Source organism: Salvia splendens, chromosome 14 (assembly GCF_004379255.2).
Source record: "Salvia splendens isolate huo1 chromosome 14, SspV2, whole genome shotgun sequence".
NCBI lineage: Eukaryota > Viridiplantae > Streptophyta > Magnoliopsida > Lamiales > Lamiaceae > Salvia > Salvia splendens.
The window spans coordinates 21288831-21355171 of NC_056045.1; the positions used below are offsets into that span (position 1 = coordinate 21288831).

Sequence of the window (66341 nt, forward strand, 5' to 3'; positions counted from 1 at the left end):
CACGGGCACTATGCATCGTGGGTTAGTCAGCTTCCCTGATTTCTCACGGGCACTATGCATCGTGGGTTAGTCAATAATATCTCACGGGCATTATGCATCGTGGGTTAGTCAATAAAAGGCATGGGTCCGCCTACATTATTAAAATAACTTAATTAAGATATTATATAGAACAAAGAAAAAAAGGTAAAGTATAGATACCCTCTAAAAAAAATCATCAGGCGACAATGACACATGCCGTCGGGCATAGTTTTTCAAGTTGTGGATACGTGAATGGGTGGAAGTCTAGATCCTATTATAAATTCAACCAGTCGAAGAGAAATGGGAGTCCGGGATATTAAGTTATTATAAAAGCTTATGTGTTAATTTGGGAAATGATTTCAATTCTATAAAAGAGTGTTAATTTCGGAAATGATTTCAATTCCGTTTGTAGTTTAAGAGCAACAATCTCCAAAAAAACAAACACAGGGGTTGATCGGCGGCGGTTGATTGGATAAAGCTATGCACGGGGAGAAGATCTCGTCAGGCAGCGGGTGGGAATGGTGGGTTTGTACTTGACGTTAAAGAGAAATAGAAATAATAAAAACAAAGATACAAATCAAATATAGAAAAGACATGCATATCCTATAAAATCTAAACAGAATTAAAAGCTCGTACAGTCAATATCTGAAGCTATCCCCTCCTGGATACTGTTGATCATGGATCAGACCTTGTATACTAGAACAACACCATGATTCCATTTATGCATGTGAATATAATGTGGGATACTGAACTCTTGGAGTTAACAATTGTTGCTCCAATACGTTTAATTAGAATCTGAGTGAAATTCTCCTACTAGGAAACATACTCTTCCATTAAATTCTCTACATAAAAACTCTTTTCAACACCATCCTTTATCTCTAACTCTCGATGTGTTTGTCATCACGCACCATATTTTTTCGGACATTGCCTCAACAAGCACTTGGGGCGACTCCTTGTCCTTCTCGGCGATCTCTTCAACGTCATTTAGAACATCAAGAGTAGCACCATCATTTGGGAACATCGGTTACGTTGTTGGAAACATCAACACCCAATACTATTGTGGGAGTATTATCGGCGGCCGCAACTCGGCGATCATTGAAGATAATGTCCGTTGCGGGTTTTCCGTCGAACAGACTAGGTTTTTGGTGCATTGCATGAAAGTAAAAAACCTGAAAAATAATGAGTTTTGATATTTCTTCATTAATTAATTGATTATGAAATACTCTACCCATATTTACAATGTGTTGGATACAAAAGATATCAAAGATATCCTAACTAAATCAAATACTACCGATATACTCCCTCCGTTCCCAAAGAATATGCAGTTTGTAAAGTAAGAGAGAGGTAGAGGGACAAAGTAATTAAAGTATTGTTAGTGTCCCACCTCATTAGAGTAAAAAGAGTTTTTAAAATTGGAAAATGCATATTTTTGTGGGACAGACTAAAAAGAAAGAGTGCATATTCTTATATGACAGAGAGAATATTAATTAATATTAACTAAATCATGCTTACAGTATATGAATATATTCGTATCACACCCAAAGCATAAGCCATCAAAGAGAGTTCCCAAGATCAAGACATGAATCAAAAAAGCAATGTCAAGCACAAGATCAGTTGTGCTTACCTTTCGATCGTTTTCTTGAAATTTTCTTTGGCTTTTCAGCTGCCATTGGGAGCTCTTGTCCCTTTGTTGATGGAGAAGACGATTAATTCGACATAAGCGTACAAAAGATGAAGACCTCATGTGCGCGTTATCAACTACTTCCTCCGTCTGCATATAGGAATCTCATTTCTTTCTGGCACAGTTTTTAAGAAATGTTAAGAAAGTGGATAGAAAAAGTTAATGGAATATAACTCACTTATATATATTAGTTTTAAATGATATCGGCGTGGAATGAGTTAATGGAATGTAGAGTTTCTTCACCATTTATAGTAATTATGAACTGAGACTCTTATTCGCGGAAGTACCAAAATGGAAAAACGAGACTCCTATTTACAGACGGAGGGAGTATTCGATCTTAGTCGCATTGATTATGTAGCATTTGAATTGTAATTTAAAATAAAATAATTAAAAAGGAAATTAAACATCATATATTAAATATAAAATTAATATTTTTTACAATAAATTAAAATATACTCCCTCTGTCTTTGAATAAAAGTCCCGGTTTTTTCACTTTAGTCTGTCCGCGAATAGGAGCCCCGGTTCACTTTTACATAAATGATAATAGGGTCTCACCTTCCACTAACTCATTTCACTCACATTTCATTTAAAACTAATACACAAGTGGGATCTCTATTCCACTAACTTTTTTTTCACACACTTTTCTTAACATTTCTTAAAACTTATGCCACCTAGGAATGAGACTCCTAATAGCGGACGGAGGGAGTAATAATAACAAATTTAATACAAAAGTATACAAAATTAATTCAATTGCCTCAGAAAAATATCCAAATAATATTCAATATTTATGGAATAATAGAGGCTTAGAGTCAACTATAACTAAATCTCCATATCGCACATATGTAATTGATGTTACCAGAACTATTTATTTTACCGCGACACCAAATACTCTTTTTTCAAGGATCTTGTGTAAGTATTAACTTATTTGCATATACTTAAGTTTAATAGGAGGAGTAAATAATTTCCACAAGAGGGAAACCTGCCAGTCAAGCAATAAGAATAAGGCATGGCATCTATGAGACTACAAAGCAAATGCAGAAAATCAAATTTAGCACCCAAAAAGAACCGTGACAAAGAACAAGTCAAGTGCTCAAATTCACCCCACTTTATGATAAGAGAGAGTCTAAATCGTCTTGATATGCTGTCTTTCATATAACTTAATATCAGAAGGGAAGGGAAGGGAGTTCAAAGGATAAAGGTCCTAGTTTCTGAGCGATCAGCGGAAGTAGATGGATATTTGGGGAATATCAACATCATTGTCGTCTTCATCCTCGCATGCCACAACGACATCCACGTGGTTGCGGTACGGTGGCAGCTCTACCTTGGCTACATCCCGTACAAGGTCTGAGATCTTCTTGTCCATCCGGTCCTTGTGTCGAGGGAACATGCTGTTGTAGAGCAGGCAACTTCCGAAAGAAATGCTGTAGGCATTCAGTCCTTTGTCGGAAAGCCATTTGAGCAGTTCCCTCAAAGTTGGATTGTTCTTTATGATCCATCTGTCCCACACGGTCCAGCTCATGTTCTGATGTTTAACAACCTTGGGAGGCACTGGTTCTGCTATGGAGAATAGCGGGAGAGCAAGGTTCGCAAATGTGTTGCGATAATCTTCTACCTTGTGGGACCCATCGATTACTTTATACAGCTCGAGGCACACCAAGCCGGTGGCCATTGCTGTGGAAGTTGCAATGGCTGGAATGATCCTCCCAGCAATGAATTTGGCTTTCAGCTTGTCCACTTCAGGAATGCTATAATTTCTTGCCCTCATGTTTGCAAGTGCTGCGATCAGGTCCATGTGATAGTTGGTGTCGTCGTCCTACACAAACACGCACCAACATTAGAGAGAAAGTAGCTGAATAGATAAAAAACCATTCTTAGCAGCATTGTTAAATTTGTACGAGACAAGATGCAAACCTTCTCAAATTGGATCGGTTTCATCCTGAAGTTTGGTGGTAATGCCTGGCAACATTTCTCAAGCTTCACAATTAAATCGTTAATAACAGCAGCATCATCCACGGAAGCAGTAGCAAGACTAGTAGCTTTCTCATCAGTTACAATTTTTGCATCACTTCTTGGCTGGAAATCAGGGACAATGACTTGATCAACAGCCTCTGACAGTTTCTTGGGGTTCTTCACCCAGTCAGCTATAGGGATGCCGAATGTCTCTGCTCGCAGGATGGATCCAGCCATAATAAAGTGAAGATGGCTGGGATCAGAGGTAGAAAACTGCAGGGGACGAGGAAACCTCTTTGGGGCTGACCAGAAAGGTGCACCAGTGCTTGTTGCAGCATCCTCGGGGAATGTGAAAGCTAACTGCTTCACCCTGTTTGCAAAATAGTCTTCAAACCTGCCAATGGACAGAAAATTCATATAAGCATATTCACAGGGAAGTTAGCAACATAAATCCAACCCAAAAAGAGAATATATAAGGAATTTGAAAGAGATTTACTTTAGACGAGCCCACAAAATACAATCTTGGAAAGATTCACATCGCTCCCTGTCAAGACACTCAATTACACGTTCCAAGTTGTCCCTTGCTTGAGCATCGCCAGCATTTCTCATTGCAGAGGCATACTCAGCAGGATTAGATAGATATGCATTCACTTCAGCCGGTGTCTTTTCTAGCAATCCCTCAAATTCTGACCGGGCCCATGTCAAACAGTGATCAATGTTATGCGGGAAGGAGTGCACAGTGCACATTGGTGCTTGTTTCTCTGGGGGGTCACGGGAAGCACCATAGTTTTCCGTCAGGTGGGGAATGACCATTTGAGTATTACATTTGGCACCCAAAGTTCCAGACTCCAGAAGTGGTTTCTGGAAATATAAGCACCTCTGGTCAACATAAAGTCTGGCATTTACATTGTCCAGGGCATTGATCACAACACTGAGATTCTCCCAGAAAGCATCATGGAAAACATTCTCAGTCTCCGAGCCAACACGATTTTGTAAAGCTTCTATATGAAACTGGAGATTAATTGCCAAAGCAGCAGAAGCAGCAACAGTGGATTTTGGCTGCCCAATGTTCCAATCCCGGAAGAGGAATTGCCTACTTAGGTTACTCTTCTCTATCACATCATCATCAGTAATTGTCAATTTTCCAGATGATCCACATGAAACTCCCATGAGAGCCAAATTTTTAAGAAATTCACAGCCTAAAGCACCAGATCCAACAACAAAAGTTTTTGCATCTTCTAGTTTCTTTTGAAGCTTAGACCCAAACACTGAAATCTGGGCATCATAGCGGCTATTCAAGGGTCGGAAGTCGCTGGGATCAATAGGCTCAGTAGGAAGCGATTCTACGGAGTCAAAGTAAAAGAACTGCAATAACATCAAAACAAAAAAGTTTAGCTGCATTATATAATTTTTTATACCAGCTATTCTGGGAATAAAGCTACAGCAGAAATGGTGACGGTGATTGTGCGACTTAAATTTTGATAAAAGTTTTAACAATTACATAATGGATAAAAAAGTAGACCTAAAGTTCACAAAAAGAGAATAAATATAAAGTAAAACAATAACACCAAACTATACCATATACATACAAGAAGTGAATGGTGCAGTTTTAGTCTATAAAGTGTCCAAGTCATGACTTCTATCCAAAATACACAAGAACAAGATTTTACAAGACCTCGGGCGGTCAGGCCATAGGGAGCAAATTTTTATTAAGAAACTGCCAATAAGTATTCTAATTGTTTTAATAACTTCAATCGGGACTCATTCTATGTAGTAGGCCACAAGTTTCATTACTAATCTAGTCAAAGAGGGGAAACATAGGAAAGGGAATGAAAACAAGTCGAGAAAGGCTTTCAGCAGGAGAGAAATTAATAACCTGAAAAAGAGGATGAAACTTCCCAGAGCATGCCTTCATAACCTCCTGCCCGACAATGCCACCAAACATGGCAGCCATAGGATTCAGGACAGCTCTAGCACCAAAAGCAAAGTGTCTAAGAAGCTTAGGATTAATATCATCCAATTTGCCATCACCTTGGCTTTCGTTCATGTTACTGGTTATAGAAATCAACTTCTGTGCATCCTCTTCACAACCAGCAACTGGGTAGCGCCCCGTTTCAGACACAAACTTATCTAATGCTTGGAATGCCAAATGCAGAAGAGGGGGTCTGTCAAACTTGGAGAAATCAGAAAGAAGGAAATCACCAGTATCTTTTAATGCCTCCTTCAGCGGCTTGAAGTTCAGCACCTTGGGCTGTTTCACCTGAGTTACAATACCACCTCTCTCATATGCACCATAACTAGTTGTATCTTCTTCAAGGGTGAAGGAGTAAGGACGTGCATTTTTTACTTTTCTTGGCTTTCCATCATTTAGTTCAGTCATTCCTCGGACTTCTGAGAATACAACCAGATCCCCATCCTGAAACTCAAGCCTTTCATCATCCACACATGCCACAAGAGCAGGGTTGTCGTTACTGATAGATGCAATAATTCCGGTATGAGGCTCTTCACCGTCAACATCGACTACAGTGAATGCAGGTCCAAAATCACAGAAAGCACTACCAAAAAGACCTCTTACTTCTGTCTTTATAAAAGCAATAGGTGGCTGATGATTATGACAGTAGTCACTGAACTCGATTGCAGTATCTAAATTGATGTCAGTAAAAACCACAGCCTGCAGAGGTAACATTTATCTTTATAAGAAATAACTGAAACATAAAAATAATGTATGCATGGCAGTGATGGATTGCAGGAACGCTCATAAGTAAACTTAAGCTTTTTTCCGAAGATCATTTGATGCCTAAAATAAAGCAAATGCTGAACACACAGTAGCTGGCCTATCAGGACATGGGTAAAACATTTTGCCTCCAATTTTGAAAAGCAAAAGCTAATAATTAGTAGAATTAACTGCACAACATATATGGGATAGGATGAAAGAGAACATTCCTTCAGTTCTTCCGAATGTTGGGATTATTGATATAGACAATTAGACAGACTAGACCCATATTATGTTATGATAGTAATAGCAAGTAAACTTAAGCTTATCTTTATGATACCATATATTCATAAAACAATGTATTCTCTATCATTGTAGGTTTTTAGCTATTAGGTCAGAATGTTACATTGTGATAATGAAAGTTTCCATAAAAACATTTAGTTTCCCAATCAATGGATTGTTTAAGTAAAAGTGACAGCCATATTATAAAGGAGTAGAAGAAGTGTAACTGTACTGAAACAATATGCACGGCAAAAGACAAAGTGAATCCACGCTTCTATTTCACAAGTAAATAAATTTAAATAAAGAGTACACATGTCAAGGAAAACAAAGTACAGAAGATGTTTGTAGATATGCACTTAAGTATCATGCATATGAACAAATATTCAGTCACATGAATCTATTTTGGATTTTAAATGAATGGAAATTAGCATCATCAGCAGACAAAAAATTCTGATACAATGAGGCTACGAGGTATTTGAACTTATCCCACTGAAGCCTTCAGCCAGATGAAGTAACATATGCAACAACTCACATCAATAAGTACTTTATCTTATGCATGCTCAACGTTAGCAGAAAGACACAGTTTTAGGGTTCGGAGAAGGTATAATACATAGCAAAATGAAAACCAAAAGCAACAAAGGGAGAGAGGCAGAGGGGGACTACGTATGCACGGAATCAATGTCGAAAAAGTGTGTGCAATACAAAAAGAAACAAATTATACTAAAAGAATTACCTGAAATTCTGAAAGTTGTTCTTTAGTCAATTTTGTAGTCAAAGTGAGGACAGTCACAGCATTATTTAGTTCCTGTAGCTTCTGAACTGAAGCAAGTGCCCTGTTTTTACCTAAATCTTTTTCTGTGAAAACAAAGTTACTAGACATATCCCATAACTCCACTGATCCTTCATCATGCAATGTCACAGACTTCACACCAGCAAGGATAAGGTTCTTGGCTGAAAGTGTTAAAAAGCATTGAGTATTTGAGTTATGATAAGCCTCTCCTACTTTATTCATCAAATAAGCATTCAGACACAAATTGTAATATGCGTATCATTTGGAAAGACACTTTCACAAGCAAACACAAATATAAATCAGATGATCAGATCCTATGAATAAACGCATGAATTCTACTAAAAATTATCTCTTGACACATTCTCCTAGGTCATCAGGAACATGAGGACAGCCACACAGCAAGCATATCTAGCAATAGCTAAATTAAAAGCTATAAAGGGAAACCTAAGGAAAAAATCCCAAAGACAGTGACAGATTCAGAATAGCTTGAATAATGAATATCACTCACAACTAGTGCTGATTCCGAGATCGATTACATCGAGCATTCACAAATTCCATAAAGTTTGTGACAGCAAGTGAATATACAGAATCAAACAATAACATATAAACAGCATCCAAGTATATCTGAGAGAGTTAGTAAAAAATTATACCAATCTCAACTCCGAGGCCCTGCATTCCAGACACGAAAACATTTGAAGCAAACAGCCTCCGCATAGTCTCTCGCCCGTAGACAGCCAGCTGCCGGCTGTGGAGATCCTCATCAATATCACGTTGGGTTCCATTGTCAAACGCCATGTCAGTGACTGTCGGTTCGCTGCAGTTGCTTTTCCCCACACCGTCGCTGCTGTTGTTCTTCGCCTGATTGCTGGAGTTTTCTGTAGAAGAAACCACGCGCTGCCTCTTGACACTATCGGAATCACTAACGTTAACAGCCTCGCCTTCCCCTGCTCTCTTTCTAGGAAGCATATAGTGCAACAAGCTGCTGAAAACACGCCGAATCCCCATCGAAACGACCAAAATCAGCACAGAGTATATAATTATTTTCGGAAATTCAGGATCGATATGATTCTTCGAATATAACAACAGACGGGAAGAGATCGGAGATTGTAGGACTACCGCAATCGTAATGAAAATTAAAGATAATATAAGGAGGCATCTTCCTAGGTTTTGAGAAGCCATTGGAAATCGATCGAAGAATATAAACAGGAAATCGATTCGAAACACAATAGATTAAGTAAAGAAAGAATTTACCGGTTGCAGCTTCGGAGAGGAAGGAATGAACCAGAGACGGAATGTTCGAGAGATATAGGGAGAGATGGGAAATGAAGAGGAAACGAGTGACTCGAGATACAACAGAGGGTTTTCTTTTCTGTGAGGAGACTTTTAAAAGATTTAACTATTTTCTGCCATCATTGTAAATTAGTAATGCATCTCTGCATTACTAACTTTATTACATTGATTAAAGATTTAACTATAAAAATGGTCTTTGTATTAGGCCATTAGCAATGAGGCGCCGCGCGACACATCATCACTTTTATCCTCCTACCCCACCTACAATGGGGCGCCCTAAGAGCATCTCTAATGGTTCTGGACATGCAATAGTCATCCTATAGTCTTCCCACTGCCACATCATCTGCACTAAAATCCTCATGCCACATCATCTGGACATGCAATAGCCCTCCCATAGCCATCTCATAGCCTATCCACATTACTAATAACAATTATATAATTTAATTTACAATCGTAGCAACATACGGAATTTAATTTACGAGACAAATACAGGAAAATTGAATAATAATATTAAAATTTATAAAAAAGTACAATAATTTATAAAAAAATACATTAATTTAAAAAAAATACAAAAATTAAAAAGTACAAAAAAAAAACATAAAAAATCACTCCTCGCCGCAGTCCTCGCCTCCGTCGTCGCCCAACCCTTCGTCGTCGCCGCCGCCGCCTCCGTCGCCCCCAACGCCACCGCTACTCCCGCCGGTATCCCTCTGAAACCCCTCCAATTCTTCACGCATGCTCCGGAGCAATACGCGAAGATAAGTATTCTCCTCGGGGTCCACCGCCGTCCGGAAGTCGGCTAAGGTCTTCACCATTTGAGCGCGCGTTTGTTAACGCGCGAAGAATTTGAGCTCATCGATGGACCTGCCGAGGGGGGATGCCGACTGGACCTCCTGGGAACTCGGGTGCCCCCCCCCGCTTCCCGTTGTGCCCGCCTTTGGCCAACCGGGCGAGGTCAGCGACCGAACGAACGAGGGGTTGGGAGCTCCTGGGCCGTCTCGGGGAGGTCGTGGGAACCACCGCTGCTGCCGCTATACTCACCGATATAGTTCAGTTTCTGCTTCTTCGGCCAGCCAGCCTTGACACCTGCCCGGAATTTCTCCGACTCGTGGAGCACAAGGTAAGAGGTCCAGTAGGTGAAGTAGTAGTACTTCCCGGGATCCGGGTAGGCTCTCTCCGCAATCCTCCTGCAGTCCTCCTCTGTTTGGCCACTGGTCCGCATGCGGAGGGCATTGGCGTACAAACCCGAAAATCGAGAGACGGCAGACCTGATTCGGTCCTAGCATTTTCGGCACTCCTCCTCGGTGCGCGGTCTTCCTTCAGGGCAAAATGCCATGTAGGCTGCGGCTACCTTGGCCCACAAGTTGACGATCCTCTAGTTGTTCGAAACGAGAGGATCATCGCAGACACTCACCCACGCCTTGGCCAGCGCAACGTTCTCCGCGTCCGTCCACTTCCTCCGGACCCCGCTATCCTCAACCGGCTGCGACGACTCGCCGACCTTCTTGGCCTTGCCCTTCTTCTTAGGGGCGCTCCGACCCCGCCCTACTCCCCGGCTTGGAATGGGGGTTTCCGGAACCTCGTTAATATTAAAACCCAACTCCTCTAAGGAGAAGCTCTCAAACGACGTGTACTGTGCATCCCTTGGGGTCGATGTGTGCGAAGAACCGGTGGAAAAATCAAAAGCCGGTCGATAGACGTTTTTTCCCCCAGGCGTCCCCTGCAGCGGTGGCATCATCTGCTGCGCCGGTGGCTGCATCCCGGGTGCCCACCCCGACATCATCTGCATAGGGGGTTGCATCGGCGGTACCCCCTGCCAAGCCGGCAAACTTCCCCCGGCGACCATCGGTGGCATCATCTGCTGCCACGGGTACATGTTGTAGTACCCGGTCATCGGAGGCCAACCACCTCCCACGGGAGCCGGGGGAGTCTGAGACCCGGTCGTCACTAGAGTACCTTCGTAGTTGTTCTCCATTTCTCGTTGTTGATCTTGTACAGAAATTAAGATAGAGAGAGTACTCGTTAATACAAGTGGTGCGAATGAAAATGACGTCCAAAGCGGGTATATATAGTGTTTTGAAAAAAAAAATTTAAAAAATAAAATTCGGGGCCTACAATGGCGCCGTGAGAGTCGGCGTCAGAATCGGCGTCAGTCCAAGAATTGGCGTAGGCGCGCCGGTTTCGCTGACGCCGGCTGCAATGGTTTGGCGTCGGCACCGGCGTCCGCGAAAAATCGGCGTGCCTACACTGACACCGCCATTGGAGATGCTCTGGCGCACCCTATATGTTATTAATTTAAATGTTATATTATTGTTTTGTTAATTAATGTAAATGTTTTAAAAAATGTAATGCAAACTAAATTAAAATACACAACGATTAACTAAAAACCAACGAAGATTGCATTCATTAAACAAAAGTTACACGTTTTGAGTTGGCTAAAATCTACTCAATTCCCAACTTCCGGCGCAGCTCATCGATCAACCCCCGGAGATATTCGGCTTCGGCGGGGTCCGTACACTTCTTGAGCATTTTGTGCGTCTGCAACAACGTCCTAGCCATCGAGGCTGTTGCCAACTTCTTGTACGTGGCGGTCGACGGGCGCGAGGTCGGGAGCGGGACCTCGATCGGCGATGGGTCGGCGGCGGTCGAGGATGATGTCGCCACCGCCTTTCCCTTGGCCTTCGCAGCCTTGACGCCTATGGGACGCAGAGAGGACATCGGTGTGCCGGAACTCTCAATGTCCTCGTACGGCCGGTTGAGGTCCACCGGACGAGTTCCGCTTTCACCGCTCGTATAACCACTAGCTTCGGTGTTCTTCGCCCTCTTTGACGCCCCGGTGTGCAGAATCCCACCTTGGAACTTCTGCTTGCCCCTCAAGAGCTCCCAGATGGCCTCGTGCCTGAACTCGCCGTACAGGGACTGGTACGATAACAACGCTTTGGAGCGCACGTCGCTCAAGCTCTCGCCGCTCCCCTGGGCCCTCGCGCACTTCTCGTACTCCGACGAGAACAGGTTGATTTGCTTCTTCAACTGGTCCCAGTGCTTGTGTAGCAGCTCCCGTTGCCGCTTGTACGCGCTCGGCGGCTTTGCCGCATTGTAGCGCTCGGCGATGCGTTCCCAGTACGCCTGCTGCCTCTGATTGTTCGCGAATATCGGGTCCTCCAATATGTCTACCCAACACCTCGCCAATATGAGGGATTCATCCGGCTGGTAGTTCATACGGCCGGGGGCGTACTCTTCACAATTTCCCGGAGGTGGCAACTTCTGCGCGCGGTGCCGGGCCCGGTTCTTTTTGACGGGGCAGAAGGGGCTGCGGCGGCGGCGCGGTGGGAGGGGACGACGGGTCGGTTTGGAGACGGCTCCATGTCATCCAAACCGTACGATTCCGTGTTGAATTCGGGATCGTACTGCGTGTTGTCGTCGAACGGTCGATATTCATCCGGTTCTGTACCCGGTCAACGAGTCTCCCCAAACATCGGACTCTTGGGACTTGAATCCATTTCGTTGTAATAATAAAAATTCGAGTTTCGAGAATGAAATCGTGAAATGAAACGTTAGAAATGAAGGTGGGGTAAGGGTATTTATACAAAAAATCGAAAACGCGTGCCATCGTCCGTCGATCCCGCAATGGGGCGCCCGATGCCGCGGACGATAGGCCATCGTCCGCGACGTAGGGCGAGCCCTATGGATCGGCCGCGGACGAAGGGGACGGACGATGGCGGGCACCCACAATGGGGGCATCGTCCGCGCCCGAGGACGATGGACGCCATAGGGCGTGCCATCGGGAGCCCGATTGCGGGTGCCCTTATGGGTTTATCTCGCTCATAGTTCATATACTTTAAAAATATCGTCAGACATCTCTTGATTAAGAGCATTCCCATCCGTGCTCTTGTCAATGAGCACGGATGTGGGCCCAGACCCACTTTTACTCCCTGCTCTTAGGCAAGAGCACAACACTCATATCCGTGCTCTTCCGCAAGGACAAGCTCAAGGGTCCCACCATTCTATTATTCAATTTAAATAAAAACATTTCCACAAAATTAAAATGCATTAAAAATATCATGAATACTATTACAAATTACAAAAAAATTTAAACTTACATAATTAAAATCCTAAAAATTAAAAAGTACATAATTAAAATCCTAAAAATTAAAAATTACATAATTAAATTCATAAAATTAAAAAAACCCACTACTCGTGGCCGAATTTCGCCTAGATGTGTTTGATTAGGTCTTCTTGTAGCTCAATGTGGGCTCGGGTATCGCGCATTGTGTTACTTGTTTCGATCCTCTCGCCCACCGTCGTATGCACACCTCGGCGTGGGGGATACCTCGCGGTTGAGTTTCCGGCTTCATCCTCATCGTAAAAGCTAGTCGCCATTGGTCCTTCGTCAGCTATAATTATGTTGTGCAAGATAATACACGTGTACATGATGTCGGCGATATTTTTCACGTACCACAACCGAGACGGGGCCTTCACAATGTTGAATCGGGCTTGAAGGACCCCAAAAGCTCTTTCGACGTCTTTCCGAGTGGACTCTTGACGCTGCGCAAAAAGAACCTGTCTCGGGTCTTGCGGGTTGCTGAGCGTCTTCACGAAAGCCAACCACCTTGGGTAGATACCATCGGCGAGATAGTAACCTATGTGGTATGCATTTCCGTTGACGGTGAAGTCGATCGCCGGTGCTACACCATTCAAAACATCATTGAAGAGTGGTGAAGAATAGAGCACGTTCAAGTCGTTGTTGGATCCGGCAATACCAAAATATGCATGTCAAATCCATAGGCGGTAGTCGGCGACCGCTTCAAGGATAAGTGTTGGACTACCGCCTTTGTGGCAAATAAGTGTTGCCACCTCCAAGCAGTCGGGCAATTCTTCCACCTCTAATGCATGCAGTCAATGCTGCCAAGCATACCGGAAAAACCATGGATTGTTTCGTGAAGACGAAGCAACCGTTGGCAATCATCGGTGGTGGGTGCCCGAAGGAATTCCTCACCGAAAGCTGAGCGAATGCCGTCGCAAAAAATTTTAAGGCAAAGGATTCCAGTTGACTCACCGACATGCAAATACTCGTCGAAGAGGTCAGCCGTTTGCCCAGTAGCAAGTTGTCGGATGGAACACGTACACTTCTGCAACGCCGAGAGACTTTGCCGACCGGTTGCATCTGTACTTGTTTGAAAGTATTCAACACGGGTGGATAATGTGTTGACAATACGCATAAACAAGCGTTTTGACATGCGAAAAAGGCGCCGAAAGTAATCTTCCGGAAACCGCGGCTGGTCGGAAAAATAGTCGGTAACGAGGCTTTCGTTGGCTCCCTCCCGATCACGATGGATGTAGCGGCGAGTTGATCTAGTTGGTCGAGGAGGAGGGGCGGGGGGTATTCGTGGCGACATAGGCTTCATAGGCGGCACGATATTGTTCATAGTATTCTTATTCTTCGTGCTCCGCTTCCGCATTGAGATTGGTGAAATCCATTTGAGAGGGTTTGAGTGAGAGAGGAAGATGTAGATAAGTTGTATGAAAAAATATGAATGAGAGATGATTTGATGTGAAAAATTGATGATAAATGTGTGTATTTATAGATGATTTTGGGAATAAAAAAATCCAGAAAAACGGTAAAAAACGGCCATATTTTTGGGAATATGAAAATATATATATTTTTTAATTTTTGGTATTATTTTCGATTTTAAAAAAATAAATTTCCAACGGAAATGCCGTTGGCCAATCAGAACGCGCCATGTCAGCTGCTCGCTGGCACGGACGTGCTCTTAGCTAAGAGCAGCGCTGCGCCAGCGGCAAGAGCGCAACGACGAGCAGGCGGTGCCGCTCCGCTGGCACGGACGGACGGACGAGCCGCTGCTCACCGTTGCGGCTGCTCTAATGGTTTATCTAAAAATGGTCTTTTTGGCTTTTTTTGAACCTCTTTTGGAGAGTTGGACAATTTGGTCTTTTTACATTTATAACTTTTTAAATCTGATATTATTTCAGTTATGTATTAAATCTGATTTTATTTCAAAATTATCATTCTTCTTCCCTTTTGTCATCTTTCACTTTGTTTCTTTATTTCAATATTAAATTTAATTTTATAAAATTAAATTTTAAATTTAAATTTTTAAATACTAATAATTTTTTATTAATTATTAAAATTATTAAATACCAAAAGTTAATAGTTTTAATCAATATTTGATAATGTCTAATATTTAATCAATAAGATATGTTGACGCCAAATTAGTTTGATCAATATTTAATAGTTTTAATCATAAATAGATATGCATCTACAGTGACTATATAATTTTCGTTTATTTATTTAAAAATATTTAAAATTAACTAGAATATTTAAACAAAGATACTCCTATATAAATACTTCAAATGGATAAGTAGTAGGAAATAATGTACAGCGAGACACAGACTTATTATAGTATAGAGTATAATGTTTTGATAAAAAAGGTTTTCAAAATATATATAGATATGTACTAATTTTGTGGGATGGACAAAAATGACATAAAAAGACTATGTTTTTGGAATGGATGGAGTATAATAGAATAATAGTAGTCTCAAATTTTTAGTCAACTTCATAATATTTAATCACAAGCAATTATAGCAACCGAACGAAGGCTAAGTATAATAACTCTTATTTTTCCATCATAATTCATATTATTTTTTTTGTACTTCTTCAATTAAGCTGAATATTGTATTAAATAACACAAATTAATAGTGTTAATCAATATTTATAGTGTCCATGAATTAATAGTTTTAATAAAAAAATTATTGATTTTTAAAAATCTAAATTTAAAATTTAATTTTATAAAATTAAATCTATATTGAAATAAAGAAACAAAGTGAAGGATGGCAAAAAGGAAAAAGAATGATAATTTTGAAATAATATCAGATTTAAAAAGTTAAAAAAGTGTAAAAAGACCAAATTGCCCAGCATCCCAAAAGGGCATTTTCGGTTCAAAAAAGACAAAAGGGCCATTTTTTAGATAAACCCTTAGTCCAGGGAAGACTATAGGCGAGATAAACTCATAGTACATGGACCATTTTTGTGGTTCACTCTTGATTAAAACAATAATATTAGTGATAGAAAGGAAGATCTGTAACTAATGATAAAAAATATAAGTTAATAATAATAAGATATATAAATAAAAGAAAATACTATGTGCTAGTAAAAAAATTAAGAGTATGCAATATATCAAAATTTAGAAAAATAATACCAAATACATTGATGTTAGAGATATGTAAAAATAATTTTAATGATAAAAATATATTGTAATTATATATATACAAGTGGGATGTGCCTTGTCGTGCAATTTAAAAAGGATCTATCAATCAGTTAGTGTCAACCTTTGTGCGATGAACGACTCATTTTACGCTTTTTTATATTTATTAAGTTTATATTTTAATTAATTTACCGAAGTGAGAAAAAATAACATTACATGATTTTTTCCAAATTAAAGTTGTTTATGGTGATGATGATGATGATGATAATACATATCTAAAATATAAAATAAAATAAGTTGAAACTAAATCAATCTAGCCACTTGTACATATGTTAATTTATACTATCTTCGTCCCGTATTAATTGTCACATTTACTTTTCTGCACCCGTTTTATAAAAATGATAATAAATAGTTAAAGTCAAGAAATAGTAAAATAAGAGAGATAATAAGTTAGAGAAGAGTATTATTTACATTATTATCTCTCTTAATTTACTGTTTTTCCACTTTAACTATTTATCATCATTTTTACAAAACGAGTGCAGAAAATTAATGTGACAGTTAATGCGGGACGGAGGTAGTACTTTTTATTAGAAATTTATAAATCTAAAGTAACGATATATATAAATATTTTTAAAGGGGTGCGTTATAATGCTAATTTTTCTTAAGTTGTTAACTCATCAACGTTGTGTATTAAAAATGTCAACACATATTGACATTTTAATAAACTGTGTTGACATTTAAATATTAATTTCAACACAATGTATTAAAATATCAACTTAAGTTTATGATGACATTTCATTGTCATCGTGTTGACATTTTTAATACACTACAATGATGAGTTAGCAAGTTAGCAAATTAAGAAAAGTTAACAACGGATCACACCCCTATTCTTAAAAGCGTATTCTTTCCTATTTATTTACGAATTTATAAAATATTATTAAAAGCGTATATTTACGAATTTACTACTTTGCATAATGAATTTCAAATATAAAATTTTATATACATTTGCATCTAATAATACTACAAATTATGAAGTTTAGCTAGTAAAATTTTGATCAGTCATATCGAATTTGTAATTCTACTTTCTTTTATCACGTTTGCATATAAATTTATATGTAGTCCTTTTATGATATTTAAAATAACAATATTTTAAAAAAAGAAAAGAAATTAAAAGCTTAATGTAGTGAAATGCGTCATTTTGAACATCACTAAATGATAACATTTTGTAAGTATTTGAGACATCTGAGAAAAAATAAAATTCCATCATTTAATATTTTTGACAAATTAATCAAAATTTTGTGACAAAAATAAATGATTTTAAATAAGGTATTTATCAAATCATAATATACTTAGATAAATATATACCATCTGAGAAAAAATAAAATTCCATCATTTAATATTGTTTAAGTGAATGTTTATTTCTAAACAATCCTAACAATTTACAGAACAATCTACAAATAAATGCACTTCTGAATAAAACATTGTATCGACTCTCGAGAAGAAAACACCCCAATTGCATTATTTATATTGTTTATTCCTAGTTATATTAATTTATTTTTTTTTAAAATGACAAATTTGATGCTATAAAAACACACCAGTATTTTATACTCCTACTGACTTGTATATTTCCAAAATATTTTTGCGCAATATCTATATTCCTAAATACTACTCCCTCCGTCCCACAAGAATATGAACTCTTTCTTTTTTAGTCCGTCTCATAAGAATATGCACTTTCATGTTTTGGAAACCCTTTTCTCTCTAATAAGGCAAGATCATTTTTCACTAATAATACTTTAATTATTTTTTCTTTACCTCTTCTTATTTTCATAATTTTATATTAAAACTCATGTCAAACCCAAAATGCATATTATTTGAAGACAGAGAGAGTACTATCTAACTTAAATTTAAATTTGAGAGTTGAATATAGTAGTACTAATCTAGCATACTAATATATAGAGAAAAGTATAAAAATAAAACAGACCATCGTTTGTTGTAACCAAAAAATAAAAATAAAAAATATATAGAGAAAAGTATAAAAATAAAACAGACCGGCGCACGGCTGATCCCCCGTCATCCCCGGCCGTACCCGCAAACTCCTGCGGTGCACCCTCTTGTCCGCCGCTGCCCTCACCGGTGTCACCAGACGAGTATTGGCCACCCGTCGTGTGCTTCGTGCGCTTTGAGGTTGAGCCCGAGCTGGAGCGGACACAGCCGGCCTACCGCCGGAGTTGCCGTCGCTGGACATTTTTTGATGAGATGTTAGATGAAAATTGGAGAGGAAATGAAGTTGATTTTAGGAAGAATAGATGTGTAGTTCTGTGTGAAATGAGGATGAATTAAGAGTATTTATAGAGTAAAAAAATTAAAAAAATTAAAAAAAGGAAAAACAGATACAAAATGGTAATATTACCGTTTACACATTTTTTAAATTTTTTTTTATAAATTCGATTTTTTTAAAAAAAAGATTTATTGCGTCATAAATGACGACGCCCACTCGCGGGCCGGCGAGTGGGCGTCACGCACGACGCAGGGGCGCGCCACCTCGCCGAAGCGCGCGGCGACGGCACACGGCACGGCATGGGCACGACCTGGGCACAGAACGCATGTCCGCAACGCATCGCGCGCCCGTTTCGTTCCTCCGGCACGAAACGCGGAACGCGGGCGGTGCGCGTTGTGGATGCTCTAATGGATAATAATGAAGTAATTAGTTATAGCTAACCCCAACTAAAATTATCTCACAACTCAATCCTAAATTATATTATGGTGGTACTGTTCTATGTTAATAGAGTCATTTTTCTATTTTGGGAAGTTCCAAGTTAATTGAGTCATTTCTATTTTTAGTAAAAAGTAATTCTCAGTTTTACTATATTCTTTCTTCATCTCTCTTAATTTATTCTCTCTTACTTTTTCACCATCTATTTAACACACTATTCTTAAACTCCGTGCCAAAAAAATGTCGCTATTAATAAGGAACAAGGAACGTTTATACTCTCTTTGTCCCATTAAATATAAAACGTTTCCTAAAATAGAAATAACTTTATCTCTACTTTTCTCTCTATTCTTTAACTCACAAAATAACACTATATAAAATCCCGTGTCGAAAAGTAAACGTTTCATATTTATTGGGACGGAGGGAGTATATATATAGCAAACCAAATAACAGCCGCTAAGGAAATGTGTGTTACAAGGTTCCCAAATCAAAATTCAAAATACAGGGGCGGACATCCCAAAAACACCTCATGCCACGTCACTAGGACTTCCCATCCCACTGCCACGTCACTAGGACATCCCCTGCACAATCCGCCCTTCCCATCGCCCTTCCCACTAGGACATCCCGCAATTAAAAAAAATCATACATTTACAAATAAAACAATTAACATTTACGGAAATAAAATTTGACCGAGAATACGAACGGGAAAAATTAACAACTTCATCGGAAAAAACATACATGATTCAAAAAAAAAAATTACATACTAATAAAAAAAAACTTCATACATTATCACGTCAACCCCTCCGAGTCCAAACCTCTTCGATGATATCCTGCTGAAGTCGAACATGGGCATCTGTAGGGATGTCAATTTAGCCCGCAACCCGTGGGCTGGCCCGAATAGCCCGCCAAATTTATAGGGTTAGGGCTGAAAATTTTCAGCCCGATAAAATTACAGCCCGATTAGCCCGCACCCGACTAACCCGCAACCCGTTAGGGCCAGACCCGAAAACCCGATGGGCTGGCCCGAAAACCCGATAAAATTTCTATTGTTCTATTTGTTTGACTCTAGTTCGACACTTCATTGATTATTTTATAATATAGATTACTGAAAAAATAATTTTCCATTTTATATATTAAATATATAAATTATATATTAAGTTTTTATTAATATAATAGTAAATAAATGAATTAGAAACTTCAAATTCACTAAAAAATATATTTAAATTTCTAAACATGCTTTAAAATTTCTTGATGTTTATGTTTTATTTTGAAAAAATCTCAAATATTAGTATTTGATCATATTTATGTTTGAGTTTAAGCATATATCTCAAATTTATCATAATTAAATATTTTACATTTTATAAATATAACTAATTTTCACCATTATTTATTGGATTGATCGCATGTTAATTTTATCGGTAGCAACCCGATTAACCCGATGGGCTAACCCGAAACCCGAGCCTTTAGGGTTAGGGTTGAACTTTTATAACCCGGAAAAATCACAACCCGATTAGCGCGCACCCGATTGACCCGCAACCCGAATAGGGTTGGCCCGAAACCCGGTGGGCTGGCCCGATTGACATCCCTAGGCATCTGTTTGCCGCATGTCGGCAAATGCACGCAGCCGCGCGACCTCTCCATGAGATACCCCCATATTCACATTCGCGGTGGCCACGCCGTGACTTGGACCTGCACCCGTATCATCTTCGTTGGTCCACTGAGTCAGTTCCGCAGCTTCATTTTCGACAATCATGTTGTGCATTATGATACATGCGTACATGATATCGCCGATGTTGGGAATATACCACTGTCGTGCAAGACCATTCACAACCGCCCACCGACTCTGGAGCACACCAAATGCCCGCTCCACATCCTTGCGCGCTGCTTCCTGGCGGCTCGCAAAGTATGTCTTCTTTTGTCCGAGCGGATGCTTGATTGACTTCACAAAGACGGGCCAGTTTGGGTATATCCCATCCGCCAAATAGTACCCCATATTATGCTGGTTGCCGTTGGCGACGAAATTGATGGCGGGACCAATGCCATTGCACTGAGCGTTGAACAGGGGCGACGACTGGAGAACGTTGATGTCGTTGTTGGACCCGGCGACTCCAAAATAAGCATGCCATATCCACAGCCGGTAGTCAGCTACAGCTTCAAGGATCATCGTGGGATGCTTGGCTTTGAAGCCGGTAGTGTACATCCCCTTCCAGGCGGCGGGGCAGTTCTTCCACTCCCAATGCATACAATCTATGCTGCCCAATATCCCAGGGAACCCGTGCACCGACCCATGCATATCTATCAGCATCTGGCAGTCTTCGGGGCTCGGACTCCGAAGATACCGCTCCCCGAATATCGCTCTCACGCCCGCGCAAAAATTCTGCAGACACTCGACGACTGTCGACTCGCCAATGTGGAGGTACTCGTCAAACATGTCGGCCGCGCCTCCATACGCCAGTTGTCTGATTGCGACAGTGCACTTCTGCAAGGGCGTGAGTCCGGGTTTGCCAGCTGCATCCTCTCTGATCCTAAAATACAGGTATCTTCTCTCTAAAGCACCCACGATGTGCAGAAACAGTGGACGATGCATCCTAAAGCGTTGCCGGAATAAGGCTTCCCCAAAACGCGGTTGCGGAGCGAAGTAGTCCGCATACAACCGAATATGTGCAGCAATGTGGTCACGGGATACTTGAGTTCGACGATGGATCGGCCGATGTACCGCCGCCGCTGCGACCTCTGTTGTAGCAGCCTCTCTATCGCACCTTCAACAGCGACCTCCAACTCATTCTCGCTATCACTTTCACTAGACATTCTAGATATACTTGAAATTAGAGATGTAGAGAGAGAAACTTGTTAACACAAGTGGTGCGAATGAAATAAAATTCAACGAGCCGTATATATAGAGTTTTAAAAAAAAAAAAAAATTTAAAAACGGGACGTCCGACTGGACGCCACAATGGCGGACGTCCGCCCGCCCGTCGCGCCGACGTCCGAGGACACCCGACGTCCTCACGGGACGTCCGTATCCGACCCTAAACGCCACAATGGCGGACGTCCCGGTCGCCCGTCGCGACGTCCGACCGGACGTCCGCCATTGGAGATGCTCTAAGGAGGCATTTATTTACTGACGGAGGGAGTATTGACGTGTATACAGACGTGTGTGTGAAATTCAAAGAAGATTACTTTGGGTTGACTTGACTGTAATTGTCTGAAATCAGTCGCGTCGTCGTCGCCTCAGACCAACCCTTACTTCCCTCTCATCTCATCTCTTATTTTTATTCAGAGCATATGAACGCTATTTTCTCGGATTGAATTTTCCTTTCTGCACATGTATACATCGCACGCCGAGAGCTCGCCATTTCGTGGATGCTAATTTCTCCACTGGATATTCAAGCTCTCTGCTCCAATCCACGCCGATCATACGATTAACACGGAATTCAGGTACTCATAATTTGTTCTTAAATCATTGAACAAAGTCAACTTTGAGAAACCCTATTTTTGGTCCCCTGTCAGTCCAAAATTTATTGGATTTTCATCTTATTTCTCTGCGTTTATCAGGTACTCATAATTTGTCCTCTGTTGCATCTTCACACAAAATTCTGTTTTAAATTGGATCTATACAATTTTAATTTTATTTCATTTGATATCATTCGATTTTTTGTGGATAACAATCCAGTTCTACACAAAATTTTCATTTTCGAGACTCAACAATGTTAGTTTACAGTTCACACTCATTTGTGCATAGTAATATTGATCTATGATAATGAAGATTGATTTTGCTTTTTTCTGCACCTTGGTTTTCACAGTACCAAGTTAAAATACACAGCTGCATCAATCAATAAATAAAAAAATGTTAACGCTTTCCTCCAAAATGGTACTAGTATTTTGGAAAAATTTCCCAAATCTTCCTTTATATTAGTATAAATATAGATATGGATTTATGTATTTGCAAGCTTAAGTTAGTTATTTAATATATCTAATTGTGAACTTTATTTTCAGATAAAAGTGCTTAGAAATTAGAGAGAATTATAACAGCTAGCAACACCTACACCTAATCCGAATAATCAATGGCAATGGCAATGGCAATGGCATTTCTTCGTGATGTGGTGGTTGTGTTAGTAGTATCATTGGCTGTGCAAGCAGAGGCCCAGCAAAGCTACGTAAACAACAAGCAGCTCAACTGCGAACAAAGCCCCAACACCACTCTAGGATTCGTGTGCAACGCCGCCACCTCGTGCACCGCCTACCTCACCTTCCGATCCACCCCCACCTACAACACCCCCGTAACCATCGCCTACCTCCTCTCCGCCAACGCCTCCCAGATCGCCACCGCCAACAACATATCCGACCTCACCCCTCTCCCCACCGACAGCCTCCTCATCGTCCCCGTCCCCTGTTCCTGCTCCTCCAGTTACTACCAGCACAACGCCTCCTACACCCTCAAATCCCGGGACGAGACCTACTTCTATGTCGCCAACAACACCTACCAGTCCCTCTCCACCTGCCAAGCCCTCATGGCGCAGAACCCCTACGATCTCCACCACCTCCTCCCCAAAATGACGCTCGCCGTCCCCCTCCGCTGCGCCTGCCCCACTCCCTCCCAGACCGCCGCCGGCTTCACGTCCCTCCTCACCTACCTCCTCCGTCAGGGGGAGGACGCCAACTCCATTGCTGCCAAGTTTGCAGACGCTGGAGCCGACGTCCCCGCCATCATGAATGCTAACATGCTCAACCAAACCTCAACCATCTTCTACTTCACTCCACTCCTCGTCCCTCTCAAAACCGAGCCAACTCTCCAAAACACCAACACCAACACCACCCCTACCCCCTCCCCTCCACAGCCTCTCCCCCCAACCAACCCTGACTCTTCCCACAAGTGGATTTTCATCGGTGTGGGAATTGGGGCTGCTCTTTTGGTAATCCTTTCCGTGATCGCTCTAGTTTGGTTATTTCGCCATCGCCGCCGCAGCCACAAATCCTCCAATCCTCTGCCTACAGAGGAGGCGCCGCTGCCATTGTCAGAGTTATCCCAAGGCATCCGGAGCGCAATGGAAACTCTGAGCTTATATAAACTGGAGGAATTGGAGATTGCCACGAACTCCTTTGCAGAATCCAACAGAATTGCAGGAAGCTCAGTGTACCATGGCTGGTTCAACGGCAATGAGGCCGTGGTGAAGGTAATAAAAGAAGACGTCTCGGGCGAGATCAATACGCTGAGACAGATAAACCATTCCCGCATCATCAGGCTGTCGGGCTTCTGCCTTCACCAGGGCACCACCTATCTCGTCTACGAGTACGCCCACAACGGCTCTCTCAAGGATTGGCTGCACAAGCCTCGCCTTGATTGGAAACAACGGCTCCAGATAGCCTACGACGTGGCCGATGCCTTGAATTACCTCCACAACTTCACCAACCCTCCTTACATCCACAAGAATCTCACCACCGCCAACATCCTCCTCGACTCCAACATGCGTGCCAAGCTTGCCAATTTCCGCCTGGCCAGGGCCTTGGAATTCGACAAGGTCACCACCAGACATGTGGTGGGCGCGCAGGGATACATGGCGCCCGAGTACATAGAGACAGGCCTCCTCACTCCCAAACTCGATGTCTTCTCCTTTGGGGTGGTCATGCTGGAGCTCCTATCCGGGAGGGAGGCCGCTGCAGATAAGTTGCACGAGAGCATAGGCCTGGTGTTGAGCGGAGACAATGTGAGGGACAAGCTGCAAGGATTCATGGATCCCAATCTCGACTACCCCTTGGAGCTTGCCTACTCCGTGGCTCAGTTTGCTCACAGCTGCGTAGCTCACAATCTGGATGTGCGGCCCCCCATCTCGGAAGTCTTGCTGGCTCTCTCCGCTCTGCTCTCCTCATCCACCGACTGGGAGGAGGATACGTCCCTCACCTTCACCGACTAGCTATCTATCTCTAGTTTGTACTACATCACAATACAGTAAAGGAATCAAAGACACAATTAAAGAAAATGGATTTGGTGTTTTTTTGGCTATAATTCCTTGTGGATTAGATATCGAAATGATGAAGCCTGTTCCAACCAATACACATACTTTTCCAAACGCAATACTTCAACTTCTGTTATCTTCTGTGATCCTTGGGAGATGCTGCTGAAAAGACGTCCGGTAGAGTGAAAGAAGACGACGTTCGAAACGCAATATTTGAACTTCAAGTGTGGCAATCTCTCTCACCAGTTCGGCGGAAGGATGCAGATAACAATCAACATGCAACCAATATATAAGTCTACATAAAGTTTCAAAGCTGAACTGCTGAAAAGGGCATGCTTATTTTTGCATCCTAATTCAAGGAATTGCTGCATATAGGTTCTTGTCATTCCTTTTTGAGCTAAAAACACTGGAAGAATTTTTACTTCAAGAAGTGCAATTCTGTAAAAGAGAAGAAAGCTTGATTCAACATTACAAGTAGAAAGTAGAATTCACGAAGTAAAGCATAGATGTTGAATGAGGAGATCGAATCAAGTTTACATGTCTTGTGAAGAGATGTTTTCTCCCCAAAGGTGTAGCCTTGTATTTACAAAGCAAACTTGAATTAGATAAGATAGGCATCCCAACTCATATCAACTCTAACAGAGTGCATAAAATTATATGGGAGGATGTAAAAGAACGTGTCATGATTTTTTAAAATTATATGGGAGTACTATATCTTTTTATTTGCTATGTATTTCATTTTTAGCTTTTAATTTCTTTATTTTCCTTTTTGTATGTTTATTTGCCATTTTATACATTAGAGGTATGGAGAATAAAAAATTGTCGAAAAAAATATTAAAATTACACTGATATTCAGCAACCATTTGATAGCCAATGAAACATATTTTATACAAAGGCAATAGTTTTAGATTTATTTCTTCTAATTTGACATATTTTCTTTAAAAAAAAAATTACTTCCTCCGTCTACAAAAAAATCAACAAAGTTGTAATGACACGAGTTTTAATGCATAATTAGTTAAAAAAGTAGTAGTAAGAAATCAAGAGTGAAAATATGGTGAAATTAGTGTTAATAGAGTGTTCATATTTGAAATGATGTGTATGATTAATATTGATTTAAAATTTTTAAATTTTAGAACCAGTCTAATTTTAATAGAAGACTATCGATACAACTCGTATATTTTTTTAATAGAGGGAGTAGTATAAGAGTGTCCACAGTGGGAGAGCCGCGGCCCGTGGCTCGGGTGCGCGACCCCCACTGTAGAGAGCCACGAACGGTGGCCGAGGGCCGAGAGCCGAGAGGGAGCCTTCACGCGGCTGAGCCGTGTGTTCCGCGGCCCACCACTGCAGCGGGCCGCGTTTCGTGGCCCAGCCACCGAATTTTTTTATTTTTTTTCTTCTTTTTTTATAAATACACACCATTTTTCCTCAATTTTTATACCCCAATTCAAACACCACTCTTTTCCAATCTTTCCAATATATTTTAATTCAACTTCTGAAATATGGATTCCGACGATGAACGGTACCAAGAAGCGGTAGATCTGGAGTTCCGAAACTGGTTGCAGCGGTGCAAATTATTTTATTTACAATCCAAATTATTTTAATTAAAATTATAAATATCATAAATTATAGTCTAATAAAATTTATTGTAATTAAATTAAAAAATATCATTAAAAAAAGCAAACAAATTAATTTTTATTTTAGAGAAGGCCCTTGTTATTTTTGGATTTTACCATTGTGGAGGGTCATGGAGAGCCACATTTGGTGGTCGGGCCAACTTTGATGGCCCCTCAAGGCCACCATTGCGACACTCTAATTATAAATTAGAATTGAACCTACCTCACATTGATTTCCATCTATATTGACCAGACAAAAATTCCCTAATGAGAAAATCTGTGTCACGGAAAAAGCAAACCTTTAATTTTTTGCCTCAAACAGGTGGCGCGCAACATCTAGCTAACACCGGCGGCGAAATCTCCCACCGCCGAAATGCCTCTACCAAAATCCAACTCTTCCCTCATTTCCCTCTCATTCTCCCTCCTCCTACTGCTTTCCCTATCCTCAAATGTCGGATGCATCGGCGTCAACTGGGGAACGGCGTCGTCGCACCCTCTGCCGCCTCCCAAGGTGGTGGAGCTTCTCAAGGCCAACGGTGTCGGCAAAGTGAAGCTTCTCGACGCCGATCCGCTGGTTCTCCAGTCTCTCTCCGGCTCCAGAATCCGCGCAACCGTTGGCATTCCGAACACCATGCTTCGCAGCCTCAACGCTTCGCTCAAGGCCGCCCAGAGCTGGGTGCACGATAACCTCACCCGCTTCGTTTCCGACGGCGCCTCCAGAGTCCTCATTGAGTGCGTTTTCTGATTGTATCCATTTGTTTTTGTGCTTAGGTGTTTTGCAATTGTGATTTTGGATGAGCATGTTTCAGTGATAGTATCAGTGAATCGCAGTTTTATTTCTCTCGAGAAGAAAAACCTAATTGATTGATGTTTGAGACAGAGAGAAAGAGAGCTGCTCTTACTTTTGAGTTTTGATAGATGGAATTTATGAACTCGATATAGAAACACACACACACAGAGGGAGAGAGATGCTTGATACTGAATTTTGATGGATGAAAAAATGTGTGAACTCGATAGAGAGAGAGCTGCTTGATACTGGATTTTGATAGATGAAAAATGTAATCAAGAGAGAGAGAGAGAGTGAGGGAGAGCTGCTTAATACTGAAACTTGATAGATGAAAATGTAAACTCGATATAGAAAATTCAAGCTGCTTGATACTGAATTCTGATAGATGAATATGTAAACTAGATATAGAAAAATTCAAGCTGCTTGATAGTTGATACTGATTCCAGATGAGCTTCATTGAACCTTAAAGCTCGTTTAAAACATGATAGGTAATCAAGCTAACGTGATACCACCTGAGTGTAACTTTAACGAAGCTCTAAAATAGATTCATACATACCCTTATTGATGCATAACTAAATTGGCGAATAAGAAGAGTGGACGACTGATAGAATGGTGGATGTATCATTGCGTAGTTGTAACTTGTAAGGGAAAAGCTTGCTGCTTTTGATGGTTGATTTTTGTGGATGTTTGATTCTTTTATCATGGATTGTCTTATGTACGTCTAACATTTTTGTAGTTATGTTGCTATCGGAGACGAGCCTTTCCTCGAAAGCTATGGCGACCAGTTCCACCCCTTTGCTGCTGGAGCAGCTGCCAACATCCAAACAGCGTTGCTCAAGGCTAACTTGGCTGAAAAGGTGAAAGTTGTTGGAACCTGCAGTTTCGATGCTTTTGTATCAGAAACTGGTCTGCCATCAAAAGCGCGTTTTAGGCCATCAGTCAATAGAACCATGATTGAACTCCTCACGTTTTTGAACAGACATAGATCTCCGTTTTTCGTATCCCTAACCCCCTTCCAGAGCTACCAAAATAACAAGAACATTTCACTTGACTTTTCTCTTTTCAGAGAAAGAGCACGGCCCCGAAATGATAGCCACAAGACCTACAGAAACAGCTTCGACATGAGCTATGATACCATCATTTCAGCCCTATCCGGTGCTGGATTCCCCCAGACAGACATAGTCATTGGGAGAATTGGTTGGCCCACTGACGGTGCTCCAAATGCTACCTCATCTCTTGCCGAGGAATTCAATAAAGGCTTGATCAACCACCTCCAGAGCAGCTCGGCAAAATCTTCTAAGCGACAAGCCTTGCCAATGGAAATATACATCTCTAGCCTTTTGGACGAAGATAACAGAAGCATAGCTACAGGGAGCTTTGAGAGGCATTGGGGTGTGTTCACATTCGATGGCCAAGCGAAATATCAAGTCGACCTTGGGCAGGGATCGAAGACCCTGGTGAATGCTCAAGGCGTGCAGTACCTCTCTCCCAGATGGTGTGTTGTGAACAACAACAAAGACTTGTCAAACGCGGCAGCACTTGCCTCCGAGGCGTGTGCTGGTGCTGCGGACTGCACTGCAGCGTCGCCTGGTGGTTCGTGCTTCAACCTTAGCTGGCCTGGCAATGTCTCGTATGCATTCAACAGCTACTATCAGCAGCATGGTCAAAATGCAGATAGCTGTGGTTTCTCGGGCTTGGGATTGATCACTACCGTCAATCCATCCATTGGTGCGTGCAGGTTTATTGTCGGACTTAAGACATCACTTTCGATCTCCCTACAAGAATCTGCGCGCGTCTTTCAATTTATACCGCCAACAGTAACTGTCTTGTTGTGGTTGCTTGCTGAGTCATGGTCGTAGATCTTGGTTAATGTTTTGAGGTTTCATGGTTGTTCTTTCATCATTTTGGTGCGTGTAACCAAATTTTCAATTGTATCTATATTATGCTACTTTCTACTAGTCAGGTTGCATTTTTAGTGTAACATTTCAAAAATGGTGAGAATTTTGATGTATTTTGATACCATTTTGAATTTTAACAGGACCCATTCGAAATTTGGTATGGATTATTATTATTGATGTGCAGGATTGAAGTTAATATCTTTGCATCAATAGTTTAGATTGGTAAATCTGCAAATAGGACATCAAATATATAATTCACATTTACTTTGGTGTACTAAGAAGATGGTGTGTTTTCATATTTCTCTTCTTGTGGACACATTATATATACCTATGTCACTTCGAAACAAATCATTCCAGCTCATAACACGCCCTACAAAATGTAACCAAATAACTCATTCACCAGGTGTTGTAACGCCCAATTGTGTCATACTGCGTTATACCACTTGTGTTATATTCCATTAGTCTTATTCAAGATGTCCACATTCTTGAATGACACGAGATTTTAGGTGGAGTAATTGAATATGATAAAGTAAAGTGAAAAAAACGATTGAATATTTTATTGAGGCGAGAATAAAGATGAATTTGTTTCCAAATATAAAAAGTGGAACAAACTAAAAAGAAAAGATGGACATCTTGAATAAGACGGAGGGAATATTTTCCCACAATATATCCATATAACAGGCCTATCGTGATATCTGGGTATTATCAAACGAACCCTTATTAAGCAATAATCAAATCAAATCTATACATATATAAAGTTCCAGTTTTTTGGAGTGCCACCTGGCACTGTTTTGGGTGGAAACTGAAGTTCATTTTATTTATTTATTTTTTTGCCTTATTTCATTCATATTTGTTACTGTTTTTACACTCAATGTAAAACGCATTTGTGGTTCCAATGTTTGTAATTTTTTGTTTTTTCGTTTTTTTATGTATAGTTTCATTGGTGTGTGTACTTAAACTTATTCTATTACAAATAAATAGGTATTATAGAGAATTACATATATACATATTTGGATAGGATTTGTGATACAAAAATACTCCAAGTTCCAATGCAACTCACAACCTGAACAAACATAAAAAATAGATTAGTTTTCATACATTTGTAACATAAATAATAGGATAAAATTATATAACTATGTTTGTACAGCTAAAATATGAGGTGGAAATTAAATAACTGCATTTTTACAACCAAAATATGAACTGGAAATATGTACATTTGTATATTGAAAGTCATCTAGAGATATAGCCTATCTGAAATGCATAATTAAAGGTTATACATGAATTCTATTCAAGTTTGATAATCGAATAGCAAAATGTAAAATAGCAAACAGAGAATGAGTAGGATATTAACACTAAATGGAATGTATCATCAAAATTAATTAGTTGATGAAGTCATCTATAACTATTGCAAATCTGAAATACTTGATTATAAGTCATACAAAAATGTATGCAAGTTTGATTATGATATAGCATTAATTAAGAGAAATAACAAGAGATAATGATTAGATAAAATAAGAGTAATACTTTTTTTGGACAAATTATGATGTTAGTATGTAAAATCCTTCTTTAGTCTTGCAATTATTCTTGAATAGATACCATGCAAATGAAATCATTGGAACATTAGTATGTAAATCTGAAAAGAACATGGATGTTAACTGAAACAGTATAGTAATAGGTTTTATAGTACCTGTTGGAATAATTTTGATATGATTTTGTAATTCTTCTCTTGATTCTTCAAATGTTTTTGTTATTAAAATCCTGCAATTAAATCATTTGTGGATAAGTATATTAATGTCAAGATAATATATTTTAGTTGTACATAATCTATAAACTTTGTTACCTTTTCAGAGTAATGACTTCTTCCTCTTCTGTTATATACTTTGTAGAGTGTAGAATCCAAAAGGCTTCAGGCGTGCAGCACCTTTTGTGCCTTCTTTCTGTAATTATTGCTTCTTTTATTCTCTCTCCTTCTTCTTGCATTTCAGATGTATTTTGCACCCTTTCTTCTTCCTCTTATATTTAATATATTCTGGTTTAGGTTGCAGATTTGAAGAGGTTTATAGGCGTGCATCTTCTAGGTTTTCTTTTTATATTTGTTGCAACTATATTTCTCTCTCCTCTACCTTGAAAATGAGAGGTGGCTGTTCTCTCATTAGGTATTCTTCTATTTATTGTTGGTATTCCTGCAAAATAGGGTAAATATTAATAGGGGAACACAATATGTTAGTCATTAATAGGGCTGTCAGTTGGCACAATTAATAGGATCTGTATTTAATACACAGTGCATAGAAATTCACATTATTTATATTCCTATATAGCAGTTTTAATAAATAACCTATTTCAGAATTTAAGCATTGTTTTTTGATTCGGTTTTGCATATTTTTTAGTTGATTGTTTGTTATTATCTCAAATCTCTTATTATTTGTTATTTGAAAAGTCCTACCAATGATTATGTTTGTTTTCCAAAGCTGATTTCTTTTTATTCTGCTGTCTTATGCAAATGAACTCTTATAAATACCCTCTTCTACTTCTTCTTTACTCACCCTGCAACATACTTCATACCATCATAACATTCCATTCTTCTTTTGGTATCTTACTCTTTATCTAAGTCCATTCTCTCTGATTTCTCTAAATAATCATCTTTCATCTTTCCATACCATCATAAATGCAGTTAGTTTTAGCTAAGATCTGTTGCAGCACCATTCCTCTAATATCATCTATAGATGAATCTTATATGCTATATGCATTAGTCACTAAAGATCTGCTGCAACACCATTGTTTAGTTTTGTTAGTGTAGTTTATACTCTCTCTATACTCTCTGATTATATCTTCATTTTAGTGGAGTTTAGTGTAACTTACATGCTTATACTTTATGTGTGTACATATTTAAAGTAGATGCAATATATTATTCTTTAGCTAACTTGTTTTGAAACTTGCTTCTCTCTGGCACTTCTTAGATTTCATTTTTATTATTGTTGAACAGCTCCAAATGTGGAATCATTAGTACCTGCAAAGGAAGTTGTTTAGAATGTTACTGTTTTGGTATTTGTCTGTTAATTACCGTAGCTAATCATTATTTTAACTACCAGTAATCATATATTCATCCTAATGTTATATGAATATTTTTTCATCATATAGATTGCACTGTTATTGAAAAGCTTCTTTACTACATAATTGCTTGTTTTCTGAAATGGTGTCTTAGGTTAAGTTTATTTTAACTGACCTCTTTGGAAGTATTGTGTTCTCCTTTCCTTCTTCTCCCCTTTTTGGAATGATTTGAACCCGCATAAGAATAGAGTTATTATTAATTTAAATGATTGTAAATGAAACTAAAATCTATATTTTTGTCTCATACAGACTGTTGTTGAACTATGGCTCCCTATGTTACTTTGGTCCAGAATCTTCATACTGCCATTACAAACTCCATCATAAAAGTCCGTTGTGTTCGTGTCTTTGGAGGTCTTCCTGATGACAACAAAGATATCGATTCAGAATGTATTATTCATGATTCGAAGGTATGAATGACTAAAGCATATAAATGTTTAGTTATGTTTCTTAAACTAGTTTTACCACCCGTGCTATGCACGAGCCAAATGATTTTCAAAAAATAAGAAAATATATTTAAAATGAATTAAATCAAAATAAAGAATATATAAAAAATATAAAAATTATTGCAAATCAAGAATAGAAACTATTTAAATGTTGTATTCATAAAATTATAAAGATTTAAAAAACATACTTCTACTTCTACATCTATCAATCCACTGTAACGAAAGGACGTGAGGAAAGAAATAGAAATAGAATAGGATATACAAACAAAAGAATGAGAAATACTAAAGTAAATAAATAAAATTATTTGAAAAATAAGTAGTTCATTATAAATTCGATAAACAAATAAAGTATTCATCACACTGTAAACAATTAAAAGTATTATAAATAATACTCCCTCCGTCCCATAGTAGATGTCACACTTGGGAGATGTCACGAGATTTTAGGAGATGTTATTTTGCGTGTTAAGTGGTGAGAGAAAATATAATTTTATAATTGATGTGAGAGAGAACTTTTTTCAAAAGAGGAAATGTGACATCTTTTGTGGGACAAACTAAAAAGAAAAATGTGACATCTACTATGGGATGGAGGGAGTAACAAAAAGGGAAATGTACTTCTCTCAACTCACTCTAAATGAAACATTTCATATTCGGCAAACGATTTTATACAATTTTAATTTCTGGTATGAGTAGAGTAAAATAAAATAAAGCAAATGACAAAGAGGAGATGTTTGACCAAGGATCAATTAGTATGAGTTAGTGAGAATAAGATATATAAATAAAGGAAAATGTACGACTAAGGATCAAAGAGGAAAAAACATATAATCTGATTAAATAAATAGTTCAATAGTTTTGATTAACAAAAACATAGATATTCATATATAGGAAAAAAAATTAGAAAAATAACAACAAACCAGTAGTTCATAAATTTTAAAAAACTTCTTTATAAACAACACTAACGGTAGAATCACCCCTACTACCATCATCATATCCAAAAAATAAAATTTTCAAACCTTCACGACTTGTGACTTTGGATATAGCATCATACAGTTGTCCGTGACTAAAGAATGACATTTTAAAAAATAATCCAACATGAGAGAGAGATTGATAAGGACTTTTGCTAATCGTCATTGCATACAATACATCTAAAGGAAATTGTCATTGTTGGAATTTGAATGATAACCTTGATTACGACTTTAGTGGGTTCATCCACATCGGCTACAAAACAATAATTATTGAGTAACACTTATAGACTTGTATGCATTTTCATTTACATAAACCCTAAATTTAGTTAAGAAACTTATATTTTGACATAAAACTATGCGTTGAAGATAAAAATCATTCATGAAAATGTGGCATTTCTAAATGCATTTATAAAATTATTAATATTTAAAAGAAAGAGTGATTAAAAATATCTCCATCTAACAAAATTATTTTGATTCAAAAACACAAATTATGTTCACTATGAATAATAGGACTTTCAACGGATCCACCCACATAGACTACAAAAAATAAATAATTATTAGTACGACCAAATAAATAAAATATCATTCAAATTTTGAATTTCTGTAAATTAAAACAAAAATGGAAATATAATTTACAAAAATAAAATAATTGATATAAGAATTTAATTCTAATTATATTAGAATTAGAATATCCAAAAAAAATCCAAAAATGAGCCCAATAAAAGTTAACATACCTGTCCAAAAAAATATACTAAACGCTGTAGCCCAATGAAACAATACTCATGGCCCAAACGTTATATACACAAAATGGCCCACAACTCTAATCCAATTACTGAACAATTAAAATAATTACACTTTGCAGCTGATTAAATTAATGAGAGATACAACTAATTAAATTCATCATACTTAGGGATTTCTAAGCTTGATTATTACAACATATAAATATAGTTTTTCACAATTTCTTATCTCCTCAGCGGCGCCGACACACAAGAACCGTAGAAATTCGAAGACTCCGCGATCTTCAGCTCTGGCGACTGAATCGCCGCCATCAATAGACATAAACTGCGACATCTGACAACAACGGACTGAATTGCGATGTCTCCTTGCCAAAACTACGCCGTCTCACCATAAACTCTAAAGCTTTCACCCTACTCCGTCGATTTTTAGCGGCGACGACCAAAGCGCCTACGTCGCCGACAGAAAAGCTATTCGATTCAACCGACGATGGTATAGAATCGCAAATCCCAGCCCCAATTCAAGGTGTTCAGAAGTTATTTGGTTAGACCGAAGATGATTTTGATTTAAGGTAAAATCTAAACAAATTTCAATTTTTTCTCTAATCCTCGAAATTTACTTAGATTCTAACATCTTTCATGTACTATTATTTTACAGACTCAGAGAAATAATGGAAAGCTTTAGACGATTCAAGATGTACAGATCCGACAACAGATGACGCAAACACTACAAAACCCTAGGATTTTGGGTTTACCTGGGAATGAATCTACTCAAATCTTCAAAGTTCTGGCACTGGAAATGAAGTGTGTAACAACAACCTTAACTTGCATTACAAAATATGATATTTCTTTTAATTTGAGTCGATGTTTAAGATGTTTTAGAACCTTTTGCAGTATGATCATTCTTACTGATTTTGCAGATCTTCAATTGATCATTTTACTGAACTTTCTGAATATATTTAAGTATTATTTGTTGATATTTTGTTTTTTCTTATTATTTTATACAAACTGAATGTATCTGAACGTGTTGTTCTGAGTTTTTAGTTCCATTAAGCTTTTAAATACTACTCCATTAAGTTTTTAAATATTACAAAAATAAAAACTTTTTAGAATGAATACAGCTATTGTATATAAAACTGATCTTTTAATGCCTCCTGTTTCATTTAGATTGTTTATTATAATTTTGATTTTTTGTTTATAAATTCAGTTTTAGAATGTGCTAAATTAGCAAACGTACTATACGATCATGGTATTGAAAGGTGTCATTACTTAAGTTGGTGCTTTCTACCACAAAAAGAAATATTCAAAATCACTCATTTAAATAATGCATATCTGTATTTGAAGTAATTAATGTTTTGTGCAGATGATGATATGAATTAGCAAGTAACATTGCTGCCAAAAAAGGTAAAAACAGCTTCATAGAACTATTGACTAAGTTATTTCTTTCAATGCTAAGGTACTGAATGTTGCTTGAATTTTTTTTTGCCGGGAATCATCTTAATGGATTGCAAGTAGAAGAGACATAAAAAGAACAAAGATTGCGTACAAACTAAAGAATGAGGCCAATGAATATTTACAGGAACTGACAATTCAAATTCATATTGAATAGACATGCAGGTAAATACAGAAACAGTAACAAATAATTCCATATTTTAACTGCAGGGACAAACTGTGCAAAAGTCTCAAATAGAGGAGGCATTCAAGTTTTCAAGGATATGAGTGAAGGGCTACGATCTGGTAGTAGTGTGGTTTCACACGGAGTAAGCAAGTGTGCACAGAGAAAACTAATGCAAGTGCTCGGTCAAGACACACCGCTCCTTAAATCCACTGGATCACCAGGTCCAGGAACTCAAGAGAACACAGAGTGTTTTTGTCGTTGGACACACTCGACTCCCCTTCAAAAATAAATCCCTCAACCCGAATACTATAAATTAGCATAGGGAAGCGGGGTCGATCCCACGAAGATGGATTCGTGAATTAGTGCTTAGAGACTCTGGAAACAAGCGGCTGCTGCCACGCAAAAGGGTTGAGAATTTTAACTACCTCTTGATCTAGGCACGAAATGTAAATGCTAGACCTAAGACACAGAAAATGTAATAGAATCAGACTTCAATACTGAGAGACACATTTTACTTCCTAGATTAAGTAAATGACTAACTAACTAAGACTAGACAGGGAAAATAAAACAGTGGGGACCATGACTCAAAATATAGCAAGTACGGCTAAAGCTGTAAATAACAAACTCATGCTCCAACTAACAACGACATGCAATTTCCTAACCGATTCAAGCACTCAAATGGAGAAAACAGAGCATATATCTAGATTCGAACATAATATAAAGATTTGGATGCCGGAAACTTGCTATGAACCGGAAATACATCAGATCTACGTAAACTAGGCGAAATGAAATGAAAACACGTAAACTAGGCATAAAATTAAATAAATCTTGCTCAGATTCACGTCGGGTGCTTAATCCACCCCGGATCCAAGCGATCCGAACCCAACAACAGACACAATCAACTCCATAACTCCGGTTTTCACAGATCTGCTCCGATCAATTCCGAATTCAAACAATCACAGACAACTCTACAACACCAGCGAACTCAACCCTCCGATTCATCCACAAACAGACTCCAATCACCCAGATCCAACCACAAACCTGCATAAATTCAGAAAATAACTGCGAAACGCACCCAACTCGAACAATCCAGCTCCAAAATTCCGAAAATCAACATAACGGACGTAACAGAAAATCAAACTTGCATTAAAATAAGAGAATATTCGGCAAAAGCAAACAGAGGTCCGAGCTTCGAACAGCGAAGCTCGGCAAAATCAGCAAAGTATGAAAGCGGAAATTAAATTGTTTCTTCGCCCCCCCACCGAAGGACGGTGTTACAACCCAATCGAAAATATATGAAAGCTCAAAGTAAACCTCAGTGCATGACCCCCCTGAATCTCCCCACGAAAAGAACCCAAGTGTGTGAAAAGTGAACTAAGCTACAGGCTGTTAGCGAGGCCTCCAACCCAGAACATCCCTCCAGCGTGCATGCTTCTGCCTTTTATAGACGCGGACATAGCCTTCTAGAGTCTTCATAGAAATCTCTATTCTACCCTTCAACTCCGAGGCTTCCTCCGTCAAGCAATTTTCCGCATAATGTCCACTCATTCGCATATTTCCTAGGTCCACACAACTGTCCTCCTCCTTTCCTGGACCTGGCGAAAATCTTCACACACCTGGCTTAAAACGTGCGTTAGACCCAGAAATTTTACGAATTAAAACCCTAGATCTATGCATGAAATTAGCCTTATCAAACTGCTCACACTTAAACCATGCTTGTCCTCAAGTATGAAAGACAAGAAAAAGAAATAATGTGAATTTCTATGCACGGTTCCCAAGAACGACTCTACAAACAAGATACTAACACAAAAACAGACTCCTAAACCTAGACAACTACAGACTCAGAAAAGAAAAGAACACACAAAGAACACAAAACACAACAAATAAGCATGCACTAGTTTCAACTTTTAGGTGACTGTCCCCACAAGCTTAAGTTCTCTCTGATCATCCACAGTCTTCAAATCCTCCTTCTTCCTTCGTCGACCTAAACGGTCCGTTAGTTTGTCAAGAAACCTATGGATTTCCTAGCGGTTAGGTTCGCTCGATCACTGATTCCTTACCAGGGATGTTAGGATCAAAACGCTCCAAAGTTAAAGTTACACCACTGATGCGTTGGGTTATGAGAGTTTCTCCTTTCTATCATCTCCTTTTTCCCTATCCTCTTTTTTTTTATTCCTGGGTCAGGTAATTTTTTACTTCCTGCCCTTAGGTAGTTAACCGTCTTTTTCTTTTCTTTTTCCCAATTTCCCCCTGGACTTCGTCCAGCTTATACCTCCTAATTTTATTTTATTTCTCCCCTGGACTTCGTCCAACTTATACCACCAGTTCCTGGACTTCGTCCAGTTATACCTCCATAACCTATTTTTTCTCTTTTATACTCTACTCCCTAAGCATCAAGTGGTTGCCCATTTTTCACATGTTAGCTCAAAGCGTTTAGGCTTATAACTCACTTTTATAGTAGGGCTGCACAGCTAGGTTATCTAAGGCATTTTCCATCGTCCTTACTTCATTCAGACCGCTTTTAGTTTATTAAGGAAAAAAGGCATCAAAGTTGACGTGCATCCTTTCTTCAATTGCTCTTACTAAGGGAATTTTTGCCTTATTGTATCTACTAGCTCATGCAACATGCGAAAACTGAAGACTAAGACTCTCATTCACAGAAAAAGAAAAACAAAACAAAACAAATACTGCACCTATTCCCTCACCCTCCTACTTCACTCAAGCTTGTCCCCAAGCTATCCCAGTGAAGGGGGGAATAGGGAAGTATAAACAACACAAAACAGACCACAAAACAAACAAACAACATTTTAAAAAAAAACAAACTTCCCACACTTAGACCGTACACCGGGCTAAGTGGGAGAAAGCTCAACAACCAAAACCAAACATGCAAAAACAGCACAACCCCTTCTCAAACTTAGACCAAAGATTGGGCTAAGTGTGGGAAGGTGCAACACATAGATACAGAACGAAGCATGCTGGCACAGATAATCATAAACAGAAAGCAATAAAAGATGAAAAGTAAAAGTTACTTGGGTTGGGGGAAATCAATTCGGGGTCTGGCCCCCTCGGGAGCCAGACTTGGGCGGCACGACCTGTTGGGTTACTTTAGCTTTCTTTCTTGCCGGTGACTCCGGCTTCTCTGTCATCTCTTCTGTCTGTCTGGGTATGGTCTTCTTCGATGTCATCACGTAAACTCCGACGAGCTTGCCTCCTTGCGTCCCTTGCGTCAACCGGTGAATCGGTCCCGTCGGGGACATTAGTCAGATCCACCATCAAATTCATCCCGTCGCTGACGGGTTCCTGTACATCTCTAGAAACGAGGGCTTCTCCCTCCTCAATCAACAATGGGGTTGCCCCCGCGATGTAAATAGGGGTTTCCACCCCAACCGAACCTTCCTCGTCGTGGATTTTAGCACCCACTGCTTTTACAGGGGTCACCCCTCACTAACACTTTCTTGGGCTTCATTGCCCTTCAAAACAGTCTCACAAACACCAGGGGTTTCCCCCTCTCCAAACTTCTCCAAAACAGGGGTTTCCCCCTCAGTACGACTATCAGCAACAGCAGAAAGATCCACACCCACAGATTCAGGTAGGGTTTCTCTCTCAACAAAATCCACAGTGGCAAGCACAGGGTTCACCCCCTCAGAGATTCCAACTACTTCATCATTTAAAATAGGGGGTTCCCCCTCAACGACAGAATCAAACCTGGGTTCACTTTCAGCCAATAGTTCCAGCCCTGCCGCCAGATCTGCTTCTTCTTCGTGTTTTTCTGCGGCGGTTGTCTCCGGGACGGCAGTGGTGGGTTCTGTAACGGACTCTGGTTGGGGTGTTGAAACCCCTGAAGTTTCAGGTGGTGGTGGTACGGCAGATGTTGAACAGCCGGTACGGTTCCCCCCATCGCAGATGCGAACATGGCAAACACCTCCATCGCTTTTTCCGGCCCCCCAAGTTTTTGTAGTAAGTCAGCCATGAATGCCGCCGCGTTAGAATCGGCGGATCTTGAAGTGCTTCCGGTACTCTGTTTGTTGTCCATGAAGAATCCTGCAAAATTTTCACAGAAACTCGGACGGAATTTTCTTTGATTAGGGTTAGAGAAAGAAAACTTAGAGAGAAATTTGGGGAATTTCGAATGCAGAGAGAGAGTGAGTAATGAAAAATGAAAAGCATCACACGGTTATTAGCTGATAGGTATGGAAGAGGACGGTTTTGCAGGCATGACGCTAGCGACCGTACGCCTCCCTATAAAAGTGGCTTTTGAAATCCGAACCGGTGCCAACTCCCTCCAATATTTACTCCTCAATTCCCTGCCCTAGTAGATACTTCCTGCAAAGTCACACTTACAAAAAAACATCAAACTAAAAAAAATAAAACGCCAGACTCCCCGGGTCTTGGGTATGACAGTATCAAAATCATGCCTAAGGAGTCTGGTTTTCCGAAAATATTTTTGGAAGATTGTTTTTTTTAATTTGTTTGTATTTTTTCCATGAATTAAAGAAAACAATTAAATATTTACAAATTGTGTTCAAGTGTTCTCAAGATTCCCTAGGTCAGGTCATGGTAAAACTTCTTGGATACTGGACCTAGGAAATCTCTAAGAACACTCACTTCCCAGACCGATTAGACGATATCAGGGAGTGCGCGTAGTGGCATTTCGTCCACTACACACATCTCCGAGTTATCCCTAAATACCTTTACACGATGATCGTTGACAAGAAAAAAGAGTCGAGTTTGAAGTACTTCCCTGGATCTCTACTGCTCCATTTGCACGAAGACTCACAATAGTGTATGGTCCAGTCCATTTGGACTTCAGCTTACCAGACATCAACTTTAGGCGGGATTGGAATAGGAGAACTTTTTGACCTACTCTCAATTCTTTGACCCGTAGGTTCTTGTCATGCCAGAGTCTTGTTTTCTCTTTGTACCACATTTCCGATTCATATGACTCCAGCCTTAACTCCTCCAACTCATGCAGCTGCAATTTTCTCTCTTCCTCACAGGACTCGGGTCTCATGTTAATCTCCTTGACCGCCCAATATGCTCGGTGTTCTAATCCCACGGGCAAGTGACACATTTTTCCGAACACAAGCCTATAAGGTGACATCCCAATAGGCGTCTTGTACGCTGTCTTGTAAGCCCATAGTGCATCTCCAAGCCTCTTACTCCAGTCCTTCCTAGACGGATTAACCGTCTTCTCCAGTATCGCCTTTATCTCCCTGTTGGAGATCTCTGCTTGCCCATTTGATTGAGGGTGGTATGGTGTGGAAAGGCGATGGTGAACTTCGTACTTTCTCATTAGAGCTTCAATAGTCCGGTTACGGAAATGCGTCCCATTGTCAGATATTATAGCTCTGGGCACTCCGTACCTGTTAAAAATGTTAGCCCTAAGGAATTTCGCTACCTCTTTGGCTTCACAAGATGTGGTCGCCTTGGCCTCTATCCACTTTGAAACATAATCAACTGCCACAAGTATGTATGCGTTCCCGTATGAAGACGGAAATGGACCCATAAAGTCCATTCCCCAGACATCGAAGATCTCACACACAATCACTGGAACTTGTGGCATTTCGTCCCTCCTGGAGATTCCCCCGGTCTGTTGACACCTCTCACAGTTCTGACAAAACTCGAAAGCATCTTTATGCAATGTAGGCCAGTAAAAACCGCTATCTAACACCTTCCTTGAAGTCTTCCTAGGTCCAAAGTGACCTCCACAAGCTAGGGCATGGCAATGATTTAGTACATCCCTCTGTTTCCACTCCGGGATACACCTCCGGATTACTTGGTCAGCTCCCATTCTCCACAAATACGGATCGTCCCAGAAATAATACTTGGCTTCATTTTTGAGCTTCATTCTCTGGGCCCGGGAGATTTCCTGCAAACTAGGCACCTCTCCAGTGACCAAGTAATTTGCCAGGTCTGCGAACCATGACTCATTATTTAGATGACAATTACCTTTCTCAGAATCTCCTGGACCTGTTAACGCCATGATTTTTTCCCAATTGATAGGTCTAGGAAATTCCCCTAAATAATACAAATGTTCCTCGGGGAATGCATCTGGTATTGCTTCCTCGGTCTCCCCTTGAAAAATACGACTAAGGTGGTCAGCCACCTTGTTCTCAGTTCCTTTCTTATCCTTAACCTCCCAATCAAATTCTTGTAAAAGTAACACCCAACGGATTAATCTTGGTTTAGACTCCTTCTTCGCCAGCAGGTACTTAATGGCCGCGTGGTCGGTGAAAACGATCACCTTCGACCCCAGCAAGTACAGGTGAAATTTCTCAAATGAATATACCACCGCCAACATTTCTTTTTCGGTGGTGTCATAGTTCTTCTGGGCTTGATTTAGCATCTTGGATGCATAAAAAATCACGTAGCTTTTCCCATCAACTCTTTGACCTAGCACCGCTCCCACGGCATAGTCGCTTGCGTCACACATGATTTCAAAAGGTAGATTCCAGTTGGGCGCTCTAATAATGGGAGCAGAAACTAACCTATCCTTCAACAACTGAAAAGCTTTTTTGCACTCCTCATCAAAAACAAACTCCACATCGTTATGCAATAAGTGAGTGAGTGGTTGAGCGATCCTTGCGAAGTCCTTTATAAACCTCCTATAGAATCCTGTGTGCCCTAGGAATCCTCTCACCTCTTTCTGATTCGTCGGGTAAGGCAGTTTTGAGATAACATCAATTTTTGCTTGATCTACTTGTATGCCTCTTTCTGACACCACATGCCCTAGAACAATTCCCTCAGGGACCATAAAGTGGCATTTCTCGAAATTCAAAACCAAATGCTTCTCCTGGAACGTCCTCAGCACTATATCCAAACTTGCCAAACACGAGTCAAATGAATTCCCGTACACAGTGAAGTCGTCCATAAAAATCTCGATGCAATCTTCCAGGAGATCCGAGAAGATACTCATCATACACCACTGAAAAGTACCTGGCGCATTGCACAGGCCAAACGGCATCCTTCTGTAAGCATACGTTCCAAAGGGACACGTGAAAGTTGTCTTCTCCTGATCCTCGGGATCCACATAGATTTGAAAATACCCACTATATCCATCCAGGAAACAAAAATATTGCTTGCCCGCCAACCTTTCCAACATCTGGTCAATGAAAGGTAATGGGAAGTGATCCTTCTTGGTAGCCTCGTTCAGCTCCCGGTAGTCAATACACATCCTCCACCCAGTAACAAGTCGAGTAGGGACCAACTCATTTTTATCGTTCTTAACCACCTGTATTCCTGACTTCTTTGGTACCATATGTACTGGACTAACCCATTCACTGTCTGGTATGGAATATATGATTCCTAGGGATAGCAACTTCAATACTTCCTTCAGCACTTCTTCCCTCATGTTCGGATTCAACTTGCGTTGTGGGTCCCTACAGGCTTTTGCTCCTTATTCTAGGCGAATGTGATGCATGCACAGATCTAGTCTGATCCCAACCAAGTCAGAGAGTGTCCACCCAATAGCCTTCTTGTTTCTCCTGATTACATTCAGCAATTTCTCTTCTTGTCCCTCGGTCAAGCTGCTGTTAATAATCACCGGGAAATTTTCATTCTCCTCCAGATACGCATACTTGAGCCCAGGTGGAAGCGTTTTCAACTCTTTCTTGGGAACATCTTTTTCCTGAGGCAAGGGATTTTTCTCTGTCGACTCAGTTGTTATTCCCTTCTTAGACTCAGTAGAACTGTCCACGCTCGCCACATAAGGTGCCTTCCTTGATCTGGCTAGCTCCGGGTTCGTACAGAATTCCAGAATCGCTTCAGCTAGCTCATCATCTGATAACTCACTCGTGTTCATTGCTTGACACCAACTAGCTACTTCTCTATCAATGTCATGACTTATTTCGGAATTCTCGATCTGTTCCTGCATTAACTCTGTCTCAAGATATTCTTGGACTAAGGGGTTAATAACATCTATAGCATGAAAATTTTCAACGTCAAGAGGTTTTTTCATTGCCTCATCTATGCTGAATGTATATTTCTCCCCATTATAATCAAGGCAGATGGTACCATCAAAAACATCAATGATAGTCTTAGCGGTACGCAGGAAAGGTCTCCCTAAAAGTACTCCGCCAGACTCTGCAGATTCATTATCACTCATTCTAATCACATGGAAATCTGTTGGGTACAAGAAGTCATGTACCTTTACTATCACGTTCTCAAGCACTCCTTCAGGACAAATGCATGACCTGTCTACCAATTGGATCACAACTTTGGTGTCCACCATGCCTACCCCTACTAACTTCTTGTATATAGACAGTGGTAACACATTTATGGATGCACCTAAATCACACATAGCATGCTCGATTTTTACATCACCAATAGAGACGGGTAAGGTAAACATACCTGGATCATTGCATTTCGAAGGCATCCTCCGCTTTTGAATCACTGCAGAGATGTTCTCGCCGATCAAAATTTTCTCACTAGGTCTAGCCTTCCTAGCTATAAATTCCTTGATGAACTTGCTAAACAACGGCAATTTCAAAGCCTGTAAGAATGGTAGATTAATCTCCAATTTCCCAAAAATATCCATGAAATCCACCGGCTCTTCCTTCTTCTTCTTAGCTTCCCCCCCGGCTTGGGAAAGGCTTCAGTCGCTTCCCTGCTCCGATAGAGCTTTCAGCTGAGAATTCTCCAGTTTCCTCCCTTACTGCCTCGTTCTCCAACTCCGGTTCTGGATCGAGGAAAAATGGTTCAGTTGACTTAGGCAGGGGTTTCTCCAAATCTCCTGTTTCAAGGTCATCCTTGACCAAGGAATTTTCTCCCTCCAAGTTCCTGGATCTAGGAATTGTATCCTCGTACTTTTTGTCTTCCTTGGAACCTGTCGCTTCCTTCGTTCTTACCACTGGCCCTTCATATCCCTTCCCGGATCTCAAGGTATTCTGACTTATATTCGCTCTATCCGGTGGCCTTACTGAGGCGGGAATCTTTCCTTCATTTCCCCTCATATCACTCAAAGAAGTGGCTATCTGCGATAATTGCTTGGCCAGCATATCCATGGCCGCCTTTTGCTCCTGTTGAGCATCTTGAAGCTTGTGCACTACGTCATTGTTTGATTGCAGGTTGTTTTGCATATGTTGCTAAAAACTGACGAGATCGTGCACCATATCATCGACACTCTTTTGTGGCTTTGGTGGCTGACTGGGTCCTGGCCATATATTCAGAGTCGGTCCACTCATCTGATTCTGACGAGCGTTTCCTTGACCTCCTGAAGAGTTGTTGTATTGATTTCCTTGACCCTGGTAATTGTTCTGAAAATTCCTTTGGTGCGGTGGTACATAAGAGTTCCCTTGATTGTTCTGATTTCTGTTTCCCTAGCTCGAGTGGTCTCCTTGGTTCCGATTGATCCAGCTGCCCTGCCCCTCTTGATTCATTCCTGACCAGTTACCTTGTCTTTCGGGCTGAGGTGCAAACTGCTGACTTTGTTGTGGTGCTGGCTGATTCTGCTCATTGTCAGTCCATCTGAAATTTTGATGGTTTCTCCAGGGCGCATCTCTCTGTCTCCCTGGATTCCAGCTCCCATCGGGATTCCAACTTCCCATTACATTGACCTGGGCCTGATAATCTCCTTCCCGGGTCCCGTAATATTGCTGAATTTGATTATCTCCTGGACGAGGAGATTTCTCCTTCCCTTGTGAAACTGGTGGATTTGTTTTTTCAATTGCGTTCAATAGAGCTTTCTCGAGCCTGTCAATCCTTGCTTCTACCTTATCATCTTCTTGCTCTCTCACAGCATGCACCGATCCTCTCCTCACTGCATTTCTAGGGTTATCGTATGCCTTCTAAGCGTCGATCAACTTCCCCAGGATTTCTCTTGCCTCACTTCCTCTCTTCCTTGTGAAATTCCCCCCACTCGAGGAGTTCATTAAGTCCTTTGACTCAGGAGTTGCCCCTTCGTAAAACAGAGAGTAGGTCTCTGCCTCTATCATTCGGTGATTCGGGCATGCATCCAACAATCCCTTGAATCTCGATCAATACTGACTCAAGGATTCATCGTAATCCTGCTTACACTCTAGTATTTCTTTTTCAGTGCATTCGTCTTGTTGGATGGGAAGAAATAATCTAAGAAATCCAACTTGAAGTTCCTCCATGTGCGGATAGAATCCGGGGGCAACCTCAATAACCACGTATTAGCTTCCCCCTTCAAGGTAAACAGAATTGCCCGTAGGCGATAATCCTCCTCTGTTGCTTCATTCGGCCTCTTCTGAATACCACAAAACTTACTGAATTCATTTAAGAACTCATACGGACACTCATTTCTGCGCCCAGAGAACGTTGGCAAGATGCCGAGTACGTTTGTCTTGATCTCAATAGTCCTCTGGCGCTAGTTCATTACTATGGCTTGGGCCGGCTCTCCATCTAAATGAGCTGTCAGTGACCCTATCTCTAGATCTGGATCTACCACTTGCGCCATGACTACTTCTTCTGCTTCCCCTGTTTCTGATTCGGGTGGTGACTCTGGATCTTCGCGTCCTGACGACGTCCAAGATTCGTTGCTAGTAAATTCACTTGGAAACGGATCTCCCGAGGTGAACCCTGATCTGGTTGTCACAGTAGAGACTATATCCTTAACCAGCCAATTAAACTGGCCGTGCTTCCAACAACTCTAATCTAATTACTGAACAATTAAAATAATTACACTTTGCAGCTGATTAAATTAATGAGAGATACAACTAATTAAATTAATCATACTTAGGGATTTCTAAGCTTGATTATTACAACATATAAATATAGTTTTTCACCATTTCTTATCTCCTCAGCGGCGCCGACACACACAAACCCTAGAAATTCGAAGACTCCGTGATCTTCAGCTCTGGCGACTGAATCGCCGCCATCAATAGACATAAACTACGATCTGACAACAACGGACTGAATTGCAATGTCTCCTTGCCAAAACTACGCCGTCTCACCACAAACTCTAAAGCTTTTACCCTACTCCGTCGATTTTTAGCGGCGACGACCAAAGCGCCTACGTCGCCGACAGAAAAGCTATTCGATTCAACCGACGATGATATAGAATCGCAAATCCCAGCCCCAATTCAAGGTGTTCAGAAGTTATTTGGTTAAACCGAAGATGATTTTGATTTAAGGTAAAATGTAAACAAATTTCAATTTTTTCTCTAATCCTTGAAATTTACTTAGATTTTAACATCTTTCATGTACTATTATTTTACAGACTCAGAGAAATAATGGAAAGCTTTAGACGATTCAAGATGTACAGATCCGACAACAGATGACGCAAACACTACAAAACCCTAGGATTTTGGGTTTACCTGGGGAATGAATCTACTCAAATCTTCAAAGTTCTGGCACTGGAAATGAAGTGTGTAACAACAACCTTAACTTGCATTACAAAATATGATATTTCTTTTAATTTGAGTCGATGTTTGGGATGTTTTAGAACCTTTTGCAGTATGATCATTCTTACTGATTTTGCAGATCTTCAATTGATCATTTTACTGAACTTTCTGAATATATTTAAGTATTATTTGTTGATATTTTGTTTTTTCTTATTATTTTATACAAACTGAATGTATCTGAACGTGTTGTTTTGAGTTTTTAGTTCCATTAAGCTTTTAAATACTACTCCATTAAGTTTTTAAATATTACAAAAATAAAAACTTTTTAGAATGAATACATCTGTTGTATATAAAACTGATCTTTTAATGCCTCCTGTTTCATTTAGATTGTTTATTATAATTTTGATTTTTTGTTTATAAATTCAGTTTTAGAATGTGCTAAATTAGCAAACGTACTATACGATCATGGTATTGAAAGGTGCCATTACTTAAGTTGGTGCTTTCTGCCACAAAAAGAAATATTCAAAACCACTCATTTATCTAATGCATATCTGTATTTGAAGTAATTAATGTTTTGTGCAGATGATGATATGAATTAGCAAGTAACATTGCTGCCAAAAAAGGTAAAAACAGCTTCATAGAACTATTGACTAAGTTATTTCTTTCAATGCTAAGGTACTGAATGTTGCTTGAATTTTTTTTTTGCCGGGAATCATCTTAATGGATTGCAAGTAGAAGAGACATAAAAAGAACAAAGATTGCGTACAAACTAAAGAATGAGGCCAATGAATATTTACAGGAACTGACAATTCAAATTCATATTGAATAGACATGCAGGTAAATACAGAAACAGTAACAAATAATTCCATATTTTAACTGCAGGGACAAACTGTGCAAAAGTCTCAAATAGAGGAGGCATTCAAGGTTTCAAGGATATGAGTGAAGGGCTACGATCTGGTAGTAGTGTGGTTTCACACGGAGTAAGCAAGTGTGCACAGAGAAAACTAATGCAAGTGCTCGGTCAAGACACACCGCTCCTTAAATCCACTGGATCACCAGGTCCAGTAACTCAAGAGAACACAGAGTGTTTTTGTCGTTGGACACACTCGACTCCCCTTCAAAAATAAATCCCTCAACCCGAATACTATAAATTAGCATAGGGAAGCGGGGTCGATCCCACGTAGATGGATTCGTGAAGTAGTGCTTAGAGACTCTGGAAACAAGCGGCTGCTGCCACGCAAAAGGGTTGAGAATTTTAACTACCTCTTGATCTAGGCACGAAATGTAAATGCTAGACCTAAGACACAGAAAATGTAATAGAATCAGACTTCAATACTGAGAGACACATTTTACTTCCTAGATTAAGTAAATGACTAACTAACTAAGACTAGACAGGGAAAATAAAACAGTGGGGACCATGACTCCAAATATAGCAAGTACGGCTAAAGCTGCAAATAACAAACTCATGCTCCAACTAAAAACGACATGCAATTTCCTAACCGATTCAAGCACTCAAATGGAGAAAACAGAGCATATATCTAGATTCGAACAGAATATAAAGATTTGGATGCCGGAAACTTGCTATGAACCGAAAATGCATCAGATCTACGTAAACTAGGCGAAATGAAATGAAAACACGTAAACTAGGCATAAAATTAAATAAATCTTGCTCAAATTCACGTCGGGTGCTTAATCCACTCCGGATCCAAGCGATCCGAACCCAACAACAGACACAATCGACTCCATAACTCCGGTTTTCACAGATCTGCTCCGATCAATTCCGAATTCAAACAATCACAGACAACTCTACAACACCAGCGAACTCAACCCTCCGATTCATCCACAAACAGACTCCGATCACCCAGATCCAACCACAAACCTGTATAAATTCAGAAAACAACTGCGAAACGCACCCAACTCGAACAATCCAGCTCCAAAATTCCGAAAATCAACATAACGGACGTAACAGAAAATCAAACTTGCATTAAAATAAGAGAATATTCGGCAAAAGTAAACAGAGGTCCGAGCTTCGAACAGCGAAGCTCGGCAAAATCAGCAAAGTATGAAAGCGGAAATTAAATTGTTTCTTCACCCCCACCGAAGGACGGTGTTACAACCCAATCGAAAATATATGAAAGCTCAAAGTAAACCTCAGTGCATGACCCCCCTGAATCTCCCCACGAAAAGAACCCAAGTGTGTGAAAAGTGAACTAAGCTACAGGCTGTTAGCGAGGCTTCCAACCCAGAAGATCCCTCCAGCGTGCATGCTTCTGCCTTTTATAGACGCGGACATAGCCTTCTAGAGTCTTCGTAGAAATCTCTATTCTACCTTCAACTCTAAGGCTTCCTCCGTCAAGCAATTTTCCGCATAATGTCCACTCTTTCGCCTATTTCCTAGGTCCACGCAACTGTCCTCCTCCTTTCCTGGACCTGGCTAAAATCTTCACACACCTGACTTAAAACGTGCGTTAGACCCAGAAATTTTACGAATTAAAACCCTAGACCTATGCATGAAATTAGCCTTATCAATGAGAAATGGAAGCAATGATAGATTCAAGGTTAGAACACCATTCATCAAGACTACATTAACTTACCTCATTCTTTAACCTTGAATCTTTCATTGCAACATTGTCATCAACTGTACTAAGCAACCCAATGTTCCTGTACTAAGGTTATGTGTTTACCTCCTTTATTTTTGCTTCTGAAATTGTTGGTTCTGATAATTTTTTCTTCTGTCTCTTTCTGCAAACTTCTTCCTTGCATCTTCTTTCCTGAATAATCACTTATAATGAATCAGGGTTTAACAACTAAAAGTATTATGCACTGCATTTACCTGTCAAATAGAGAGACCATTCAATCTTGCAATGAAAGATTCAAGGTTAAAAGACTACATTAATTGTATTCCTAGTACTAAAAGCAGCAAAAAACAGAAATGAAAAAAGAAACAAATATATTAGGAATGTAGAGTGAAGAAGCATAACAAACAAAGAAAGAACAGATACTAAGAGAGAGAGTATGCAGAGCATGAATTAGGGTAGAAATTAGAAACTGAACTATTAGTCTGAAAAATTTCTTTACTGATCACGGTTGAGAGAGAAAATAAGTGACAGTGGGAGTGTAAAGAGAAGAGGTATTTATAGGACTCCCATCTTTAGCATGCTGGTTAAAAAGATGCATCTTCCCCATAAAAACATTATCATTAGAGACATTTCAGATAAAAATAAGATAACATTAAAAGCTATTATTAGATAACAATAAATACACTAAAAAATCTTATATAACTTGTAGAACAGAATATTTAATCGATAATAATCTAAAAGATAGCATGTGAAATATTAATACTGCCACTTATATTATAATATTAATACATATCAACACTAATGAAATATTGCATAAGATTCTGCATTTATTTAAGACTCATACATTATTGCATTTATTAACTTATTAACTTATTTCTGTGTTATTTATAGGGGAATTATAAGATGAAAAACTAAATCCTAAAACAAAGCAGCCGCCTCTCTCATCCTTCTCTCTGCAGAAAAAGAAATAGAAGCCTATGTCACCCTTCTCTCTTCAGAAAAAGAAATAGAAGTACACCATAGATAACACAAACAGACGCCTCTATCTCCTCACTTTACAATCATCACACACCTCCTACAAATGACACAGCAGACGTGGGAAGCTAGAACCTACTCTACCAGATCAGCAATACATCAAATAAACAATATGCCAAGATAAAAACAAAAGGTATGAAACTCTTATGTATGCCTTATGGTTCCACATTATTTTTCTCTTCCTCTATCTCTCGTAGTTTAGATATTCAAAATTTGTGACCATATTCTCTTTTGTACTACTGATTTCATAATGCTGCTGCATAAATAATTTCAAACATATACAGAGTAGATTTTAAATATAAATACTAACACAATATTTAACTTTGTTCAATGAGACCTTGCATTGGAAACATATAAATTAATTTCTTTGATTTGCAGGAGTTATTTTTGTATTTAATAAGCTGTTCCTCTCCCTCTCTCGGTGTCTCTCTATCACTCTATCTCTCCCTCTGCCTTATTTTTCATGTTCTAAAATTGTGATACTATTATCTCTTATTTTTCATGTTCTAATATCTGATTTTATTCTGTAACTATGATATTCATATCACAGGTACTTACAAAATCCATAATTTCAAATATATACTTCACATTATATGTTTTACATATGAATACTAATATATTATTGATATTTGTTTAGGTAATAATTGCATTGGAAACAACATCAAATATGAATCTCTCTCTATGTGTTGGAAATTGCATAAAATATGAATATCTCTCCCCTCTCTCTCTAGCTCTCTCTCTCAGTCTCTCAAATATGAGTCTCTCTATGTGTTGGAAATTGCATAAAATATGAATATATATATATCTCTCTCTCTCTTGAACTGTCTTATTTTCATGTTTTATAATTTTGATTTTATTCTCCAAGTCTCTTGTTTTTGCAGATCTTGAATTAATCCTTTAACTGAACTTTCTGAATATATTTTAGTTGTACAAATGAAGTTATATTATTTTTTCCTATGGTTCATGTTATAAATGTATGAACACTAATATATTTTTTAAGTTTGTTCAGGAATCGAATTGCATTGGAACCTGGAGTAATTATGTATCTCAATTCCTATTCAAAAATATGTATATACGTAATTTTCTATAATATCTCTTTATTTGTAATAGAATAGGTTTAATTACACACCAATGAAACCTATAGATAAAAAATGAAAAAAAAACAGAATACAAACATTGGAATCATAAATTTCTTTTACATTGAGTGTAAAAACAAAAACAAAAATGCATGAAATAAGCAAAAGAAAAAAAATGAAACTTCATTTTCCTGCCCAAATCAGTGCCACGTGGCATGCCAAAAAACTGTCACTTTATATATGTATAGATTAGTTTTTATATTTCTATTAAATAAAGAGGAAGACATAAAATCTTTTTACTTTTCATTTCACACATATCTGATAGCATATTTCTTTAATACTCAGGGTACATTCATTCAAGCAACATTTAACCAAAAAGTGCTACAAAATCTGGAACATAAACTTTATGAAGGAGACATCTATTATATAAAAACTTTCTTTGTTAGGGACAACACTCTCAGAAACAAGGCTACTAATCATCTTTATAGACTGATTACGAATTTCAGAACAGAGATGTATGAAGTCAGAGATCCTGGTTTTCCAGCAAATTTGTTTTCTTTTAAAAACATTTGCTGATATATCAAGCAATGAGAATGAAGATCAAACATCCCTTTTTGGTATAAGTTATGTTATATAGTTTGTTTCAACACTTTAATTTACTATCTTTTGGTTCATTTATTTAGTTTTTAATTTGCCAGATATTATTGGGGTAATTACTGCCCCTAGAAGAGATTTGAAGCAAAATACATATAGGTTGATTGAGGTTGAAATAAGTGATGAGCAGTTAGTGTCACTGCCCCTGCATTTCATTTTTTATATCTGATTCTGTTTTTGTTACTAACTCTATTTCATTTTATACAGCCATAATAAGATATTGTGCACAATTTGGGATTCCAATATGGATTCTTATTTGTCTCAATTGAAGATGGCTGAAGGGACTGTTCCTATAATCATAGAGCAGTTTTGTAAGCCTAATGTTTTCAGAGGTTGTATTTCCATCCTATTTATACACTATCTTTGATAAACTGAAACTTAATTTATAATGTTTGTTTGTCATTTTTTAGGTGAGATTGGTGTATCCACTCATTATCAAGCATCCAAGATTTTAATCAATGCTGATGTGGCTGATGTCAAGGAGTTTAAGAAAAGGTAGTATCTTTTTCAAAGTCTATATTACTGTCTATTTATCTGAATAATATACATTTTTGTAGTTTTATGCTTTTGATCTTTGAGACTACACTGATATATATATTTTCTAACAAATATTAATTATAATGTTTAGGATTAAAGATGATGATACTTTTATTGCACAAGGGTCAGTGGATCAAGCTGGAGTAAAGCATAGTAGGGAGTTTGATGATCTTGCTGTCAAGTGTATTAGTGATGTTGTTTGTTTAGAGGTATTGAAAGATATCATCTGTATATTATTTGTTTTCTAAATACTGATTAGCATTTGTTTACAATATGTTCTCTTTTTAATTATGGAATAGCTTATTTCCGTTCTTGGTAAACATGATGGCTGCTACTGGAATTTTGGCAAAGTTGAATCAATTGAGCCTCATTTTGGGGAGTGGTATTATCTAGCATGTAAAACCTGTGTTAAGAAAGTTAGGGTGTTGGATGCCAATAAGTTTAGGTGTGATTTCTGCATTAAGAATTATGATGTTGCTGTCAAAAGGTATTCTTATGCATCCTTTTTTTTTTTCTCTGAATTAGTTGGTGAATATAATCTATTTTCAGAAGTTAATCAGTTTAACTTCTTTTTTCTCTTATTTAGGTTCAAGTTTGTTGTCAACGTAGTTGATGACACAAGTAATGCATCCCTTTTATTGTGGGATAGAGAAGTTGTCCAAAGGGTAACTGATCTTATTGGAAGTAGTATGGAAGTAATAATGAATCAATTCAAATAAGTCAAATTATATACATCAGGATTATAAGTTTGTATGTTTTAATCATGAGTTGCTTTGCTGTATTTCGGAATTCAGCTGTGGAATATATTCCTAGGAAACTTGAGGAGCTTCTTTTGGGTCAAAAGGTGTTGTTTAAGGTTCAAAGTAGGAACAACAAGGAGTATTATTGCAGATATCCATATACAGTTAACAAAATATGCAATATTCCAGAAATTGTGGAGAAGCATGTTCCTCTGAACATTGGATCACAAGTTCTGAATTCTGATGTGAAGTTGTGTGATTTACTCTTTGGTGATGATATAGTAGAGGTATTTTATTCAAACAAATATTAAGACCTTTTCTTACATTTTCCAATTGATTTGAGTTGTTTATTAGAACTGCTTTAACTTTTTTTTTAGGTAAGTGGTAAGGGCTTTGTCACTCCTGATTTATCTGTGGTTACCAAGGAAAATGGGGTTGAGTGGGTTGCTGAAGGAAGTGTGAAGAGGTGCTTGGAAGATGAGTTTGATAGCTGTGATGATTTCTGCTTTGGAAAGATCAAGAAGAAGATGAAGAAAGCAAATGTGATTGAAGAAGAAGATGAGGCTTCTGTCAGCTACAGTCAGGACATCTCTATTGCTGATTAGTGTTGGAAAAACTTCTGAATTTGTATGTTTTTTTTTTTATTTCTGCTTAACCCTTTTGAACTTATCAGAATCTTCATCTTAGTTTTTGGTCTTATTTGGCACTCTTAAGATGAATTTTATCTGTATCCATGAATGATGTTTTTTCTTAATGAATTCTTCTTTTGATTTACAATTCTGGCTTATATATTTCTTCTTTGAAGTTGTCTATCATTTATTAGATTTATCTTTATTTATCTTTATTCATGTCAGATTTTTGTTTTTTTAACACTTATAAATTTATCATTATATTTTAAAAACATTAAGTCTTCACAGATACTTTCATAGAGTATTTCAGAAAGTAGCACAAACTATATTCTACAAGTTTTGTAGAATATACTTAAAATAGATTATGCTTGGTATCACTTCATATAAATGAAATACAAATACACTCTACTTTTTCTGATTTTAGCTATTAATTAATTTATTTACTCTTTCAAATACTACTCAGAAATCTACTAAAGAAAATTATCATAGCAATATAATCAGTCAAAGGTTGAAATTTTCATACATGTATCAACAAATATTAGTCCATATATATTAGTATCCATTTACATGCAATTGATTCAACAACATTTATAAATATATGTGTAATATATGTAAGATATCTTAATGGCATTCTTTGGTTTTACTTAGGATTCCTTGAGGCAAACCTTTGCAATTACTAAGAGCATCCGCAGCGGTGGCGAATGTCGCCACCGCCGTCCGCACCGTTGGCAAGGCGAAGGACCGCCGCCGCTGGCACGGCGCTGCTCGATGTATCGAGCACGTCCGTGCCAGCGGACGCACACGTATCGCGCTCCCATTCGTCAACGGCATAGCCATTGTGTCGCGCTCCCATTCGTCCTTGCGGAAGAGCACAGTTGTGGGTGTTGTGCTCTTGCCAGAGAGCAGGCATGAATAGTACCGCCCGGGCCCACAACCGTGCCGCTGGCAAGAGCACGGTTGTAGATGCTCTAAGTTTTGATTCCTAATATGCAAAATTAGTTAACTATCAGGATCATTATTTTATAGTTATACCTTAAATCAAGTATGTCTGCCTCCTTCATAGTCATCTTCTAGATATCATGCCTGATTTACTGTCTTCCATCATTTATGTACCTATGCAAATGATATATAACTGTCAGATTAAATAAAGAATAGAAATTGGAACTTGTTGACATATGTTTAAAACCTATATGTTCCTACAATTATACTACATTTTAAAACTCATTCTAAATATATGTGTATATGTGTAGAAGTATATTAGCCCATTCTAAACCCATTTTGATCCCCAAACCCTAGGATTAAGCAAGTGAAAGGTCATGTTGGAATCTATGAGACTCTCTAACTTAACACCTTTTAAGAACACTTTTTGCTTTAAGTATTTCACTCTCTTCTTGCAGCAGATTGTGTTTATATTTTTTAGGTGTCTGCAATGAAAAAATTGAAGAAATCTACAATCTTAAAGAGCTGTTTCTATCAAGGTTTATCAGCTGAAGTATCAGGTATAGATTATACCTTTGAGTTATTTGATAAGTTTTCTGTTATAGCTATTTATCCTTCCTCTTTATGGCTATTCCATTTGCTTTCCATGTTAATTGATAAGGCCTATTTCATGCATCGGTTTAAAGGGTAAAAAGTGTGCTACTTGATCAGTTTTACGCGGAAGACGAGTGTTAATTGTGCAGGAATGCCGCTTGACCAAGGGCAGTGATAAGTCGTATTCTAGGCCTCGGTTACTGGTCAGTATGACAGGTTTAAATGATTATATTTGCAAAGCAGTTGCTCAAAGTGTGCAGGATAAGTGTTCTGGCCAGTAGGGAAGTTCCGGAGTGTTCGGGTAGAAAAAGCGCCAGCATGGTCTCATACTGATCCGTATACGTGCTAAAACGGCTTGAGATGAAGAAGACGGATAGCTGGGACGGATTACCCACAATTAAGGGCAAAGAAGTCAAATTGCAGCGAGGATTTACCCTAAAAATCAAGGGTAGCCTCCCTATAAAAGGTAGCCAAGTTGGAGAGAGAAGGAGAATCCGGGAGGAAAAATTCACCATCATCCTTAGGTAGAGAGTTCTCTCGGTAATTTCAGTCTTTCAGCCGTGTCCACTTCTTGCCTCGCCGAGCCATGATCACCTGACGTTCAGAATGTTCCCGAGTTCCAGTCATCGTCCGTTCCAGTTAGCTAGATCGTAGTTCCAGTCAGAGATTTTATCGCCCGGAGTGGCAAACAATCTTTAAATTGCTTTCGTAGTTTAATTAGTTCTCCGTTTTTACGTTGGATTTCTGTTACATTTTGGGGTTTTGTCGTTTTGAAATGCTTGCTTTGGATATCCGAATGTGTTAATGCTATGAAGTTGATTTCCGTTTCGTTCATTGTAGTGTTCTTTTCTTTCCTTGTCTAGTTAGCTTAGATCTAAGATTTCTCGGTGTTTTAAGTGCTAAATCTCTAAATTCTGTTACGTAACAAATTTCTTTAGGATAGGTAAACATGTACTATTTGATCTGGAAGTAGATCGTTGCATGCAAGGCTTCGTTTTATTTTCTGAATCGATCTTTCATGTTGACCAGCATGCAGAAGTCCAGTTTCAGCGTTTGATTTCAGATTTGATTTCTTAGTTTTAGATCTGTGTTCGCGAGTTGTTAATCTGCGTTTGCCGGGGTTGGATCTGGAATTGTTATCTGAGTTTAAGTTGTGTTGTTGGAGAAGACGATGTCTACATCCAGATTGGGGACCACCTTACTTTTATTTACTTTTGCTTTCTTTTGTCCTTCACCTCTGGTGTACCTGCAGATCTGTCAGCCTAGTCACCACTACCTCCACTACACTCTGAATATTCTGTTTAGCCAAAAATAGAAATACCGTCCTTTCCAAACAATTTCTGTTACACCATGTCCCCTCATTTCCACGTACACAGTTGCATTCCATGATCTGCTCCCCCATCCTAGTCAGTAGGACGCCACCCTTTAATTACTCGCCTAGGTAGAAACTCAACCCGAGCGTGGTAGCTAACCAACCCTCCAAAACATCACCGCAGTAGTTTAAACGCACCATCTCTGTGGGATTCGACCCTTACCTCCACTATACTGATCAGTAGAAGTGGGTTGAGGAATCTTTGAAGACGAGGTCTAGGCTTAGTTAGGATCTTTATCCTGCCAGTAGGATATATCCTCACTTGAACGACACCTACACACCTCGTAAACCTCTTCAAATGGCGCCGTTGCCGGGGATGGATGGCGTTTTATATACTATTGTGTGTGATACTTTGGCGTAAATATTGTGTATAATTTTTCTCTTTTTCTTTTGTTTCAGTTTATGAGAAGCAGTTTCGGATCCTAATCCGTGGAAACCGAAGATACTTCAGCGAGGATCCATACTTGTGACCACTCGTTCTGGCCTGTCAACAACTCTGTCTGACCTAGACACGAGTAGCGACGAAGAACAGTACACCATAGAAGGACCAATTCCCCGTGGAGTTACCACTGTTGGAAGGCAATCCAGGAATGGCTGCCAACATGGACGAAGATCCAGAGATCGGTACGCTGAATGCGCATACCGAAGGAGAACCACCGCAAGCTATCGTGGTCACCCCGGGACAGACTGCTTGTGACGTGAAGCCTCATGTCATAGCGATTCTACCTACATACTGCGGGAAAAGCTATGAAGGGCCGTATGAGTTCCTTCACGAATTTTGTAAGATTTGTAGAGCGCAGAGAAGACCAGCAGGAGCGACTGAAGATGATTATAGGCTGAAAGCTCTGCCATTTGTGCTCAAGGGGGGAAGCGAACACCTGGTTCATGCGCTTTGCCCCCTGACTCTATTGAGACTTGGGCCGACTTCAAGTCAGCATTCCTGGGCGAGTTTTTTCCGTCATCTAAGACAAGCGCACTGAAGAGAGAAATAACGAATGTGAAGCAAGGATATGACGAGCCCTTGAGCGACTATTGGGCAAGATACATGGGTCTTTTGGAATCGTGTCCCAACCATCGCATGGCGGACATTGAAGTACATCATACTTTCTACGAGGGCATGAACGCGGTAACCAAAGACCTGGCCAATTCATCTTCGGGAGGAAGCTTCACGCAATTACGGGTCAGCGAAGCAAAGAGAGTCCTAAGGAAGCTACTGAATGCAAAGAAAGAGTATGACCATTCAAGGGAAGGATACAACCGAGAGCGGGCTGCGGTTGCATCGACTACTGATCAGGAGAACAAGCTGGAGCAGAAAATGGACTTGAAGATGGATGAACTGAAGAAGTCACTTTTGAGTGCCATCGAGAAGAGCACTCCACCCCCTCTCCCAACTGGGAACTACAAGGGTGCAGAGCAGGGGAATCAAGGGGCCCAATACGAGCATCCGAATGACTTGATCAGAACGGAGCAAGCTAATGCTGCTGGGTATTTTAACCAGAATGGGAATTGGATCCAGGGGAGACAACGGGACGCACCATGGAGGGACCACCCGAATTTTCGATGGGAGAAGGGAACCAAAACCAGAACCAAGGTCAAGGCCAGAACCAATATAACCCTCACCCGAACCAAAACCCTAACCGTGGACCAGCAAACCCAGACTTCCAGCCCAACTGGTCAGGAAGAAACCAACAAGCCCAAAACTATAACCCACAAAGCTCAAACTCGAACCCTGTTTACGTGCCACCCCATCAGAGAAATTTCCAAAACTACCAAAATCAACCAAACCAAGCATCCCAACACCATCAGAACCAGAATCAATTCCAAGCCCAGCACCAGAATCAATATCCTCAAGATCAGTACACTCCTCCTGCCCAATATAACCAATACCCCGCCTAATCAAGGACAGCAAACCTCCAGAACTATCAACACCAAGGGCCGGGTCATTTCCAAAACTCGAACAGGCCGAGGAGATCCGTTGAGGACATGATGAGTGAAATGCTAGCATCACAACAGAACATCAAAGGAGAATTGCAAGCCCATAATGAGGTCGTGCAGGGGATGCAAAATGCCCAGAAAGAACATAAGGCGAACATGGATATGATGAATAGGCAGTTAGCTCAACTGGCCAGTTCGATGGGTGATTTGAAGGGAAATGCAGGAAAACTCCCATCTACAGTCCAAATGCCCGAGAAGGCAAATGTGAGTAAGGTCACGTTGAGGTCAGGAACTACTTATGATGCACCTCAACCGAAACAGCCGAGTGAAGGATCCAATGGAACGAAGATAGGAGGCGAGACAATTTCAGCTGAGGAAATAGGGAATTTCATGCCTCGAATACAGGATCCATTCTTCCTGGATGATACACCAAGTATAAGAGGTGAACCCGATGCCTTACTGACCAGGAAGGAACCCCCTCAAGAGAAAAATCCCAGAATGGAGACTCGAACCCAAGAGCTACCAAAGAAAGTTGCTGAGGAACCCGTAGAAGAGAAAAAAGGGGAGAAACCATTCCCATTCCGATTTGTTACAAAGAGGAAGAAAGAGAACCCGGTCGACTACTTGTTCGATTTTTAGAAGGTTGGACGTCACCATACCATTCCTCCAAGCCGTGAAACTAACTACCCCCGCTCGGAAATTCATTAAGGATTTCATAGCCGGGAAAGCTCAAAAAGATGGTCAAATCATGGTGGAAGGGATCGCATCCGCAATTGTGCAAGAGAAACTGCCGCCCAAAAGGGCCGATCCAGGTATGTTCACTTTACCCATAACTATAGGGGATGTGAAGGTTGAACATGCGATGTGTGATCTTGGAGCTTCCATTAATGTCATGCCATTATCAATCTATAACCGCCTGAAAGGAGTGAGGCTGTCAAACACTAGGGTGTTGATCCAGCTGGCTGATAGGTCGTGCATAAGCCCTGAGGGAGTTTTTAGAGAACGTGTTGGTTAGAGTACAGGAGTTTCACATACCCTGCTGATTTTTATGTGATCAAAATGAGTGAGCATGAAGCGAGAGAGTCTAGTGGAGTCTTGTTAGGGAGACCTTTTTTGAGGACGGCTAAGACAATAGTGGATATGGCCGAGGGGACTATTTGCATTGATTTTAATGGTGAGAAGTTTACTTTTGATATAAATGATGCCATGAAGAAACCCAATTGATTCTGAAAATCTATGCTTTGTTGATGTGATTGACCCTCTAGTCCAAGATTTTCTTGAGACCGAACTATTACAGGAAAAACTCCAGGCTTTAGATGCTTGTGATCAGGCCGACGAAGAAGCTGCTGCGTGGTGTGAGTTGATCAGTAGCCAGGGGTTGACCGACGAAGAAATAGAAGGAGCGATCAAGGAATTCTGTCAAAAGTCGGCGTTCATTGGAGCCGCAGGGGCCAAGCTTCCAGTCAGTACGGAAGAACCTTCAGGGGAAGACTTAAAGAAAGACGGGGAGGCCCAGAAAAACCCTCTACCCGAAGACACACTTCCACCCCAAGTCGAGCTAAAAAAGTTACCATCGAACTTGAAGTATGCCTACCTCGGGGAGGAGAACTCATATCCCGTAATCATCAACAGCAGTCTCACAAAAGAACAAGAAGCGCGGCTACTGACTGTGTTGAATAGGAATAAGAAGGCAATCGGATGGAGCCTTACAGATCTAGTAGGGATAAGCCCCGACGTTTGCATGCACCACATCAGGCTAGAAGAGGGAGCGAAGGCTCATCGAGATGCTCAAAGGAAGGTAAACCCTAACATGCGAGAGGAAATTTTAAAGGAAATCTTGAAGTTGTTGTCGCTAGGGATTATCTATTCAGTGCCGGACAGTGAGTGGGTCAGCCCGATCCACATGGTTCCAAAGAAATCCGGGATCCAAGTTGTCAAGAATGAGAGGAACGAGCTGATTCCAACAAGGCTGGTCACGGGTTGGCGAATGTGCATCGACTACCGGAAGCTGAACAACGCAACAAGGAAGGACCATTTTCCTTTGCCTTTCATCGACCAGATATTAGAGAGATTAGCTGGGAAAAAAATTTTTCTGCTTCCTAGATGGGTACAGCGGGTACTTCCAAATTCACGTGGATCCTGAGGACCAGGACAAAACCACTTTTACTTGCCCGTTTGGAACCTATGCATACCGTCGCATGCCTTTCGGTTTATGCAACGCTCCAGGTACGTTTCAACGATGCATGATGAGCATATTTTCCGATTTGATTGAGGAGTGCATAGAAATATTTATGGATGACTTCACGGTTTACGGAGACTCGTTCGACTCTTGCCTTCATCATTTGGACATAGTTTTGGAAATGTGTCAAGCAAAGAGTCTGGTTTTGAACTTCGAGAAGTGCCATTTTATGGTCACCGAAGGGATAGTCCTAGGACACGTAGTCTCAGAAAGAGGTATCCAGGTGGATCGAGCCAAGGTGGATGTCATATCCAAATTACCATTCCCTACTGATCAGAAGGGAATAAGGGGTTTTCCTGGGACATGCTGGATTTTATCGAAGATTTATAAAGGATTTCTCCAAAATCGCCCAACCCCTTACCAGACTGCTTCAAAATGATGTGGAGTTCGTTTTTGATGAGCAATGCAAGGCAGCTTTCGATCTTCTCAAAGAAAAATTAGTATCCGCACCTATCATACAAGCTCCTGATTGGAACCATCCTTTCGAAGTAATGTGCGACGCCAGCGACTTTGCGGTAGGGGCCGTGCTGGGTCAGAAGATCGATGGGAGGAGGCACGTAATTTTTTATGCGTCCAAGACTCTAAATCAAGCCCAGCGGAATTACGATACCACCGAAAATGAGATGCTGGCAGTGGTGTTTTCTTTCGAGAAGTTCCGGCCATATTTGCTGGGATCTAAGGTCGTAGTATACACTGACCATGCAGCCCTTAAGTATCTAGTTACCAAGAGAGAATCAAAACCACGCTTGATCCGATGGGTACTCTTGTTGCAAGAATTTGATTGGGAGGTGGAAGATAAGAGAGGAGTCGAAAATAAGGTGGCAGACCATTTGAGCAGAATAGAGCAAGAAGGAAACAGCGAGGAGGTGCACGACCAGTTTCCAGAGGAACACTTATGTGAGGTGATTTTTGCACCCAGAAAAATTGATTGGGAAGAAGTGTACAAACTTACTGGTCAGAATGATGCAGCAAAAGGAAAAGAGAAGGTAGGGCAGGAGCCATGGTATGCGGACCTGGCCAACTACCTAGTAACTGGAGAACTTCCAGAGGTACCAAGTGTTACCAAAGCCCAACGAATGAAGATCAAGAGTGAGGCAAAATATTATTTTTGGGACGACCCTTACCTATGGAGAGTAGGATCCGATCAAGTGATAAGAAGGTGCATTCCTGACTGGGAACAGCGGGATGTGTTGACCCACTGCCATTCGTTAGCATGTGGAGGGCACTTCGGATCCAAGAAGACGGCAAGGAAGATTCTGGATAGCGGCTTTTACTGGCCAACTCTCAACAAAGATGCATACGAGTTCTGCCGGAGCTGTGAGCGTTGCCAACTGACCGGTGGAATATCTGCCCAAGATGAGATGCCGCAAGTACCGATTATTGTTTGTGAATTATTCGACATATGGGGAATGGATTTCATGGGGCCTTTTCCCTCGTCCTATGGCAATCTGTATATCCTAGTCGCGGTGGATTACGTCTCCAAATGGGTAGAAGCGACGGCCACAAGTACGTGTGAAGCAAAGGAGGTGGCCAAATTCTTAAAGAGTCACATTTTCAGCCGTTTCGGAGTCCCAAGGGCGATCATCTCTGATCAAGGTACACACTTTTGTAATCGTACAATTGAAGCTTAATGAAAAAGTACGGTGTGCACCATAGACTTTCAAGCCCCTACCACCGCAAGCTAACGGCCCAAGCCGAGATCTCTAATCGGAGATAAAGAAGATTTGGAGAAAACTGTAAATCCTTCTCGGAAGGATTGGAGCGTGAGATTAGAGGATGCTCTCTGGGCATATCGAACAGCCTACAAGACCCCCATTGGTATGTCCCCTTACCGAATAGTTTTTGGAAAAATGTGCCACTTACCTGTAGGGATCGAGCACCGAGCGTACTGGGCAGTACAGAAAGTGAATATGGATGCTACAAGCCTGTGAGGAGGAAAGGAAGCTGCAATTACAGGAGCTTGAAGAAACTTAGATGGAATCTTTCGACTCGGCCATGTGGTACAAGGAGCGAACGAAATTATGGCATGATAGAAATCTGAGAACCAAGGAGCTCCATGTTGGCCAGAAAGTACTACTCTTCCAGTCGAGATTGAAGTTAATGCCCGGGAAACTCAAATCTAAGTGGACAGGACCGTACATCGTAACAGCCCTCCGAGCTAATGGAGCGGTGGAGATTTCAGGGAGGTCTTTCTAACTCTGAGCCTTTTGTTGTGAATGGACATAGGTTGAAAATCTTTAGGGATAATAGTGAGGTGGGGGGTAGTGGATGAAATTCCACTACTACCACATACTAAGGTCACATACTGATTAGTAAGATAGGAATTTGGAATTCCACGTGGCTAGTTTCATTTTGATAATATTCTGCATATACTGGCCAGGTAGGATTCCAAATTACCTAAGGAGAATGTAAATACTGTATATACGTAATTAATTTTTGCATGCTTGAAATTTTCTAAAAATCCAAAAATATATTTTCGGGCCTTAAATTTAGGTTGGGGTACACTTTGACCAAGGAGATTACCTATTAGTGTCACTCCAATTTGTATTTAAGTGCCATTTTGAATTATTTTCCGTAATAGGTAAGTATAGAGGGAAATTGTGGATAGGACGTAAATTTGAATTAAGCGTGTGCAGCTTTTGCAGGGTGGTGCAGTGCTGGAATGGTGTGGAGCAGAGAGAGGTACACACGCTAGCCAATCAAGAACCAACACCTGTCGCCCAACCACTTTTCAGGATGAAGCGGCATGACCTGTAACCAGTGATAGCCGGTTGAAACCACCTGCAACTGCCATTTCTAATCCGAACTAAACCAACCGACCCTCCCTTTTTTCCCTCAAAAACCCTCATTTCCAAAATACCTTTCAAGAAATTCTCCTCTATCCCTCTCACAGAACCATCGTTCTCAAACCAAACCCTAATTTCTACCGTCAAATCACAAATTACAGTCATGGGTAAGAAAGCTATCGCAAGGAAAATCAAGCCCCCGTCGTGCGAACACCCAAGATACGCAGCCGCTGCGAGAAGATACCCCGGAGGCCCAACCACAGTCGAACCAACCACCCCGCACCGACTGCTCAACCCGCCGGCCACTATTTCTTTGGATGCCGTAATGGTATTCCTTCGCCAACAAGACCCGACTAGGGACTGGACGGCGGCATTGACCAATTTCGGCCACACGGGGGGGAATAGGAACCGCACCCAGTGAAATTCCTCATGCACAGGTCAAGACACGCAGAACTACAGTCGGAGGAAGGATCTCCCCTCAGCCACCGCGGCATCGGAACCCTCCGGTACCAGATTCTGGCAGACCTGGAAGCTATCGCCGCGTTTTACAGCTCCGACTCTGAGGAGCGAAAGAAAAGGTCCCAGCCAAGTAAGGGAAACCTAGGGAGAGAGTGGCGGAGCAAAAATGACGCCCTAGAAGGACCCAGTATTTCAAGAAGTAGACGGCCAGAGATAGATCTGAACGAATACAGCCAGGAAACAGGGCCTCATGACGGACGAGGAGTTTGACTCGATAATGAACAGGGTAAACCGAAGAGAGGAGACAACTGACTTGGTGGCTGAGGGTCTGGACCTCGCACCAAGATCAGTAGGAGAGAATGAACAAGCTTTTAGAGAACCCATACCGAAGGATAAGACATCCCAGTCAGAAGGAGAAGAGGAGAGGGAAAAGCAGAGTGAAGCCAAGGAAGCAGGAACAGAGACAACAGAACCAGAGGTAGAGGCATCCACCCCAGGGGCACCTCCGGTAGTTAAACCGATCCCCGTCAGAAGGAAACTGGTAGTGAAGACAGGCTCCAAGGCAGAGCCACCCAAACCGCAGAGGAAATCGCAACGTTGTTTGGGTAAGTGGGCACCCAACAGGGCGAACCGAACACGGCGGAGGATCCCCTAGAGATCGTGAGTGACGACGAACCCTGTCCGGCGCAAGAGGATCAGGGTGTGGAAGCCGAGCGGGTGGCTGAGGGACTGGACCTCGCACCCGAGTCAGTGAGCCCCGAACAATTGGAGAAGGAAGATGCCAAGAAAGAGTGTAGATCCCAGGAGACGCCACCAACCGAGGCGGAAGAGGAAGCTAGATACCAAGTAGAAAGGAAAAGAAAGGGCAAGACCGTTGTGGAGAAAAAATCAAAAACCAAAAGAATGCGTACCCCGAACACAGGCATAGTGATCACTGAGACTGCCCGGAGGACCCCATCAAACCGGCAGACACAGAGCGATAGTGAGTACGAGGCCAGTGAAGAATCTGAATCAGATAGCGACACAACCATGGAAGAGGAGGAATACAAGGAGCGGGAACTCCCCAACGATCATCGAGAACTGTTGCATCCACCTGCCGAACCACTCCGGTATAAGCGTTGGACGGTGGAACTCACGGATGACGTTGTGGAAGAGATGAAGTTGTTTGACGACAAGAAGCTCCAGTCAGTTTACCGCACAAAGAACGCAAAAGGCAAGAAGGTTAAGTGTGGAAAGGTAATTCATCTCCCATCCTTAGATGAGATGCAAATTAGTGAATCGTTTCTAGCCCTTTTGCATGAGTTGGGTTTTGAATGGTTGTTGAGGAATGAGAAGTTAAGTGTCCCGGTCGATTTGGCCAAGGAGTTTTTCGCAACTTTTCGATTCGAAGTCACAACTGATTTGGATATAGAGTGTGTTAGCTTCAGGGTATTTGGAGGAGAAATTAGGATGAATCTGATTGAGTGGACTGTGAGGTTGGGTATATGCAGTTTGGAGGAGGCAATAGGACTTGAATGGAGAAACAGGGAGCGGGGGATTCCCCGCCGGCATGTGGAATTTGAGCCCCAGTCGGCTTGGGAGGAACTTACTCACCCCGGAGCAGGGCAGTTCCAATCCACGATCTCCCGATCGATCCACCTTAGCGACCCCGTTTTACGCCTGGTTCAACTTTTTTTAGACTACAATCTTT

General features: G+C 40.3%; 3 protein-coding genes across 3 annotated transcripts; 2 read left to right on the forward strand and 1 right to left on the reverse strand.

Moving 5' to 3' along the window:
• Positions 1-2732: 2732 nt before the first annotated feature.
• Positions 2733-8669, reverse strand: LOC121764954 (ubiquitin-activating enzyme E1 1-like). The gene is made up of 6 exons (XM_042160985.1): positions 8085-8669; positions 7378-7595; positions 5526-6320; positions 4146-5014; positions 3611-4043; positions 2733-3512 (listed from the first exon to the last, which is right to left on the reverse strand). Exons 1-6 carry the CDS (start codon positions 8611-8613, stop codon positions 2916-2918), a joined length of 3441 nt encoding a protein of 1146 aa, XP_042016919.1. The 5' UTR covers positions 8614-8669; the 3' UTR covers positions 2733-2915.
• A 13146-nt stretch (positions 8670-21815) lies between these two features.
• LOC121765493 (protein LYK5-like) lies at positions 21816-25371 on the forward strand. Its single transcript, XM_042161673.1, has 2 exons — positions 21816-22095; positions 22654-25371. Exon 2 carries the CDS (start codon positions 22722-22724, stop codon positions 24567-24569), a length of 1848 nt encoding a protein of 615 aa, XP_042017607.1. The 5' UTR covers positions 21816-22095; positions 22654-22721; the 3' UTR covers positions 24570-25371.
• Positions 25372-26477: 1106 nt separating this feature from the next.
• On the forward strand, positions 26478-29062 carry LOC121766017 (glucan endo-1,3-beta-glucosidase 9-like). Its single transcript, XM_042162348.1, has 2 exons — positions 26478-26956; positions 27748-29062. Exons 1-2 carry the CDS (start codon positions 26598-26600, stop codon positions 28868-28870), a joined length of 1482 nt encoding a protein of 493 aa, XP_042018282.1. The 5' UTR covers positions 26478-26597; the 3' UTR covers positions 28871-29062.
• Positions 29063-66341: the final 37279 nt, after the last annotated feature.

Coding starts and splice junctions, on each gene's coding strand:
- LOC121764954 (XM_042160985.1), bottom strand. CDS start 8,613: ATGGCTTCTCAAAACCTAGGAAGATGCCTCCTTATATTATCTTTAATT. Junction 6,321..7,377: donor AACAACTTTCAGAATTTCAG/GTAATTCTTTTA, acceptor TTACCTCTGCAG/GCTGTGGTTTTTACTGACAT. Junction 3,513..3,610: donor AACCGATCCAATTTGAGAAG/GTTTGCATCTTG, acceptor GTGTTTGTGTAG/GACGACGACACCAACTATCA.
- LOC121765493 (XM_042161673.1), top strand. CDS start 22,722: ATGGCAATGGCAATGGCAATGGCATTTCTTCGTGATGTGGTGGTTGTG.
- LOC121766017 (XM_042162348.1), top strand. CDS start 26,598: ATGCCTCTACCAAAATCCAACTCTTCCCTCATTTCCCTCTCATTCTCC. Junction 26,957..27,747: donor GCCTCCAGAGTCCTCATTGA/GTGCGTTTTCTG, acceptor ACATTTTTGTAG/TTATGTTGCTATCGGAGACG.